Source organism: Pieris brassicae, chromosome 1 (genome assembly GCF_905147105.1).
Source record: "Pieris brassicae chromosome 1, ilPieBrab1.1, whole genome shotgun sequence".
Classification (NCBI taxonomy): Eukaryota; Metazoa; Arthropoda; class Insecta; order Lepidoptera; family Pieridae; genus Pieris; species Pieris brassicae.
The window spans coordinates 8,037,938-8,093,511 of NC_059665.1; the positions used below are offsets into that span (position 1 = coordinate 8,037,938).

The 55,574-nt window shown below is 32.9% G+C and overlaps 1 protein-coding gene across 1 annotated transcript; it reads right to left on the minus strand.

Annotated features, from left to right (window-relative positions):
• Positions 1–24,819: 24,819 nt before the first annotated feature.
• Positions 24,820–52,889, minus strand: LOC123712647 (homeotic protein empty spiracles-like). The gene is made up of 3 exons (XM_045665880.1): positions 52,381–52,889; positions 40,281–40,453; positions 24,820–28,667 (listed from the first exon to the last, which is right to left on the minus strand). Exons 1-3 carry the CDS (start codon positions 52,820–52,822, stop codon positions 28,479–28,481), a joined length of 804 nt encoding a protein of 267 aa, XP_045521836.1. The 5' UTR covers positions 52,823–52,889; the 3' UTR covers positions 24,820–28,478.
• Between the last annotated feature and the right edge of the window lie 2,685 nt (positions 52,890–55,574).

Sequence of the window (55,574 nt, forward strand, 5' to 3'; positions counted from 1 at the left end):
AGTATAATGTAAAATTTAATGAATGTATTTCGTCAAATTTGTGACGTCTTACGTCGTATTAACTTTGTAATGGAATAGCTGTTATGGCAGCTCAGTTTCATCATCGGACGTCGAGGCAGAATACCATATCATATCACCTCGACATCCGTCGTTCCACAACTGTTCGTTATTAAAGGCAGATTTGCCGCGCAGCATGAACCAGCTGGGTTCAACAATGCTGCGTATTTATCGTTATCGTATTTACCACTAAAGTATTTCCGAACCAATTCGACTTAGGGATTTCAAGAAAAGAGCGTTCCAATTCCACGCACGCATCGCTCTCTCTGGCATTGAGAATGTCCATAGGCGGCGGTAAAGTGTGGTGAGGATCCGTTTGCCTCGTGTTCGATAAAAAGACCGCGACACAAGTATTTGTTACTTGAACAGTCCCAAATAAAAAAAATTGTAACGAGTCGTTTTACTTATAACGAATATTACTTATCAAATGTATTCCATGGTTGTCAAAAAAAATTATCAAACCACGATAAAACCCACTTTTTTATTTAAATCTTAAAACGTTTTAAGATTTAGAGAATTATAATAAAGATTTATTTTCTTGAAGATTTTATTGGTTTTCTATTCAAATTCGATACTAAAACCGCTTATTAACATTTAAATGGCATATTAAGTGTGTAATAGATATTAATAACATAACTCATTTGATTTAATAATTTAGAAATACTAGCAATGCGTAGAGCTTTGTTCTTTATTTCTGCGACAATTCAAAAACACACTACACGGGCCAAAACAAAACTTTCCTTTGGCTTTAAAGCATAACATTTTGATATTTTAGGTCGTAATTGGCAAACAAATTACATGAAAATATGCTTTTTTATGCTGATTGAGTGATATTTAAAAAAAAAAGTACACGCCTTTAGTTTTTCTTTTACGGATACTTTTTTAATAGACCCCAAATATATATAAAACACCAAAAATTTATATTGTAACTGTCACAAAAGGAAACTTTATGTTAAAAAGATTTTTTTTTCTCGTTTTTGTGCATTAGGCGAAAATTCATAAAATAAACTTTACGAGAAAGAACGATATTCTTTTGTACAGGCGTGTTATTGATTCGCATCTTCTATATACAGTAAAACTAAACAACAACTTTGACAAATAATAATGACTACACTAAATGTGCTTTTTGTCTATTCTATTACTCTATTAATGAAACGCCCATGTTTCATGCCCCATTGACTACGCTTCTTCAAGCCTACATTAAAAAAAGTAAATAATATAATATTAAGGATACGGAAGAGAAAGCATTTGGTGGTTTGGGCGGGTCGGGTAGTCCTCGTAAATACCTGGGCCAAACCCAGGACAAACTAGAGTAGGGACACGGGGGATGGGTCAGGAAGTGAAGATCCGTGATCTCTGCCAACCCCTTCGGGAAAAAGGCGTGAATATATAAATAATTATTTGTCACCTTATTACTTAGGAATATAAAACAGTTTACGACAAACCTACCGCCGACTCAGTGAATATTTTTTTTTCGGAGTTTGGATACAAACACTGTGACACCAGAATTTTTAATATATATAACACATTAGACCGGTCACAAATAATCTGCTTTTCGTTTTATCGAATTCTGCCCCGCTACTATGTACGAACATACAAGCCGACTGAAGTTTATGTCAGCATTGGGACTCCAACCCAATGTTGATGTAGTTGTATCAATCCAAACTTAGAATATTTTTTTTAACTGTGGACTAGAAAATGTCTACGCTGAGAATAGATGAGAAAAGAGTAGTGTTGTTTCGGCCAATTATGATACTTAGCCTTAATTTTAGTAGCCACATATAGACATATGGAATATTTTGCTATGCTACCCGCATAGTACATAAATACTGCTTTTCATAGTGAATAAAATAAAAAATATCCATTCTTTTATATTTTTGCTTTTTTAAGACCTTCCTCAGATTTCAAGGAATAAATAAATTAAAAAAAAACTCGAATAATACAGCCATCTTCATTTTTGTGTTTAACCACATATTTTGTGATTGATTTCTGTTTATATATGTATTAGGTATCGTCAAAAAAGCGAAGTGGAATTAAGAATAACTCACAAAGGTAAGATAGTAGTCTCTCACTGTAATCTAAGAAAAACAATTAAAACAAGATACAAGAAGCCATGGATTTTCTAAAGAGTTCTCTATATACTATTCCCGTCATACCCATAATACCCAGTCCCAGTTGTTTGTCATATAAATGAAATAAGATAATACTGCACCACTGAACCATAAGTCAAAATATTCAACAAATATTTCTATCCATCACATGTTCTGTCATAGCATCATCGGGCTGATCGGCTGATCGGTTCTGAGAACGGGTCGGGGTTCGATTCCCCGCTGCGACGGTAATTCACGCTCACACCTCCGTGAATCTGGCTTGGGCGAGTTCCATCAATCTTGATACTTGAAAATACAATTGTAATATCGGCATTGATATTTTATATTATATTCTGAGAAGATTTGTTTTTGTTTAATTTTATGACGTTTGACAGGTCCATAAAGATTGTATGTAATATCAAAAGGATTCGTTTTTCTTTTTAAATACATGTATATAAACAATTTCTATGAATGTTCATACTTGACCACCACAAAGTGCTTGTAAAATACTATTTAACAAAGAATGAAGACTAGCTCCCTAAAATACCCGAATTTTATGTTTTTACTGCATTATTCAAATCAATTTAAACTGATATTACCTTCTTAAATGTTTTATTACCAACACAAGAATATAAAAACTAAATTTAAAAGCTTCGTCCCTATGGCAGTGTACCTTTAATAATGGTATTTCGACGCTTGAAAGTGAGGAAAGCACCAGCTCTGGGGTATCCGGTACTTTGTACCAAGCACCTACTTAAATCTTTAATCGACGCCTGTGTACCTGATCTCCACTTCCCAAAAGTCTCTACTCCAATCGGAAACAAATGAAAATTGGAGTAAACAATTATATATTAGCCGTGCTGCGGCCGCACCAGCTTTTTGCTCGACCGACGGAGATGAGACGGGGCTAACGTGTACACAAGTAGCATCCAATAGCATAGCCCGTGGCATCCTACAACGGATCAAAACATACCATCCGAATAAACATAAATTGAACTATAAAGTATCAAGAAACGTCAGTCACAGTATCTCAGTAATATATTGATGATGGTGTTCCCGTCTATTGTGATCTTTTGTTAGATTATGATAAGCGAGATAACTTATTCTTGCTTTAATATAAACGTTTGTATGACGCTTCGAGAAAGTGTTTCATAGACAAGACTTAAATATTGCTATCCATATATAGACATATAGCAGACAGAATTTAATATCTGTTTTAATGATAATTATACAGTTTTTCCTTTTCAAATCATTTAAAAAGTCAAGAATATTTTAAAGTTGTCTAAATGAAACCTGTATTTATGTCTCTTTAACATCAATTTTCTTATTATTTTAACTTCCAAAGACGAAAATGGGTAACTATTATCTTATAAGGGAATAACGTGCACACGTCATATATCATTCTTAAAATGCGTTTTCTTCTAACATAGTTAAAAGGTTAAAGATTAAAGGTTCGTTGTGCGATAAGTCCTCGCTAACTAAGCCAACCCAGCCAAGGAGACTTCGCAGGCTTCACGGAGCTACCTAACTCCTTCGAGGATTACTGTACGTTGGTCTCGCATTCCAGGACTACGTGTTTGATTGATTCTTCTGCGCAGAAATAGCCTCTACTAACACAGAATTATTATAATATATTTCTTTAATATTGTAAAGAATTGCCGTACTTCCGTTTACGCACAGAGAAACATAGCAACAACCGTGAGTTTTAAAGTTTCTTAGTAGACAGGTCGGCCTTGTTTGTCTGACACGCGTTAATTTTTGTGTCCTAGATGTGGTTTGCTCACAAAGTTTGCTTTTAACGTATAAGCGAGTATTTAAACTCTTTTAACAGATGCAACACAAATTTATTAAACAACCTTATCCACCACTCACTAGCACTTCATTCACAAAGTCAGTTTGTTTTACATGATAATTGTAAGAGTTACAGCCTCGCTGTGAATACAAAATGTATCTTAATGTCTTTATCAATTTTTCTATTTATTTCACTCATGTAGGCGTTATGTAAATTGCCTATTTAGTTTTAAAATTAAAAAAAAAATACCTTGTTAAGAGAATAAGTATTTATGTGTGTTCTTTTAAAAAAAAATTAATAGGATAGAATTAATAACTTACAAAGAAAACACTATACTTATAAAGTTTGATCCCTGTGGCAGAGTACACTTCGCTGGTAAGAAGTCCTCATGTTTAGTTAAATACATTATATATACCTAATAGGTTCTTTCAATGTCACTTCCTTTAAAAAAACACCTCAGGGGAAGTCAAATGCTATACACAGTTTTATTCCGGAGACAAATAAAATTTCTTGTGTTTTTTTAATTAGAAATTCGTTGATAGTAGGCCCGACCTGGTCGCCCCGTCTAAACAATTTAATTTAATAGTGTGTATTTGTATTACTTGTGAGATATATTGTTGTCATGCGACGGCCAAGACAATCTATATATTTTAAACGTAAAAGATTTTAAACATTTACACAATAAGATGTTGTTAGTTTAGCTAATTACGTAATAACTTACGACTTAGTTACATGAAGAACTGCGTTGTAAGACGTATTTTTTTAAATAATTAATGGTGATTTCATTTATATATACAAAGCGGCTGGTACGGACCTGAAAATAATTTTCATTAAGATTAGTTAAAGCCTAGTCTAGCATTTTCATTAAATATCTGATATTTGTCATCATAATAAAATCGCTTTATTGTTGGCATAACGGTGACTAAAAAGTTATTTAGATCATAAAAAGGACACCATACATTATGATATTCATATATTTGTTTTTATTCAAATGTAATTTGCGTAAATAAGGTCCGATAATGACATCATTTGAGGTGATTCAATCGCAATGATCGCAAAACGACGATAAAGCTGCAGTATCAAGTGACATTTGATCAACATTGATTTAGGAAATTAGAAGATACAATTTATTTATTTTTGTTTTTTAGTTCAGCTGGTAGAAAGCTCCCACTAGGTCCGGAGCTAATAGTATCCGTGGTTATAGTGGTTATTTCTCAGGAGAGAGTCTGAGACTCGAACTAAGAAACGTATTTGATGAAGGGGCTCATTAAAGCATTTCCGTACCAATTCGGTATAGGGTCCTGCAAGAGGGTACCAAATCTTAAAAGTACAGTAATGCACTCGTATCACTTAACATCAGGGGAGCCTCCTGCCCGTTTGCTGTTCTATAAGATGCGTTAACTGAGATAAATGAAGTTTGAGCTTTAAAAAAGGCGGCAACCCACTTGCGACCCTTCTGGCAATATCCATAGAAGAATCGGTATGACTTAACTTCAAGTTAGTCTCATGCCCAACAATAAATAATAATATAAGATAAATTTTGTTAGCTAAACGACGTTATTAATTCCTCATTAACAGATGAAGGATATCCATACTGTTTGTTAGAAAATAAAAATAACCCTCCTTAAGCAATTTATCATTAAACTATTTTATTTCTAAACATTTCCTACATCCATGTTCTGTAAGTTTGTTAAACAATGACCTGACTGCCCACGCACATTTGTTACACACCAAAACGGCATTTAAAGCACAGCAATAAAGACCATAACCCCGTAAAGCGGAGAGAGATTTATTGTAATCGATTTATAAATGATTTAAGAGTGAGAGAAACTATAAACTTTACTTCGACACCTCTATTTAGTAACTAGTTGAAAGAATTCAAATCATTTTTATCTCAGTTCAACGCGCTTAGTAGTTAATTTTTAAAGTGATTTGTGTTTAATTGTTAAAGTATTTGTCAAATTTTGATACGCAGAAACGTGCTCATATTCATATGTCAGTGAAAAACAACCAGTTGTTTGTCACTGACATTTGTCATCCCTTTTCATCAAGTCGTAAACACAATTACAGAGAAAGAAATGAATGTAACAATATCAGTTCGGTATTCTAAGCTAGAAACCAATTTAGGTATCATCTATATAAGGAAGGAAACTGTTACCAACTTTTATATGGAGATATTTTTATTAAGCGTTAATAAAGTTATAACACACTATTATGGCAGTCGTTCAGCGGCGGACTTACATATTTTCAAGGCTATGAAGTTAATGCCGCCTTTGCCTCTACAATTGACATAATTTTTACAATGGATAACTGTTGTAGAAGTTGCACGAAAAATAATATTTGGATCTGATTTTTAAGCACAAAATTATATACAAACCATTCAGTTCGCAGCCTACAACCAGCAGTAGGACTGACATGTATGGGTTGATAGGGCAATGAGGGAAATCCATTTTCTGCAATTTAGCTCTTTTCTTTTCTCTTCTGAGAGCAGCGAACTAGCTGTTGACTCTAGAATATTGAAGTTTGCTACACTGAATGTACAATGACAGGTTAAAAGGGGAAAGTTATCGGCAAATGTTGCAGATTTCTGTAAAACATCAGAAAACCGTCAGGCAGAAATCTTTTTTGATTTGTATGAAATAAATTTGCCGCCCTAGGCCAGTCTTCTCAGCCTGCTGTTAAATCCGCCGCTTACGTCATTTATTACTCTATCATGAATTTCGCATAATAATACCATACAAATGTTATAGAATCTTTATTATTATATATGCAATCACGGACATTAGTAGGTAATAAACTAGAATGATAGTTACAATAGATTGAAGAATTTATTAATCAGATTTATCCCACACTACTCTTAGACTAGGAGAATAAAAAATGTCTATAAAACAAACAAATTAGAATGACAGTGTAATGTGTACGTTTGATTGTGTCGCGATAAATCTCGCGCCAATGAGGGATAACTCAATCGCCGTTAGCACAAGCTAAGGTGGTATTTATACGCTGGTTCCGTAGTTTAACTTAACATTTTAAAGTTATTACAATAATTTAGTTTTGATTGATGTTTAAAAAAGCTATGTTCGTAATTAGATTACGTGTTTGTGTCTGTATTGGTTTTTAATTGGCGCCTGGTAGATGGAACCGGTGACCTTAGAGCTGGTGCATTCTTCACTCAACGAATAAGTATCGCAATACAGCGAGGAAATCCTGCCATCGTTAAAGGTACACTGCCAAAGATAGGGGCCAATTTTTATTTTATTTTTAATTATTGTTCTTTTTATTATTACTATGTAGGTTAAGAAAATTTTAAATACTGTGTATTTGTTTGTTTAAATGAATAAAATCATTTTATATTTAAAAAAAGTGTTTTTTTACTACGAAATTTAACAATTGCGTAAATATATTAGCGACTTTGATATCGCTCTATCTAAAAATGTGTGGTACTCGATTGAGACACTCTACAATACTTCAGACATAGATTATGCAGTTTAGTTGTTGTGTACTATTTTATTGTATACCTACTAGCTGCCCCCGCGAACTTCCGCCTTAATACGTATATAATGTTCATACTTAACTTGCCTTTTTAGCCACATACCAACATTTGCAAACTGCTCGCATTTCTGGAATAAAAACTTAAGTACAAAATAAAACTATTATATTTTATTATTGTTGAAAAAATCGCTCCATAAAAATATTTCTCGGAGTTTATGAAAAGAATTACTCGAATTTCTCCAGCCGTCTTCGGGTCTTGCGCTTAGAAACATGTTTTACGATTCATTTTATTTGTAATTATGTATACATTGCTTATATATATGTATGTTCATTTGAACTTGACGAACTGAACTAAACAATAAGTCTCAGATTGGACAGAAAGAAAATTATACATAGATTATAGAAAGGCGTCGCCGTAGTACAGAGAATGAGACTATTTTTTTATTATTTTCTATGTAACAGGAGACAAACGTGAAAGAGGCTCATCTGATGTTAAGTTATACCACCCATGGACACTCGCATTGCTAGAAGGCTCACAAGAGCGTTGCCGGCCTCTTAAGAATTGGTACGCTGTTTTATTGAAGGACCCTAAATCGAATTGATGTGGAAATACATCAGTAGGCAGTTGGTTCTACATAGTGGTGATGCGCGTTGTAGAGGATATGGATGATGAAACTCAGTTGCAGGTATTACTCCGAATAACTCCTCTGAACACTCTCCATGGTAAATGCGTTAAAAGGTCCAGAGACACCCAACATCTTTACGCAACTCCATGGATCAATTCACTCGGGGGGTGACTAGTCCCTCTCATGTGTCCCTATATCAACTCAATGTGAAATATTTTCGTAACTAAAGATGCTAAAGATGCCTAAGGATCTCTAAAACACTTTACTTGAAAAACGGCTAAGCTCTCTCGAATCCCCTTAAACACCTAACCAGCAGGTATCGTGTTACTGACTTATAGCCCGAGTGACCAGTAAAGATCGCTTAACAACATCGAATCGGCTCGCTCCATCATTGTTTCGATTAAAACATTCGAAATATCGATTACAATTGTAAGTAATTTATTGAAATAATGAAGCTATTTAAATAGGGGACTTGAATGAGGGGTGTTCGGTTACGCTATGAGACGGTTGAAGCATCCATGACTTTGGTAAATTATTGCTGACGTCCACTTAATACTTTGACAAGAATATTTTGTGACCCGCTATCGAATTTGTATGAACATTGTATGGAAATCATACAACATTTTTGATGGTGGTTGATAATTTATTTTGATTGGTTATTTAATTTATTTAAAAGTTGTATTATGATTTACCTTATATCGTAATAGAGAGACAGTAAGGGCCCTTTTTAATGAGGAATCCCTTTTGCGTCGGGGCTGTGCGTGGGAGTGTGTGGGAATTTGGCTCCGAGAAGCGAAAACCCCTAAATCGCATAGTGGGTGGTACGGCCTTCACTTTGAGTCCTTATTTTGCTTTTTGCTACAACTATTATTATTATTAGTGCGGTGAGACTGCTAGACTTATATGATTCCTTCCTAACATACGGTTTCCGGTATTAGGTAGTTTATATTCCTGTTTCAGAGAGTGAACTAAAATTACAATGTTGCGTCAGTGCTAAAATTTACTCATGTCAAATGTGATCTAATAAATTAGCCGTTGGTAATACGGCGTAAAGTTAATAGTAATAATGTTGTATTAGGAATAGACGACACGTACATTAATTATAACTATTTTTTTGGATTTAAAGACACAAATATACACAACATTCTTAACTTACATATAATTTATTAGTTAATAATTAATAAGAAGAAAATTAAAACAAATTTAAAATGTATGATCCCTGTCAGTGTACTTTTAACGCTGGCAGCATTGTGGTAATTGGTACTATCTACCAGGCGCCAACTTAACTCTTTAATTAGCGCCTGTGCACTTCAACCCCACGGCCCAAGAGTCTCCTCCAAAGGAAACAAAATCGAAGATTGGGAAAGACTAATAACAATTATTAAAATCTTAAGGTTTTAATTACTTTAATTAATACTAATGTAGGTTAAGAAAATTGCAAATACTGTATATTATATTGTTATGATTACTAATAAACTGATAAATCTTTAATCAGCGCCTGTACACTTGAACCCCACAGCCCAAGGGTATCTACTACTAATACAATTTTTACCCAGATGTTGACAGGTCACGGTGGATTCTTGTCGTATCTTCAGGTCTATCGCAAAGACAAAGTGCTGTTCCTGTAGCAATACAGCTGAAGAGACGGTGTTACATGTTCTGACCAACTGTCCAATGTATGGATACGACAGGTATAACACGGAACAAGCTATGGGCATAGAGGTAACAGAGGCGAGTTTAAGGGAAATAATGTTCAACATTAGGTTAAGAGGCATCTTTCTAGGATTTGCTGTAAAAGTCATACAAAAAGTTGTTAATAGAAATAGAAAGCTATTAAATACCTCCGACGCCTACATAGTCAGGGAATTTTCTAGAATTATGATTAATAAAAAAATACAATTTTTAATTTTTCGTGAAAGAATATATAGGTATACTAGCTGCCCCCGTGAACTTCGTGATTTTACTTAGCCTACTTTTTTAGTACACACCAACATGGAGCATTTTACTATGCTACCCCAGAGACTGTTCCGTTTTCCGGAATGAAAACTTATTAGGGTTTTCTGTGAATATTTCTCTACATAAACCTCATGTCAAGTCATAATTTTCTAATAAACAAATAAAATATAGAAGTTAATAGAAGAGGGGTGAAAATTAAGGGTTGTATGTGTTTTTGTATGTTGTATCATAAAAAAATTAAAGAAATAAATTTTACCCAAAAAACGTAAACAATTTTTTTGGGGTGGACACCCCTTATCACTTAAGGGTTAGAAATATAGATAGTAGTCGATTCTCAGGCTTACTGATTATGCATAAAAAATTTCATAAGAATCGATCGAGCCGTTTCGGAGGTGTATGGGAACGAACATTGTGACACGAGAATTTTATATATAGGTATATATAGATATTGTATAGGACTATTGAAGAAATCTCAAATTGAATATTTCCTCTAGAACCTTATAGATAGGCCATAGTGTGTCAGCAGGGGGCTAATCGTCTCCTTCATAGTTGATATATGGCAAGATATTGTCTTATGACCTATGCGTGGTTCCTGGTTCATGTACCTTAACTAACGTGTTGTATGGAATAAACATGTTATTTTTAATTGTTTTGTTAATTATAAAGTATATAGTATATATTTTGTTTTTCTGGAAAGTTCCACATGGAAGAAAATTTCCGGAAAATTCAATGGACTGCGACTCGGCCTTTTTGGTTATTTCAATATATTGTGTTAATATTCAGTCATGGGTCATGACTAAAATTTTAGAAAATACTTGGTAATCCAAAGTCTATACCGATCGTAGTTATATCTACATTATAAAATACTTCATTTGCATATTTTCATACCATATAAAGAAAGTTATTTTTCACTAATATGAACTAAACATTTTGAAACAAATATTTTTAATTTTCACTCATTTCACTGATTATTCAGGTTATTTTAATTTAAAGGCCGGACGAAAGGACCGAAAAGACTTAACCAACTCGCGACCCCTTTGGCATTGAGAGTCCCATGGGCGGTATCCCTCAACTAACTTCTATAAAATATTTTTTTTTATTATTAATATTACTGTTTAGGTTAAAAATATTGTAAATATGTATTTGTGTTAGCTATAAGTGAAACTAATAAAAATCATTTTCATTTTATAATGTAACTGACAATTATCGTTGAAATTGGAAGTGTTACTAAGTTCAAATTGATACAAAATATAAATAATTAAAGAAATGTCAACTAAAATTTAAATAATCTTTCGTCATATGAAACTCCAGTCGAAGCCCATAACCAATTATGTGAACACAATCAAACCCGAGTGCCGCAACAAGGTCGCGAACACTAAATAACAAACAATCGCTCCATCTCGAACAAAGCGCGATGAACAAAAATTAATTTTAACTAAATGCAAATAAAAATCAACAATATAGGCTGTTTATACACGTTTGACCCTACATCTGTCATAATTGAAGTTATTTAGTTTTTAGATTGTCTTTTCAGTCGGTAGCAAATATTTTGCCTTCTGTGTTACCAACTACGATCCGTTTCTCCAAGTTGTCGTCGCCTCTGTATGGCCGAAATATGATATAATTCGTTGTATGGTCAGTGTTTAGGTTAAAAACTTAATAATTCACGTACGGGTTTGAGTTTAAAATGCCCCTGCAAAACGTATGTGATTCAATCTTTAACCTCAATCAAAATTATTACATTTATTGTTCTTAATTTCATACGATTCTTCAAAACACTTTTATTGAATTCAAAAATTACATAAAGACATTATGTATTATGTAAAAACTACATTTCCATTAAATTTCACCTGTTTAGTACTAACAAAGCATCATTATTATTTGTCTTTATCATTTTAGTGTCTCTTATCTCCAGAACATTGCCTAGTCTATATCCATGAGTATCTGTCTCTACTCGCTTCCTGGTATCTTCTATAACTATCCACCTTTTCCAGGGCGTATTCTGTTTCGCCTGGTGTATAGCAGGCCTAATTATAAAGCGTAAACAATAAAAGTCGAGCGTCGTTGTTTATGAGGCGTGCGATATTTATTTATTCTGATATAATTTGGACACGCTTAGCTTATATATTTTATTTCAATGCATTTCGTGTAGCGATTTAAAGTACACGAAAGCGAAGTGCAATTTAAATAAAGTTATGATTCGTTTTATTTGCACACAGTAGTTTTAATGTTCCATTTTCAAAATGAATTTTTAAATTCAAAAAGGGCTGTTCGGACGGTTTTGACATTATCCGTATAAAACAATAATGAAACTTCTTAGTTGGTTAGATTTTTTTAAATATTGTGACGGTTATCAGTAATTTTTAAAAGTGGAACAAGAAAATTATTCTAAAATTTTTACTTCATTAATTTCTTAATAGTATTTTGTTCTTAGTAGTTTTATATACCTATTAAAACAAACTATGCTTACATGTCATTCTAGCGGCATTAAGAGGGTAGATTTTGAAGTACTTAATAAAGCCAGAAGAACTGCCCTACTACTCTGTAAAACCAACATTGATTACAATGATTGAATCAGTCAATATTTTACAGCTCCTATAATAACCTCGACTATGTTATGTTATAAATTACGTGGTCTATAAATTATATTAAGATTGTTGGTAGCCTTACTGAAAAGGCACATATTTATTTATTTATTTTTATTTTAAGCCTTTAATTATTTCTCGATCCACTAATATCCGGTTAACCTATGTGTTAGTAAATAATTGTAACAGTTAGTATGTATATTTGTAGTAGTGTAGTATCAGAAACCCTCTCCGGTGAAAGGCCTCCTCCAAGGCTTGCCATCTTTCTCTGTCTCGAGCTATTTGCATCCATTGAGGACCCGATTTTTTTTTGATTTCATCTACCCAACGAGTGTAAGGTACATACTTAACTAAAACCTTTACCCTTAAGTGAGTTTTCTTCTTGTATTTATTCAGATTATCAGTGTACGCCTAGTGTAGGGTTTCCAAACTGTATTGTGCCATGCTCCACCTTTCTAAAACTCTTATGTAAATAGTTATTAATATCAAAATTTAATTGTTTAATTTATAAACCTGATTTTAGGTTTTTAGGAAGAAATTACAAGGAAATCAATTGGAAGGTTAATTAAACACAGTAACACTCCTATAATTAAAAACTAAAATTCAAATTTCGAATATTAATAAATTTACGAATAAATTTAGCAACGCTAACACTAGGCTTCAACATGCGTCTCTCAACCCTAAAAAATTGCGTTCGGATGTTTCTACGCGCGCATTTAACACGCGCTTGTACGGTAAAAAAAACATCGTTAGGAAACTGGCGTGCCTTAGACGGCTTATGTCAGGCACAGAAGGCTGAACACCTACCACCTACTTAAGGAAAAAAGGATCACAAAACAGATACGGAAAGCCAAGGCGTAGAGGTTGTTGCGTCCCTGTTTTTTTAATTATTTAGAATTAAGCAAATAAAATACCGTAATTGGTATTTATATTTACGCTTTAGTTTGCTAATTGCGATTTTAAAAATGCCTCTTCGCATTTCGTTTGTCGTTCCTGTGCAGTAAAGGCGATAAAAATCCCGTTTCATACTAAATTACTTTAAAATATTACCTCCTTTCAAGATTAATACCATTCCAATTATAATAAATGAAAGAAAACCATCAGTTAACTACTCATAACGACAGATTATACTTAAACAATTGCTCTCAAAATAAATATTAAAAGTTAAACAGGTAAAATATATCTGTCTCATTCAGTCTCGAACCTTGGCTCAATATGTTTGTCGCTTTTTAACTTATGGTGTTTTGTAGTGCCGTTTCTGTCGCACCCTGGCAATTTGCTCGCACGTTAAGTTGCAATCAATTGGCATGCGCAAACAGACGCCTATGATATATCCAATTAAGATTTTGATGTACAACGGCGTAAGTGAACTTTTGAATAGATATTTGAATGAAAAACGTAATATTCGAAATTCAAAATCTGTTAAGTACCATTTTTGACGCGTAGGTCTACTGACGTTTTGTTTTTTTGATACAAATTTATTTGATAAATAACGTAATACAATAATAATCAATAATTTTTAGATTCAGCCTCGTTGTTCCAAATAAACAAAAGTGAGGGAACTCTCTCGAGGAATATTTTATCTTGTACATATATTTTTTTAATATAAAATCTGAATAGTAACCAAGGCTCATTGGCAAGTGGCTAAATACATTCGATATACAATATACAGGTCAATAGAACAAATCCCCTTACTGTAAATAATAATAAAAAAAACTTTCAAAGTAGCCTTTATTTTATTCATTACCAGACGGGTGACATTGTATAAATTTTCCATATGACATATACATATTTAATAAATTGGCCAGACATTAGATGTGTCATAGTCCAAAATCGTTTTTAGACGTTAAAAGTACGTACGTGAGCAAATAGTACTATAATAAATAATGCGCAAGTCCGTGATCATGTGAGGTTCGATTCACAGTGTAATAGTTGTAAATTTTCCGTGAAATTTATGAAATATTACCAGTACTATTAGATACCTATTATTGTGGTTTATTATCGTATGTTCACTAAATAGCTTAAGTATTGGATAGCCTTCGTTCGCATTGGATCGACTTTGAGTACGGGTGCTTAGAACAGAGGTGAAAAATTCACATACGCCTGTCTGCCCGCGGGCCGCGAAGTCAGGTAACACGAAGAAATTTACCGAGTATTAAATCTCTGAACAAACAACTTGTTCGCACACACACATACAAACGTGTTCACACTTATGCAATTAGGATGTAGTTTGTAAACGTAACAGTTGGGAAAGTTTAATTTTAAAATGCGACATTGATTGTATGAAGTTCCCTGTACCTAAGTGCTTAGTTCATTTATTTCTTTTTTTACATTACACTCACTCACTCACTTGCACCCACACATAAATATGCATCCACACACTCACATGCACCCACGCACTCACATGCACCCACACTCACTTATGCACTTACGCTGTTGTAAACAGTTAAAAAAGATGTAATAAAAAAAATAAAAAAAAGTTGAAGTTTGTTACATAAAAGGTATTGTATTTTTTTACATAAAAGGGTTCCCAAGTCTTACGCATTATAATGAATTGTTTCAAATGAATAAACATTTTTTGTTCTAGGTAGCCTACATATTTATTGATATTTCTCTCTGGATTAGATACCGGGATAGAACGTAAAACTTATTTCCACACTTCTTCAAAGACAAAAAAGTCTTTCTTCGGTTGGCTGTAAGTCTCGTAAAGGGCGTCTTATCGAGTGCCAAATGCAGTAACTCCGGCAGTCGTCCCTTCCATCCACTCCCTTACGTCACGAAGCCATCGTTCTCTCTCTCTCTCTCTTGTGCTTCAAATCGGAATATATATTCTGCATCAGTGAAGTTTTCATTAACTTTAAGAAACGACACATTTATATACGTTGTTACATTTCTGATGACAAACTCTGTGAAAAACTTACCACTGCATGTTAAATCCACTGTAGCGAAGCATTGAAACAAAAAGACTTTAGGAATGTGTTCGCGAGCTTGTATGTGTGTTAGCACACAGTAACACACAAATTTGTTAAGCCGTAATGGATTTAAATTAGATTTAATCCGAGAACTTTAACAGCCTTGTTCTTGAAATCGTTTTAATGCCTAATACTCGTTGGTTGGAGGTTATCGGTTCGGAACCTGATGGAAATAAGTATTGTGCTGACTGATAACAGACTGATCATAACTTAGAGATAACTTCTTTTGAATGTTAGAAGAATATCAACACTATAATTGTGTGTGTAAAAAAAAACATTAAAACATAATAATAATTTACACTATGAAATAATAACAGCATGTAGATAATAGACATTTTATAAGAAAAAAGTTCCACAGATCATAAAAGACCAAAGAGCATAGAACTATATTTTAAATAGCAACGCATAATTCGAAAAGAGGTTGTATAGTTTTTTTAATTCGTAATAAATATGGTCCAAGTTGCGTGCCTCAACCCATTACCCTCATAGTGAAGTCACTTACATAGTAATTTACTAAACTGCTTGAGTTCCATATTAATCACCATCCTACATTTACCTGACTTACCCGGAAATAAGAAGAGTTATGCGTTTAAATTGTTTTGTTAAACAAAACATATGAAGACTGTAAATACATTTTCTTGTTTCTTTTAATATGCTTTTAAAGCGGCCTAAATAAAATAATATTTGTGGAATACTAAATTATTTCTATACGATGGTCACATAATGCAACACCAATGCGACCTACCTGCACTTTTGTAAATTATATTGTACATATTATTAGAAACTAATATTTTTATTTTATATAGCTTATTTTCAAAAAAAATCACAATACTACTTTGAGAAATAAAGTATCTTTAAACCAAAACCGAAACCGATTACAAATATAATATTTGTGGGTTTATTAATGGATTATTCCACTATCCGTATCACCTCGACCGAGTGTTCCTTAAGGCAGTTTTTGACGCGCACCACCACGCACCACTAGTTGGAACCATCTGCCCACTGAAGTATTTCTGAACCAATTCGACTTTGGGTCCTCGAAGAAGAGTTGTATAGAACTTGAATAGTTGAATAGTTGTCGGTATCGCTTAACATCGGATGAGCCTCCTGCCGGTTTGCCTCTTGTAAAAAAAAACAACTAATTATAATACAAACAATGTTGGCATATTGGGTCGAGGGTATGACTCTCATTCTTGAGGACATAGGTTCAAACCCTGGCTACGGACCTTCGGAGTCTTCTTTCTAAGGGCATTTAACAATCGCTCGTACGGTGAAAGAAAACATCGTGAGGTTGCCATGCCTCAGAGCTTAGACCCAATAACTCGGCGGCTTGTGCACACATAACAAGGATCACCTTGCCTATAAAAATGATGACCACACAGATAGACATAGTTGTAACACCACTAAATGTTTCAATAAAACGATAAAATCAGGTCAATACTACGAATATGATTGTTTTCTAAGAATTTGTATCGTATAATTGAAATTGTTACATCTAACGCCTACCTATAATATAAATATTGCAAAGCTTTTGATATTATAATAATTCAATAACCCCATAGCGCTAAAACCCTAAAGCCTAAAGCTCAGATTGCATTCTTTGATAATTTTTTGAACAGCCTTGTGGCTGTGTCGTAATTTTTTGGATTTGAGATATGCCGACATTACGAAGTTTTCCTTCACCATACGAGCGATTGTTAGTGTACATAGACAGAGTACATTGGAGCCGAGGGTCGAACACAGGGAAGATACACACACGGACCACTAGGCCCTGCTTTCCGATATTATCTAACCAAATCGTTTAATGAACCTTATTTCCAAATGTTACGTCAACCAAAGGCGGGCTTGGCTATAGGGACCGACTGATTGATTAAAAACTGTAAAACCTTATTTTAGGTAGGCACTAGATCAGTGTTGCCCATCGTCATTTGTGCCATGATGATGCCCCAACTGAGCCTTTCTAAAATTGTAATGTAATTTACAAAATGTTTAATATTAAAACATGAATTGTTGACTGATAATAACTAAAAACTAATAAGCTCTAGGAAGAAATTACTAGACTTACATAACGAAACACAGTATGTAAATTTTAAAAACATAATGAAAAACTGAAATTCTATAATTTTGATAAAGATTTGTATGTATTAATTTAGTGATATCCCTGCGCAGCGAGATTTCATTTAAGGTTTCAATTTGGTTAACTTCAGTCTCAAGTCTCAACTCTAGCCTATTTCGATTGCCCAACCATCAAATTGCCCCCTGTGGGGCGCATATTATATAGTATATAACCCTATATTGATTAACACTACACTAGATGGTTACTGGGGTCTTTAAATGAATTACAAAAAAAGGGAAAAGCACTAGATGCTACAATAGTTAGCCTTTCCTATTTTCTCTAAAATTAAACGAAGCGAAAGTACCGATGCGGTATAGTAAAGGCTGTCTACGAAAAGTGATGCACAAATCTCTAACAAGGTCATTAATGTATAAATATAAAAAAAATAACCATTAAATATATTGGCCCATCAATCTTTTAAACTCTAAAACAGATAATTAAGGAAAAAAACGTTTTCATAGAATCGTTTCGTTTAGACGACGGTAGTATAACGTTGGGCGTGTCCAACATTAGAACCGAAATGTGCATTTAAACACCCACTTAGCCCATCAACAGATAGACATGGCGCCGTGCGTGGCTCCATTGTTTATTAAATTAGCTTAAAATCATCACGAATTTCTTGTAGATCTGATAAAATTATGATTATTCAATATCTGCATTTAACAGCCTACCTTTACATCTAAGTAATTTTGTAACTGTTAAAACTGGCGATAGATATGGCAATTATTAATAAATAAATCAGTAGCGTCCATCATAGGTTTGGGCCTCTAAATTTCTGTATTGTTTGATTATCATTTGTCAATCTAATAGGCAATTAGGTGATCAGGCTCTTGTGCCTGACACACGCCGTCGCCTTTCTGGTTCGAAGCAAAGCTGGTTTCTTCGCGATGTTTTCCTTCACCGTTCGAGCGAATGTTAAATGCGCACATAGAAAGAAAATCCATTGGCGCAGCTGTGCGCCATCTTGGTGGGGATCATTTTTACATTCCGATTTCATAGAACCTAAAAAAACCCTGAGGTGGTTGAGACTCGCACGCTGAAGCCACAAGGCTAACACTTCTCTCGATTATTAATATGTTTATATTCATAATCTAAATAGTAATATGTCTTCCATTATCTGTGAGCGGCTTTTAAGAGCACAGCCAGCACTATAACAAACTACGACAGTGGAGACGCGCAATCTTGATAAGACCCGCCCTTATTATATTATAAATATAATTAAGTTTCAAACAATTTCACAAAGATAACCTCACCAAATTAAAGGTTAATTTATTAAATAATTGGAATGTGTTTCAAACTTTCAACCTTTCATTATTTTGGGGTTGTAATTTGACAGATGCGTTGTGGTTTAAGTTTTTAGTTTGTGGCTACGCGCTTAAAAAAGAAAATAATATTGAAAGGTGAGGCACAGACAATATATAAATAGGAATATATTGGTTATATACACTTCTAATTGTCTCGCTTCCAAATTTTCATAATTTGGGCAGATGTGTTCAGTGTTTGGGAGATTAACAATAATGCAGAAATGTGGAATATAAGTAACTCCTACAAAATTGTGTACATTTTGTAAGCGATAGTATTGTGTAGCCGAGTTTAAAGTCTAAAATTAAGAACACCTTCTATACTTTGAGAACAGCCAAGATACAAATGAGCTTAATTTTTGGGAAAAAGTCAAATTACATTTTTAAACCACTAAAAGCATCTTAGGTGTCTTTGAAGTCGTCATGGCCTCTGTAGATAAATCCGGTAAAAAAGCCCTTTACCGTATAGTATTTGCGATATTATTATTGCGATGGTATTTGTTCAGTGTGATTGAAATTTTTTGACACAGAGGCGGCAACAAAAACTCTTCTACATTGTATTCGAATAGCAAACACTAACTTATTAATATAATGAACATTAATGTTTACTTTTGTAAAGATAAAAAACACAACCAAAAATATGTTGTTCACATATTCAAAGATAACAGGTTATAATGGTTTTAACATTAAACAGTATATTTCGCTGAACATCAGAAGCATCAAAATATAATTAAACACCACATTAATTATGTAAAAACAATCTTTTCTCATTAACATAGAGTCTGTATTAGTTTTTTCAATCCCCTTCTCTTTTCTTTGGTAACTTTGCCGCCGATTTGTTGACACTTTTGACATATGTCAAGTTTGATTGAGCATTTATATTAATTAAGTTTTAGTGACCATTGGACAGTGATGAATATTAGTTTGTAATCTATACACTATTGACACATTACAAGGACCGTTAAATAATGATTATTTTATCAGACTCAACAAATGATCTCAAACATTTTTATGATACGCGCTTTGCCTTTATACATAACTGATTTCCCAAAAGGTATATAGAAAGTGTGTGTTCCTATTTTAACATATACACTGCTAGGAGAGACCAAACAAAAGTCGTGTTTTTGAACACCAGCTATGCACCAATGGATTTTTCTGTGCGCAATGATAATACTACTCCTATGTTTAAGAAAAACATCTGGAGGGGACCAGACCCCAACAAGCAGTGTAGTATTCGCAGATCAACTGAGTTTTTCCACTAATCCTGTATCGATAGATTGGGTAGTCATCAAAACTAAGTAGAAAATCTAGAAGAAACTTAAACACTACTAAATATGTTTTATTATACGCATAATAATTTGTTAGTTCGCTTTATAAATTTACCGTAGTAAATTCAGACCGCAGATGTCATATTAAGATACTAATACCATATTCATCCATATTTGGTCCATCGTGAAAACATTACAAACGATCAAATCAACAGATAATTCAAACTAATTTAACTCGTTGTAACTGCCTACGACGCGCAAACAACTGTCTACGACCTAAGATTTATTGATAAACTTTGGAAACAAACCTCTTTGCAAGTTACCACAACTACATAGGTATAATATCAAACCTTAAGTATAGATAATAAAGGTGGCAATCCCAAAGCCATCAGAGATTTTAAATAGAGAACGAACTTTTAACATTGTTCGTTTATAGTCTATTTATCGTCTTTAATTTTATTATGGTTATCTAGATGGAGCTGTCAATCGGGATTATATTGGCCATTTTGACATTTTAAAGTGTATTAAAGTTTCATTGGATTTTATTTGTCACTTTATTTAGTCCATTACATATTTTGTTTTAGATTATGTTTATTGCTGGTACCTATTCAATATGGATAAGATGGTAAATTCAAAGCATAGAAAACGGTCTCTAGGTATATATGCCTGGGGAATTGGCAGATGTACCTAGGTGCTCAGTAAGACATCTTCTTTAGTAATTTGAGTTCAATGAAATAAAAATGATTGGAAAAACTGAAAACTGCTACATGGATTAGTGTGGATTACGGGACTCTAGGGAACAACCAATTCGTTTCTTTTAAACTCCCTAAGTAATTAAAAGGGTGGCTTTCAACTTTTTACCCTTTTCAGTCCTTAAACACATTAGGTACCCTTTATCCTATAAAAATTAAACGGATGAATAATTTAAGTCCCTTAAGTTTTTAAGCCCACGCCTTTTGCAATAAAAATATGTCAAAAAGATATAGAAATCCCGCCAAAAGAGTCACTGACGTAGAACAGATTAAAAATCGTCTACAGATAAAATATACCTTATTACCATAGTCTTAGGTTAAAATTTACATAGATACAAAATAGGGTTCAGAAATGTAATTTGTTGTTTGCAAATCTTTTAATATCGTTAAAAATTTGCCACCCGCGACGCTTCGTGGAAAGATTTAGCGCGGGAATCAAACTGCCTACCTGAGAAATCCTTTTCACTTGACTTTTCATGCATCGGCTGCGGCACTTTAGATAGACCGTTGAAATAGAATTACTGACTTAATGTTAACTAGATTTTCTATTCATCGTGAATTTCAATAAGCCGGTGATCTTTGATAGATAATGAAGTGTATTTTGCAATTATGTATAAATAAACACTATTTATTAGACTGATTGCGGTAAGTTCGCAGGCGCGAAGCGCTACATTTATCAAAGCATTGAAAATGCCATGGTGCAACTAACTTTTTTTTTGGGGAACAATACCTTACGCATACCCTCTCGCGTCACGACTGCCTCGTCGTGAAGGGCCATGTGGCACTCGCTGCTGTGCATACCCACTGAAACCCGCTACCAGCTAACGCCTGAGGCTGCATGGAAATAGTGTAGCCTTGTCCGCATCGTGGTGCAACTAACTTATCCTACGGTCTTCTAATGGATCATAACTGGTATGGTTGGAACTCACTTGACTTGATATATGACCTGCCTAGAATAGAGGACATCTGAAGTCTGTCTTGGGCCAGCTGCCCATAACTAATATATAAATTATACATATATAATTTTACTCTATGTCTAGTTTCTTTCGCTTCTGCAATGATACTCTGACTATATCGGACATAAAATCCTCTATCACGTCCATGTTTGTTCTTTGTTAGATCTTAATTTAAATTATGTCATAAAAGTGAAAAAATAGTAAAAATCACGGATGTCTTTTCAAAGTTAAGAAGCTAAACTACACTACATCACAATTCTGCTTCTGTGTTTACTATTAATTTATTAAAATAACGAATGTATGATTTGGTCTATGTCATCTGTACCCCAATACACTTCCAAAAGAAGACTATGTTATTATGCTTAAACTGAACAATCTTAAAATTCTACTTAGCATATGAAGTTTAAAAATACTTATTACCTGCTAAGCATAAACCTATGAGTTCTATTGAAATGGCCAATAAAACGTATACTTAGTAATCCATAGACCACACATGACGCCTGACGTCACTCAATGACACCATCACACTAGGCCTGCATACAGATTGCAGCACGCCAGTCGCATCACTAACTGAACCTAAATTTATTTGATATTGTTAATCTGTGTAATGTGAGTAACGTACGGTGCAACTGTTTAATTAATGAAGATATTTCTTAGATTAAATAGTATTTTCACCCTGGTGTTGTTATGTTTTTATAGTAAAATTTGTCTAAGAGCTATACAACAAACGCTACACTACAACTCGTTACTTTTAGAACTCACGAATTAGAGTCAGAGCAGTGTTGGCCAAGTGGAGTCAGTGTGCGACTCTCATCCCTGAGGTCGTAGGTTCGATCCCCGGGTGTGCACCAATGGACTTCCTTTCTATGTGCACATTTAACATTCACGCAAACACTGATGGAAATCATCGTGAGGAAACCTTACCTTAGCCCCAAATAGTCGACGGCGTGTGTCAGGCACATAAGGCTGATTACCTACTTTCCTATTCAATTGACTAATGAACATAAACCAGATACAGAAATGAGGCCCTGACCTAAAAGGTTTTAGCACCACTGATTTTTTTAATGAGTTTAACCCGAATAACTAATAAAGAGGTTTGTTTGACTGTCATATTATTAAGACTTTTATTCAGAAATTAATTCCATTATTGAATGCGTGTGCGTCACTTAGCTACTAATATTATAAAAATAGCTATAAATAAATATTATAATAGTAGCTAAAATAACATTATCATTATTAGCAAAATATAACAAGGCATATAATATGAAGACTATGCGATAGCTTTTATAATTTATTTTCAATAAATATAGATTATAACATAGTAGTTTTTAATTCTACCTACTGAACACCTCTGGCGAAATCGTGATGGAATTCAATGGAAAATGATACTTAGAGAAAAAACAGAACAAGAAGGGTTTAAAGGAGGTTTTGTCTGTACTACAACGATTGTGATAGACAAAAAGCTATCAAAAACAGAACTCAGTTCTTTTACCGTAAAAAATTGTGATATCCAAGGCGGTTACTTTATTTACCTAGGTACTTAAATACTTAGGTACTTAGTACTAACAACATGCTATAATGATCAATACTTAAATCCACTTCGTAGTTATAAAATGGCTGAAAATGGCCTGAACTGTTCAGAAAATGACGGCCGACGGTAATGAGCTACATTTATTTGTATATTAGGTATACGCACTCAATGATATTGAGAATTATCTATTATAATATTTATCTGCTATGGCTTCCACTATTCTTAAACGATTATAGAACGTTCTTTAGGTAACTGATTAAAACCTTACGTACGCACCGCCACGTCGGTTGTATTAAAAATTCATATTTTTTTAAAACTAAATAGTAAAAACCAGTACAGTTGCCAGACGTTCCAATATATTTGAATTACCTTTCAACCTTATTTACAAATAATATTTAAAAAGTTAACCTCCGTCAATCATCAGAGTAGGTTAGTGGTGGCATACTAGTTATTTTTTATAGACTGGGGCAAACGGGCAAAGGATCGCCTGATGTTAAGATATCGCTCACGGACACTCAACGCAAGAGGGCTCGCGAGTGCGTTGCCGGCCCTAAAACGTTATGAAAAATGAAATACGTAAGGTGTCTTCCGTAGAAATTAAAATACAAATCTTCGTAAATTGTAACTAACCATCTCGGTCAGTATTCTAACAATAAATATTCTAATCAGCTCATTTGTTTTGTAGCTACGATGCCACAGAAATGCAGGCACATGCACTGATAACACCTCTTCTTCCGTCGGAGGTTTATAACTACTTTAGTAACTTGTGTTATTATGCTGTCTGGCTTTAAAGCTCTAAGCTTAGGTTAGAGCTTAGAAGCCAAAGGTCATTAAAATTTAAGTCAACTGCAAGAAGCTATGGTAGGTATATATAGTTGGTCAGTTACCAACTGTAGTTAGTAGTTGATGAAGCCCATACTTTGTTGAGGCATTTTATTCTGAATTTCGTGGTGAATAGCGAAACTGATGACGTACCACATATAGGTTATGTGTAAAGTAAATAAGCAGCAATGTTGGCCTAGTGGTTTAGTACGCCTCTCATCCCTGAGGTAATACCGCTGGAACGGTGAAAGAAAATATCGTAAGGAAACCGGCATGTCACAAAATCAAAAAATCGAGGGACTTTCATCGAGGGACTGATCACCTATTTGTCTATGAATTAAAAATGATAAAATAAACGGATGTGGAGGCTAGGACCCATTTAGGGTTGTTACTTATCAAGCAATAGATAAGTTCTAAATTCATAAGGCGGCGTATACCCTTTGATTCTGGGAATTCAAACATGTATGATGTTGGAAAGAAAACATTGAAATAAATGAGTAAAAACATATATTTTGTATCACTCGTTCATTAAATAACTATGATAAACTGAATCCGGTTCGTGATATACACACATACACGACTAACACACATATATACAACTAATGTACACATAATCTAGTTTATTTACAATTCTATGGCAGAAAAACCAATAAGGAACGATTTTATTGATATAATAGCGGATATTTTAGTTTCTTAAAAAAACAATACAATAAATTAGAAATCGAATTTATACATAAAGCATTTTGAATTAAGTCGAAAACGACAAAAAATGTGTCAAAGTTTAAGTACGTAGAAATAAATATTTATATACATTCTTCATAAATGAAAATCACGTTAATCTAATTATTATGACTAAAAAAGCTAGACTTTACAGGTTTGGCCATGATGTCCGAATATTTCTTCATAATTAAAGTTATTACCAAAGTTCATACAATTCTTTAATTACCAATTAAAATCATATCTTTACGTATGAGTTGTTAAATTTTATTTACAGAATGAACAAGTTTTACAGAAAATTTACAGTCGAGATCTGCTCTTAAAAATAAAATTAACTTTTCGATTAAAGTAATAGAAGATTTATGAAAAAAAACAATAATTTCTTTCTATAAGATCTACAAATAACAAAGATAAAATTTACGTGCCAGCGTCTTTATCTTTCACAGAGTTCATATTACTGGTTATAACCGTCGAAGAAATAGGCCATAATTTGCATATAAATTCTCTAAATATTAATGATATCTATGGAATAGACTAAAGGAACAGTCTTAATACTAGTTTTTGAGCGAAGTAACGAGGGTTTTAATAACAATATTATGACAGGATATTTTATTATGCGATCGAACCTATTATTTAATTTATGAATTTTAATATTTTTCTCTTTTATTCAGCTCCATTTAGTATTTACTGAACCACGGTAGCAGTTGAATGTTCATGAATTTAACGTAAGAAATGTACAGTTTTATCTAGTAGATGACTTTAGCTATGTTCTCAACTAAAACGGATACCGTCACACACAACAATTTCCGTTCTATAATTTTAGGACATAATTATACCACATAACTACTGGGGGTTTATACCAATTCATCCTTTGTCTGATAATTTATTCCTTCGTCTGCCGTCTTAGCCCTTAAATCGAGGACTCCTTTTTAGGAAGCGTAATACGCGTGGAACTCAAATAATGACCTCCAATTTCCCAACCACATCATGAAAAAAAAATCATTGGAAATTCCGATACACATATTAAGACACTTTATCCCCAATTTATTTATAAGCCTCCCGAATTTCCAGGGAATCGATAAATATTCAATTCGCATCGCGGCGCAATCCATAAAAATCGATTATTCGTTTTTAATTCCGTGCAACTTTTCTCCAATAAAGGAATAATGTTCCTTAATCAGTAAATTAAAGTCAATCGAGATGTATGTAATTAAAAATCGAGTCGCCTTTGAATAGATCGTTAAAATATCGACATGCCTGATAATCGGAAACAGTTAATGAATAAGCAGTAATAAAAAACGCTAATCAATATCGGTTTACGTTTAATTGAGCTGAAAATGAAAATCTATGAGCTATGGTATAATAGACGGGGCTTTAGGTATTTATTTCATTCTGACCATATCTGGAAATATCTGAAGATGGAAAAACAAGTGACATATATGCGATGTCCTAGGGTAATGCACCTACATATCCTGATTCTTAACATAGCTATTATTTGAAAATATCGTTCTTATACGACTGATTTGTATTTATTTTAATTATTCGGTTCAAGCTAAAAAAATTGTTGCCTAATATATCATGTGTTGCAATTCCGAAAATAGTTTAAGAATTATACCAAAAACAGTTGAGCTACGCATCAAATGATTTATTTAGATAACGTAATAAAACCGATAAATCAAATTCTTCAGTACTTATTAATCATTCTTTACATTAAACGCACTTAAAACCACATACAAGTTATTAGCAGGTCAGGCCCAGGAGTTCGCAATCAATAAAGTAATCTGAGATCCGTAAATCACCGAACAAAGGACGGAAAAGAAAGTACAAATTACGCGCGTAATCGGTCCGTTCCATAGATTAAATATATCAGATGCATAAAGACTACCATGCTGGATTCCAGTTATGAATCGTTGGAAGACTACTGAACTGCCTATGTATGGGTCTATATGAACGGGCCTATGACGACTATATATACATAGACAAAGGAGTTGCAATGTTAGTTGATTTAAAAATACGATACGTCCTTATTAAAGTGACAGATTTTGTGCTCGCTTATTTAATGAATTTAAAGAAAAATCTGTTAGTCTATTATTTGAAGTTTCATATAGAACAAAGAAAATCAAAAGAGAGACCAGAAATAATACTTAATTAAGCTAACCTGATCTAACGTGTCGAATTTTCATTATAAATGTGGAAATTTGATTTTTTTTAAACAAAATTACAAACACAAAATTTTCTAATGTTAAAAAGGGTAATATTTGAGTTTTTGCGAATTCAAGGAACAATAGGTATTACAAGCTCCCACGCTCAGTCGACTTCAAATTAAACGATTCATTTTCAACTCCGTATCGCACGGACGCAATTAAAATGCGATTCTTTTACTGTGTTTTACATGTGGGTGGTAATGTTAAATAAAGAGCTTTTGGTCTAGAACTGAACTTTTTATACGAACATATAATTATTGAACAACCCTTCCCATCGTTTAGTAAATGTTGTACAGTTCAGCTTAAGTAGAAACAACATTGATGCATTAGTTGCTATCTGTTTAACCATGGCAACAAACATCGCGGTATCAATAAGACAAAACAAAAATCATCTACCATAGACAATAGTATCACACGCGTGAAAGTAACGATATTTATCAGACTCATGGACAAATAACCGAACTAGCTATCAACAGTTTATAAACAATTTTATTTCGTCGCGAGCAATTACCGAACGTGATCCCAAACCTTGATACCATTTCTGAACGCACCTCTTAATAATAGGCCCACAAACGACGCACTTAATCGCCTCCATCTATAGTTTATGGTTTCCCGCTCTACCATTTTGACATTTCATGCCCTCTCTCTCTACCAACTATCAGCGTTAAAAATCAAACTGTCTAATTAAACCCACATCACTGAACGCATCAAAGGAGGCATTTTTAATTAATTTAATCCCAAAACTATTATAATGCGGCCAATTTAATTTATCTAATAATTCTGATGCGCTAACAAGAGGCCATTTTGTAGTTTAATGACATGCTTTTAATATATGACGCTTAGTGAAGTAGGATTTATTCGGAATTTAAATCGATTTATGAATGTTTTTATAATTTAATTCATTTATAACTGCTATATCATTTTATGAATTCAATGGAGTCGTTAACTACAAAATTATAGAAATTTTATCAATTTCATAATATATGTACGCGCATTGAATAACACATAGTAAATATTAAAATTGTTTAGTTGAAATTTTTCATTAGTTCCATAAAAAGCTCATAAAGATACAGCGCCATAGGATCTGCCCGTGGCCATTACACAATAAAATAATAGGTTCGAACAGTTACTATTTTCGAGTCTTTAAAAAAACTATCCAATTAATAAATAAGTAGAATTGTTTTATCTACGATACAATTAATTTACAACCATATTTACAAGTCTCTAGTGTTCATTTCACTTTACGTTTCATTTTCACTTTCACTAAGGTCATCCATGTCCATATCTATTAATTCTTCGTCTTCATCGTAGGAGTTGTTGAAATGCTCATCAGGCTTGTTGCCAGAGGAACTAGACTTGCCAGTCTTTGCTTCTTCTTCTTGCTGCATTCTTTTATGCTTTGTTCTTCTGTTTTGGAACCACACTTTTACCTGAGGAAAACGAAACAGTAATTAATAAGGGCTTGAACCAGTGTAATAAGTGAGCGTAAGAAAATAATTATGTTGGCAAAATTTTCTTCAAGTCAAGAAATCACTGGTATTCAGTAATGGATAACTTTTGCGGTGCTCGTTATATGTCACTATGAAAATTAGCTACTACCTACATATAAAAAGCTATCGGTTGGTGTTGTGTAAATAAACATAATGTTATAAGCCAACAGTAATATAAAATAATAAATCATTCACACTAAACTGAGCGGCAATAAAGGGTTGAAATAACTATCGAAACCCCCATATATCAAAAACTCCATTCAAAGAAAACTATTCGAACACAAAGCAGATTTCCCGCGCAAAAATACAATCCGCCATCTTGTCAAACAATTTGTCACGCGTTTAATGGCTTGTGAAATCTATGCACGGTGCTGCCAGTTAACTTTGTACAGAGTTTTAAGGAAATATGGTAATTTTGTGAATTTTCTGCCATTGTACAATTTAACTGCACCATTTGGGTATTGTAAAGATTGTGGGTGACAGCTTAACTACTTTAATGGATAAATCTTTGTTGTATTTACTGTCGAATTTATTTAAAACTGGTTTATGAAAATTTTAAGTCCTTAATGATGTGTTATTAAACTTGTCGTAATATTCACAGTTATATTCATTATTGAAATATCATTTCGAAAGCTAGTTTATTGAATTCTTGACATCTAATTAAGGTCTCTGTTAGATTGTAGGTTGTAGTTATGCTATATAATTCACTTCCCGTCCCTATTCGCTTAGCTCCTTCTCTATCTTCCTTTAAATTTCTTCTGTACAACCATTACCTGTCCACATCGTATCTCTATCTTTCGTACTAATGTTCCTGTTTAGCTTAGTTAGGTCTCAAGAACTATAGCTGTAATGTGTTTTTTTGCACTTCCTGCCTGCACCTTATCTATATTATTGATAAAAAAAATCTCACAGTGGTTGCCAGAAAGCGATAAGGCCGCCAGTTGTCCTCCTTTTATTTCATTTTGTTCAATGTTTATATTGTAATGCAACGAAGTGATAATTTAATAAATACATAAAATAATTACTTAATGCTTTATGGATCTATCTAAAAAATAATGTGCACCGCCCTTGCCTTGCTATTGTATAAATTCAATTATATAAGTGTACATTCAATAACTTTAAAAGTGATTGTGTACATTTTCAAACACCGATAAATAAAATTTTATTTGATTTTGATATGTTTCGTGAACCATAAATTATTGCTTTTGTAGGGTAATGTGATTGGTTGCTAGAAAGTTATTTTAATTTAAAAAAACTTTGTTTTATTTTTTACCAACGATGTTACCTGATAAGCACAACCTATATCAAACTTTTATTCGGTCCTTCAATAAATTAATTTCTATTCCTACTGAATTGATTTAATTTAAAATATTTGTTATTGTAATAATATAATAAGAAATATTACAAAACAAAATGTTGAAGTACATACTCAAAGAATACGGCTCTAGATTCGCGATAGACTTACATAGACAGACAAGTAACTAAACAACTCACTTTGCCTTACTATAAAATCTATAGTCTCTGCTTAAAGGAAACCGGCATGGCAGTTATGCGAACTTTTATAATTCTTTCGTGCTTACATTTATTCACAAATATTACATACCTTTAACTTGTTTATAATAAATAGCAAGAAGATAACAGTCGAATAAACATGATAAATGGCTCATGACCATGGATCCTTGGTCCTTTGGTCGGTCTGACCAAGTTAATGACGTTAAAGTGTTGTCAAAATAACATAAATAGTTTAATTTATGGCAGCCATCTTAAATCCCACGAAGGTTTTCTTTCCGCATAGATTCATGATAATTAGACCAGCACATACCAGTTAGATAATCATAATAAAATGTTTGATTATATTATTGTAAGAATAAATCTTAAATCTGCCCATTACCTGATAAAACCAGGAGAAATATCTGTAATCATTAGACATTGGAAATTCAGAGCGGGGTTTATTGGAACTGCATGAACCATGACCAGTATACTGATAGGGGAAGATTATCCCTTAAAATTAGATTACAAAGACTCCGTCACGGTACATTAACACTTCATATATTGACATCAAATATCAATTTGGTGGACACCCCATGTTTGGGTAATGGTGCGTGATAGAGAGGGACATCGTGTGTTTGGAGAACAATTGAAAAATTATATAAAAATATACCTAAATTCGTTGTAACGTCTACTAACATTTACATCCATGAGATATACATATAAGATGTTAGTTTCCTTTAAAGTAATACTAGTCTAACTAATTTCTTTGACAATTTAAAGTTTGGCATATTGGTGGAATATCACTTTTGTATCTTTATTTGGACACGGATAAATTTTACATACACGTGTTTATGTTTAGTAAATAAACTTAAAGTGGCATGTTTTTGATGTGCAGTAGGAGAGTTGTAGATTGGACGAAAGGCAATAAGCAATAAAGAAATAATCTAATTTCTACAAGACTTTTTGCAACATTTACAGCATCGAAAAGTAAATAACAACCTTTACTAAGGTCATATTATATACGAAAGAGGTTAAAACGTAATTTTAACAAAAACTGCTTAGAAAATATGTCTTCGTCGTATTGAAACACAAATTGCAAAACTTGTCCTTGTCTCATTATAAATAGATAAATATTTTAAACATAAGTACTGATTTCTAAGTCATAAACATAAGTTACCTCACCAATATTACATAATGACACGAAGCCTATCATTTGCAGACAATAAAAGCCAGTTAACTCCATAATCCTTTATTAACAATGTAACACAAAGATTTAAGGAAATTATGTGTTTCACACCTTTAAATTGTGTTTCATGTTTTATGACTGTTAAATACAGAGTAGTGAGGAATTGTTGTAATGACTTATTCGATTCCGAGTTGCTTCTATGTCTCTATCGTATTAAATTCTAGTAATTGTGGTTGCTAAATAATGTAAAACTGCCAGTATTCAAAATTTTACAGGGAAGCCAGCAAGTACTGAACTTTATTTTATCAGACAAGCCTTATTCAGCGTCGATACTTCCCGAAAATTATTTCCATATGTCAAAATTTTATTCATTTTTAATATACGGCATTAAGCTTTTTTTTTATGTAACAGGAGGCAAACGGCCACGAGGCTCCACTTGATTTTAAGTGATACCGCCGATAGGCACTCATATTGCCAGAGCTCTCGCATGTGCGTTGCCAGTCTTTTAAGAATTGGTACGCTCCATTCTTAAAGTACCCTAAGTCGAGTTGTTTCGGAAATACATCGGTGGGCAGCTGGTTCCACATAGTGGCGGTGCGCGGCAAAAACTGCCTTAGGACACGCTCAGTTGTGGAGAAGCAACGCTACGAAATCTTATCCTTAGTAAAGGTCCAGGAACGAATTCAGTAGTTGAAATTTGACAGCCTGAAGACTAAGTGCGTCTTGTCTATGAAAGAAGAAATAAAGATCAGTAAAACTCCTCAATCATGAGGGAAATACAAATTGCCAAGCTATTATCATTCAAAGAGTTAGTTTTCCCATGGGGCGGGTACAAACAACCGCCGTTTGACAAATGTTCCTGGGGGATAGCTACACGGTTAATGGGGAATTGGGATTTGTAGCGTTTTCGAAAATTGCACTGAGGTTATAGGTTAATTAAGTTATGGTGATTATACGGGTTGACAATGATTTGCTTTAATTTTGGATGGGATTCGTAATTTGCTCACAATAAATGTTGACTGATTATAAACAATTCTACATTTTTGAACGTGAGTCTAAATCCTCTAATGACGTAACACTAGTGTTAGTAACAGTTATTATTATATTAATATAAAATATGTAGGTATTATAATATACGCTACCAGTATATATATACTTTTGAGAGATGATTTATCACGTACCAAGAGCGTAGGTTGAGAAAAACCAGTATCTCTAGAACCTTTCGTATTGGCCGCAGACTTCTGTGTCTCATACATGGTAATTTTTTTTCTTAATAGGTGACCAGCCTTCTGTGCGTAACGTGTGTTTTCATTCGTCGTCCGAGTGAGTATTAAATGCGCATATAGAAAGAAGAGATAGGTACATCTTCAGAGATTACATCACACTCAATTGAGTTGGCCCGCTCTGTCTCATATTATTATTACTAAGCAATTAAACTAAACAAACTCCATTAAAATTCTGAAAACATTTGAAAATTCCTAACAAGCTATTAAACAATTATAACCTTTTCATGCAAATTTAATGGTTCAAATTTCGTTATATGGCAACAATAAACAACCCTCGCATCTGCCACTAGCGTCCAATTTGAAATAGTACACTGTTAGAATAAAATCGCTCTTAATAAGAGTTCTGGCAACACTGGTCCTATAAACGTGTTAAGTCTCCACAAACAAGATAGAAGGGGCCATAGCAATACACTGAATAAATATAGGGGTGTCATTCAGGCCCCAAATGCGATTAAGTACTTATATACGCGATTATACTCCCAACGGATTACGGGGGAAACGGGACAAGCGATATAAAGAGCAGCGTGCCAGAACGGGACAGATGCCAAGGGGAGATACGCAATTATGGGGTACAATGTGAATTGGGCCAAAATTTAAGCGGAAAGCTATTTATCTGTATATTACTTTATTGTCGAACCATTAGCGCGAGAACGGGAGGACATTACGCGAAAGAAAGAGATGGGGGACACGACAAATTGGGGTTGCTAGTTGCAATTTTTAAAGGGAGATAGATGTATTAATTTCTGTCGGTTGGATAGGGACGGGCAAAAGATCAATTGGCTGGTAATAATCTCATTGTTAGAATAATTGGGAAATAGGCAGTCAATTATATGATAGTAGTTTATTTGTGATTAATGTTTACTTTTTGAATTAGGAGCCATTTTGTGAAGGTAATTGTATCTTTTGTAAGTTGTATCTACTGTTAACGGTAGCGATGCTTTCAATTTCCTTTTTAATTGAATGGATTATTTACTACAACCTATTAAAGTTTAAATCTATTTATTTATATATTGATAAAAGATTGATATTATATATTAAAATTATTTAAAATACGTACGTTACTTTTTTATGTATTAATGAAAGTGCTAAGCTTGTAGAAACTGTAAACTTAAGCCACTAGGCTGAAGTTCTTTAGTTCTATTTATCTCAATTCATCGTGATGTAGCCTTAAAGAGGAAGGGAATTTTAGAGTTAAAAACTTTGAATTAAGCGATTGTGAATTACGTAAAAAAATTTACTGTCAGCCAATATGTAGGATTTTAATTATTATATTCAGTAAATATTTTTTGATACTAGCAATACTATTCCGGATATAGAGCTATATCCGGTTCTCCCCGGACATAGCTTTATGGTACATTGTTGAATTTCAAAGTTAATGGCTTACCATTATTTGTATCCGCTTTTCTATAATGGTTCAAGCGGATTTAATATTTTTATTGATGTTAATAGGTGTGAATAAAATAATCGTAAATGTTTAGTGAAATTTATTGAATCTCATTTTATTATGTTTCTGAAATATACAATATCTTTATTTCAATCGTTATTTTCATAACTAAGTTGGTCATGACTTTACTATATCATCACCTTAATGCTTTAAAAGTCTTAAGTTCAATGGCTGGCAATATTATGAATCGGTACAGGCTCAAGAGAAATGTTTCTACCTTGCTCTGAAGCTAAGCTTTATAATTTCCGTATATAAGTGAACTTACAATCAATACTTATTCAATATGATCAACGCGTTAAGGACCTTCAGTACCCTTAAAACAAACATAGGTACTTTCCCCCTTTTCCAGGGGGGAAGTACCTGCATCCCTTCTACATCTGCATCCCTTAAGCGCATGCGTAGGTGGGCGGAGCTGCGGGAGGCTGTTATATTGACACGACACCCTGCGAGGGTGGAAAATTTATGTAGCAAACGGAATCCGCAAAATATGATTTTTTTATGTAAATTCATATTATCGAGATAACTGAAAGGTAACGCCGTTAAAAGCCAATACCACAAGAAGGTAATAATAAATATTCTTTATTTCTTCTCTCACATATACATACAAGGTTATTATGATTAAACTAAGATGATAACATTTGGAAGTGTATGTGAGAGACTGGTCTCTGTAACAGGAGACCTGTCTCTCACATACACTTCCACTCTCCTTTCCACTCTCCAGGTAAAACAACGATTCAATTCTTTATTCACTATACCATAAGAAACGTTATATATTTTTATAGTTTTAATAGTAACCTTATACTAATCTGTAGAAATATATATAAAGATTTTTAAAAAGAATTGTCGCAATTTATCAAGTACATTACCGTAAAGTAAGAATTAATGACTTATCATTGCCTAAATGAATAGTACTTATAAACCTTGGCATTCGTGGTAATTTAAATATTTGACTAAATAACATTAACATTGCCTTGCTCATTCCCAAGGTTTTAATCAGCAGAATTTTCCTAAATCCGCCCTCAAAAACCAACCTAGGAGTTCAGGCACCTCGCTTACAAATTCTTCGCGATTATAACGGATAAGACAGTAGGTACTTATCCGGAGATGGATATATTCGGAAGTGGGCTGATCAATTTGAAGAAAGCATTATTAGGTGCCTATCTCATACCTAATCCACTGTTTTTTTGTAGATATAGTATATATGATGTGGTAAACTTCAATAAATAAAAAAAAATGAAAACTGCTTGAACTTATTCTTTTTGAAGTTACGTGTGTGACGCATTACTTACGTTTACGAGTACTTATTAAGTACCGTACCAAGCGTAAAAAGGCTTTAGTCGTGATTTAAAGTTACAACGAGTTAAAGCAATCATTATTTTTTTATTCATGTTTATGTTTAGGTAAAGGCTACTATAATAATCCAATGGTGCTACAACCGTTGGGTCTTGGATCTTTAATAATTTTTTGACTCTTTGACACAAGAAATTTGAGTTTGTTTTTGATCGATTCCCTCTTCGTTCTCTTGCCCACTGTGTGTTAATTGCGCCCATAGAAATAAAAATTCATTGGTGCACAAGCGTGATTTGAACGGTTGACCTCAGAGTTGAGAGTCATACGCTTGAGTGTTCAACAATTTTCATTTAAATAATCGTGTATACCTCCAACACCAATGTTTAGTGAAGGTCAATGCAATTGGTGTTGTTTGCAAAACGAATTCCGCTATTAAAAATTCGAACTTGTTTCGTTCCCGCCAAACGCCATTTAATATTCCCGCCATTACGATCATGCAAAGATCACAGAATCAGGTGTAGGTTGCCTACAGACGAAAACATTTTAATATGTCACTGTTATTCCGACTAAAGGACTTGTATCTGTGGTAATGTAATTAATTTATAAAAAAAATGATAGGTCAGCTGTTAAATAATTACAGTAACTTACTCACAGCAAACGATCATGCTAAATTATTTTTCTTGTAATCGCTACGTAGGTTGTACACGAGTTTGTAAATGTAAGCAATAAACACGCATAGACAACAGAAAGAATATACGAACGAGCAAAATTTACAATCGATGATTGCCACAAAAAACTTAGACCACAAGATTGCAATCTTAATATGCACATAAATAGAATGTTCCGATGCGCCAATCTATTAATCCACCTTTTATAATTTATTTTATGTTATCACTTCGTGTATAACCGCCTTATAAAAGCAGGTTACACACGATACCAATTTTATATGATTAAGTAAATTACACACAGCTGCTCACCACGTTATAAGGAGCTATTAAGATAAAATGTTTACTGTTTATAATTTGATTATTGTATCTTAAGATGATATGTTGGTAAAAATTGTTGCAAATTTTTTCTTACCAAAATAATTATGTAATTACTCTAAAATCTTGCCTGACGCTGACACTTCTATATATATCTTACTCATAAAGTATATAACTCCATCATTTTGATTTCGAACAGTTAATATTACACATCCTAATCGTTTATTTCGCTGGCTTTACTGAAAGGCTCACATTCTTGCAATTTACAATGTTAATTTTACAATAACAACATAAATTATTTCATAATGCCACATTGTGTAAAAACTTTTCCGGCGCATACCACAGATAACATACTCTATGGTCTATAGCAATTTCGTAGCGCCATCAAAAAACCTGTCAACTTTGAAGAGATAATTATGATTTTTTTAATGTCCAACGGTCTAACATCGCATGCCGTGAACAACTTATCGCTAATTCATCCACGATGCGTTATTTTTTTAAACTGGTAATAACGCAGTAACTAGCTTTTTTGCCTATTTCCGTTGTTTTATATTTTTCTTAATATGGAGCAGTTTGGATTTTAATAGTTTTACGACGTTTAATTGAAGGGCTATTAGCATCAACGAAATTTCTGAAGTCATTCGGAACAGACACGCGAATTTGGAAACGCAAAACTTTAGGCTCGAGATAAACGAAATTACTAATCTGGGTAAAAAAAATCTAATTACACCGTTCGTAATTAGCTTAGCCTAAACACACTATGACAGAAAGAGACGAAATACTACCTAAAATACTTAGACTGATTTAATTGATATGAAAAAGGAGGATACTTTTTGTAGTCTTCTGTAACTGTCAGGTTTATTATGTTTTGGTTATTCTAAGCCCTTGGGAATTTAAAATATTTTGTTTATCTATTTGAATTCTCAGATATTAACACCTTTAAACTCTTAACAAGTATGTTCGTCGTTCTAAAGCTTACCTTATTAAACTGATTTAGTTCTACTATCTATGTTATATAAAAATACTATGGTCTGATGTTAAACAATACCAAATTATGAAATGTTCTAAGCGATTTCTAATATTTAATTCAGGAAATAATAAACCAACAAATGTATACACATCACGTGCACTTTAATAATTAATATGATTTTACATAAGTATGCCAAATTACCTAACAAGATAATCAGCCAACGCCCAACTTTCAAACAAGTAAATTATTCAGGGCTGCATTGCAACGGATAACTAAAAAACTAATGTAGAAACGAGGTTTCATTCGCGACCACACCCGTCTGTTGTCTGTGGATCGTCAGCAAAATAAAACAATAGTATATATTTTATATATCATATATCAAAATTTTTGTGCGTTTATTAAGTTTCTTTTCGATTCATTCAAATGCTTTTCTAAATAATAATTATATATTCAGATAACATTATTTTATAATTTTTAGTACATATCTTGTACTTTACCCTCAGTAGGCATTTCTATTTTTATATTCCGGTACAAGGGTTGCCTAGCAGAAATCGCTGGTTAGCGATAAGGCCGCCCGTTGCCTAATAATTGATGTAACCTGTCGTTAATAACGTAACGAAGGTATAAGGAATAAGATAACGAAGTGTACTATATACTGTGAATTGGAGATTTGTTCCTAAAAATATTTACATACCTACATCGAATTAAGCTAAAATTATGTAATATTAATGAGTTTATAACTTTATTAGTCCATTTATACGTCGCGTGATATTGGTAAGTGTATAATCGCCTTTTTACTTATATACCCTATGTAAAAAAAATATGTATACTAAAATCATTATGCTAATTAAACATTTATTCTTAATAATAAATAAACATTTGTTAAATATAAATCTAGTTATTAAAAAGATTTATTTCCAACACAACAAAAGATGCATTTCCAATAAATAACTAGTCTGGCCATAAATACTGTTACATAAAAAAAATATAATTTTTAATTACATATTTTGAATTTGGAATACGTATAATCATAAACATAAAACATATATTTTAAAAACTTCTTTCGATTTTGCGCCAACTCACATATCTGTTCGTGTTATTATCAAATTACAATATGGAATGGGATGTTAAAGATAACACAATTGCGATGGTCTCCTTGCACAAAGTGGGTATGGAGCCATCGCTCATATTCCAGACTCTTTAAAGGCTTGGTATTAGCCGTATGTTCGAATATCATACGAATTTCCGCTAGTACTCTGTCGCGTATTATAAATCAAGAGCTGAAACTCGGTGCTTATAGTCGATATATAGGACATACCCTAAATCAATCTTTACAATTAAAGAGACTGGATCGATCAAAATGACTTCCGGCGCGATAGGCAGGTGAAAAGCACAGAAATATCCTCTTTACCGATGAAATGGATGGTCTTGGATCAGGTTTTAAAATGTCTTAGCAATACACTTTTTTAAAATATCCCAAGGACTTTCCAGCAGAATTCTGCACTTGGTCACAAAGCACGAACTACCCAAACCTGACTTGAAACCATCGTCTGGACTTTACAAGAGCTGAATACTGGCCCTCAACCCTTTAGACTTCAAATTATGGTCAGTTTAGAGAACATGGCCTGCTCTTAACGACACGGCGACATTGAGTCTCTTAAAAAATCTTTGGAGCAAGCAATGGCGAAATATCCCTTGAAAGCAGTGCGTAAATCCATAGATTCGTGGCGAAACAGTTTGAAGGCCTGTATAAAAGCCAAAGGTGGCCATTTCGAATAAAATATGTTTTTATTTTTTGCTGAGACTTTAATAAAATTACATTATTTAATTTAAACAAAAATTCATTTTCATTTGTAACAATGGCTGGACGAGGTACATATATATGTAAGATTTTTTGTTACTCTCGGAACGCGGGGTTCATGTGCACAGGCACCGGTGACCCCAGAGCTGGTGCTTTCCTCGCACAACCAATAAGTATCGCAATACCGTGAGGAAATGCATTATTGGTATCTACACTACCACAGGCACCACACATTTACATTCTTATTTTTAATATATAGATTAGGAATGTCATTATCATATAATATAATAACGTTCAAACTACTTGAAATAAATAATTTTTAATATAAATGTATCGGCGAACAGTACACGGATGCGAAAAACTAGAGCTAATGATCGCGTAATAACGTATTTATTAGTTTCCAACAATTAGACGCAACTCGATACCATATGTATTCAGTTTCAATTTCTTCAATTAGCATAATTAGCGAACACTGTGATGGTCACTTTCTTGACTAATCAGTGACTTAGATCTTACAATCTTGTATGGCAGGAGGTTAATACAATTTATTGTCGAAATTTCAATCAATACTGGCCGCATTAATTTTTTTATATATTGTACTAGCTGACGCGGCAAATGTCGTTTTCCTATGTATATTATTTATAGGAAACATTTTTCTTGTTTCATTAATAATAACTATCTCCAATAATAAAAAATAGGGGTTGATCGTAGAGTGGTGACAATAAAGGGTTGAATGTATTTTTTTATGGTCATAAAAAATAAAAACAAAATTTTTTGTCTAAAAAATAAAAATTTGGGATGGACACCCCTTATCACTTAGGGGTTAGAAATATAGATAGTAGCCGATTCTCAGGCTTACTGAATATGCATAAAAAATTTCATAAGAATCGGTCGAGCCGTATCGAGCCGTTCGGGAATTTTATATATATAGAGATGACATATCGTATTAGTGGGAAAGCACATATTAATTACCTTAATATTGAGTAAGTACCTACATTTCTTTCGAATACTATTGACAGATTTGTACAAGAATTTCCAGGACATAAATCTTGTCAGTTATCATATTAATTTAGACAAACATTTAAAAAACCTTATTCCTCACCTGTGTCTCTGTCAAGCTCAAGGCCTGAGCCAGCTGTTTCCTTTCTGCCCCGACCACATAATGGTTCTTCTCAAATGCGTGCTCCAATTTAAGAAGTTGTGAAGGTGAGAAGGCTGTTCTGATTCTCTTCGGTTTTCTGAAGGGCTGCAGGAGGAAACCGGGGATGTCTGGCCCTGAAAGAAAATTGTGATGAGAAAAAACTCAAATCTTGCTATTTTAACCGACGCTAATTGAAACTAAATTATTTTTTCTGTTATGTACAGAACATGTAACTCGCTCAAATTTACCTTTTCGTTACTACTAATGGTAACATTTAGAGTTAAGACTTCAAAAATCCAATATGTTTTTGCCCTACGGGACTCATATTTGGCGATAAATGTCGACTATACAAATCGTCCTAATATAGTTACAATTAACAGTAAGACCTACTCATACCGAATAATAATTAGTGTATAAGGGGTTAACATACACGTAGAAGACGTTGTTTCAGGTTGGAAGTCAGTTGCTTATACAGAGAAATATAACGCAACGTTACAGATATTGAACCTATAACAAAGAACATACTAGATATGTAATAGATTTCAGTATTTTCATTATTTTAACGTATTACGCATTTCCATATAGTCTCTATCCCAAAGGTATCATTCCCAGCATCTAGTTCAGTGTTTTTCAACGTATTTTGTGCCATGTCCCACCTTAGCCTTCCTAAAATTCTCATTAATTGTTTACTTAATAACTAAATAATAGGTTTTAAGAAGAAGTCATTAGAAATCTTTAACAGCAGTAAGTATAAACTAACTCCAAATAATTTTAATAAGATTATATATTCGTTTAGTGAGATCCTTGCGCATAATACTTCCTATACAGACATCAGAAATAAATTAGAACCTTATATAAAATAAGATTCCAATTTGGTTGGCTTCAGTCTCAATTCTCCACAATCTGTTCATCTTCATTCGTTCTTCTTTCTGTTTCTTTCAAGTTTTAAATTAGTTATTTGATTAATTAATATATTCCGCGTACTTGTGATGAACAATGAAAATGAAATAATGAACTTATAAATAAAGATAAAAAATCAGCCCATGCTCCATTTGGAGGTAAGATCTTTAAAACTTTTATTCAGTAGTAGGTAATAAGAATTAGTCGTAATTAAAATATTTCCTTTAATATTCCCTGCTGTTAATAACAGCCGCACTAAACGTAAACAATGTTATATTTATCACAAACAAAAAATATACAATAATTAATTGCAATTAAACCGTTACAAAATTAATTAGCCGTTTTCAAATGGAATATCATTCATTTTTATAACCAATTATCACGTTCACACAAAGACCTTTGAATTATGAAGCCAGTCGATTAAATAAATGTCAGACAGATAATAATTATTTGTGATCGATCATCGTTAGCTTATATACTATTGTTCCTTATAAAGATGTCGTTTATCCTGGTATTTTTAAGCGACAAGTACATTCTTTACAGCAGTGCTGATATATAGAAAACGCGATATAATAATGTGATGAAAAACCTCGCAACGAGAAGTCTTAGTAGGTTCCAAGATTTCTTTAAAAATAGACAGTTTTAATTTTTGAAACTGTTATTTTTGGGAATATTGAAAGGGTGAGATTTAGAAACAAGGAAAGGGGTTGTTCGGATTAATACCTTCAGTTGAGTTTTAACATCACTGAAATTCCACCCGTATCATCTCGACGTCCGTCGTTCCACAACTGCGCTTTTTTTTAAGGCAGTACCTGCCGCGCACCATCACTATGTGGAACCAGCTGCCCCACTTTGCGCTAAGTCTGACTCCACTATGTCAAAAATGTATTGGATGTGACATATGGTCTTAGCTCACGCTATGCCTAGTTTCTACCTTACCCTAATACTTTACACATTTTATACAAATGCACAGTTATAAATATCGAAACAGTTAATACATTGAGACACTAATTAAGACGTAGACATAAAAACATCACGATTCTACAAAAACATGCAATTTACCCCACTTTTGAATTAAACATAACAAACTAAAACTTGAGATGCAATTAGACAGACATACAGATTATAAATGCCTCCAACGGGTGGGTCACGCAACGGCTAATGATTCTTTAATTGCGACTTTACATTTCAAGTTCATAAGGGTATCATTATTTTTCACATTATCTATATAGAGTATAGATATTATATAGACCCGAATACTGTATATATTATATAGATATATTAAAATATGCTTTGCATTTTGATATTATTACCAGGTTATGGAATTATTTAGTAGTTAAAAAAACCGTATAACATTGGCTGGTCAGAACTCCGAAGACTTTTCCTGGCTGTTATGTATATAAAAAATAATGTTTTCAAACTATAATGACCATACCTACAGTTTTATATTATCTAGATAGACAAATTGACTATAATACTATACTATTAAGTCTAATTATAATATATTTAAAACGCTACTTTTTCATAACTATGTAGTTTTATTGGAATAAATTGCTTAAAAACTTCACAACTACTACCGTTGACTTGTTTTCAGTCAGGCGCGGCGGAGCGTGTACGCGTATGAAGGCAAGGCAAGGCTACAAAGGCATCTTTACCCATTATCGAGCTAACGTAAATTTTATAGGGATTCCGATTTCAATTTTTAGCTCTTGAGTACAAGAACTCAACTACGTAATTCAAAATTTGCGACTATTCGCTACGCATATAGAAAACACCAGCCAATAAAAAATCTATAAAATAGTTATTGTTTTAAAGAGTATCGCAGTAATAGTATCCAATAAAAACGATATCTTTAAATAAAACTTTTCATAGTAAATAGTAGATAGTAATGTATAATTGTGTCTCCGTGGAGAGAAAACTTATAAAAAAACAATTATATTTTGTCTCTACGATGATTTCTGTAAAGCACGAAATGTCAAACACTTATTGAAATAAAATTTAATGAATTCGTATTAAAAAAAAAGTTTTATCGAATGTACAATGGCGAAAACCAAATATGTATACACAAACTACATTTATTCTTAAAATTAAATAATTGTGTAAATGATAAACATTTAAAACACGCAAAGTGATCATTTAAACGTCATGTGTTGTTACATTAAAATTATATCGCAATTATTTTAGCGTAATTTATACAAAGCATCGCTTTATATCGTGTAACTATTTTATTTGTTTAAATACAATATAATATTTTGCGTTATTACTCACGTTAAAATATAGGGACCTATAGATATTATAAGTATAAACTCCATCGTAAATAAAATTACGAGTTAAAATAGGTACCATCGTAAAATACGGTAATTGCGAAACGTGAAAAACAAACAAAATTTGTTTATACATTGATGTTTTTATGATGAATACATCGAAACATGGAAGAAACGTAAAACCAAGTTGTCTTATGTCTAAAACAAAAACATTATTAAGTCTTATATAATACCGAAAGAGAGCGATTTTTTTAAATTGTCTCTGCAAAAAGACTTCATTTAACAAAACTTTATCATTAGAAATTGGTAACTTAAAGTATCTATTATGGGGAAGACACTCTGTTCTTATGTCCTATTTGTTCACATGCCACAGCAATTAGTAGCACAAAAATAATAGTAAATATCTTCTTTTTTATTTTGTTGACTGGCAACTTGTGTTTTATAATAAACAATTTTTACACGTTTTAACCCCGGTAGCGTCATTCCCTGACCGTATATCTATGGCGCATGTGAAAAGCCCCGAAACTGTAATATAATATATAATTATATTTTCCAGTCTGGTATAAAATTTGATACTTGTACAAAAAATTGTAGATAAGCAATAGAAGCACGATTTGTGGACGTCAATGAAACTATCTTGATCGTAAAACCGTGAATTTATGTATTCCGTGACACCAGGTCATGCTGATAGCGCACAGACAATGTTCTAATGATGACACCATATTCATTAAAAAAAACAAGATTTGTTTATTGCTAAGACTCTAGTGTTGTGTCATCGTGACTAAAAAAATATACTACTACGTCTAAGACACGCTATGAACTTAAAATGAAATTTGAAAAAAAATAACAATAAATGACATACTGAAAGCTCTCTGATTTTGCTGTAGTGGATTCAGGTCAGGTCTATCATCAGCAAAGCAAGTCCAACGGCGACCTAAGTCTGACATAAGCCTATGACAAGAAAGACACATTGCTTCGAACCATTTTAATCCAGATTTTTAAGCGATATCACTAGTTCAAATCGTTTGGCTCTGTCATCAGGACATTGACAGTCTATACAAATTGACATAATAGCTGGAACTTTGAAGCATTAGAGACAATTAACAGTTTTATTTGAAATCAGACAAAGATAATTTTTGTAAGTTTTATATAGAAAGAAAGATATTAAATTTAGCCTTATTGTAAATAAGCATAGATAGTAGATATATAGCACTTAAAACATAGATGCAGCATAAATATTAAACAATCTGTCAAATTAGTATCTATCCTGGCATAAATTTGGATAGACGATGAGCAGTCTATAATTATACCCTCAACAAAAAAGGTGCAATTAAAAAAATCACACTAAAAACTAAACCCACAAAGATTTAACTCAGTCAATTTCAAAATGAAAGGCAGTAATTAGGAATCGTTTTTTCAAAACGAATTATCTTGTCAAGCTATAAACTGAACAAATATCTCCTTTAATTAGTTTTAAACAGCTCAGACTGAATAATTAATCATAAATTCTCTCATCCTACGTCTCGACCCAAACGTAAATCACTTCATCTAACTACCGATCTTGTTTCAAGATGGCTGAACGCTGCTGCCAACACAACGAACATAAATAGTTTAATTTAAAACGCTTGTTAATCTCGCTCGACCAACAACAAAGTACTCTCAAATTACATCCAATTATAACCCATTCATTTCTCTAAAGAAATATAGTTGAAAAAACGCATCCGGCAACAATCGGGGTTATTAAAAAGGCGCGTAACGAAAGATGTGACGTACGGTGCTACCAACGTTAACGAGGCGATGCTAGTGACGTAGTTCATTGAACGATTATCGATAGTTAACTAATTTCGCATTGTGCCTTACATGGACGAAATAGTCGATGAAGCGTATCATTAAAGATCATAATCATGAACAAGAGAACATTATGCTTGTCCTGTACGTACCTAATTACCGCTATAACATTTTACTAGCTTTAACATTGTATTTTTAATGGAACAGTATGTATAAAGATAGTTTATTGATAGCGTCATAAAACAAACACGGTTACTTGCAGTTTTTGCTGGTAATCATTATGTTACACCTTTATACAGCATAATCTTGGCTGGATTAATTTATTTTAGATGTAATCAAGAGTTTTACAACTTTGTCGTAGTTAGTAAAGTGACTGTAATTAAATCAATGTTTTAATCTTTTCTCTGAATAATGTAGTAAAATTTATATATACAGCCTGTAAATTCCGGACTTTATCTTTCGAGTTAAGTATTAATCTCCGGTTTAAATTAGCCATAAATTAACGATACTTCCTATAGTAGCTACGCTGGCTGCTTCTAGAACCTGCTGGTTTTCGTTGTTTTAGATATTTTATTTAATTATAATGTGTTATAGATAATAATTTATGTGTACAATAATTTAGAAAAAATAATATAAATTCTTTGGAAACTATGAATAGTCTATGACTTAGAAAGTATCGACAAGACAAACATCACTAGGAAACAATCAAAATTCGAACAACAATGGCGTCGTTTGATAATCGCGGGTGCTCGTTCCCGCCTCGCGACAATGCCTCTTTTGTTAAACCGCTACAGAATAAAAATAGGTTTAGTTGACGTGTCTATAAAAAAATAATCCAGCTTAATTAAATTCTGTAACGGAGTTCATAAAAATAATATTATCGAAGGGTGTTTGTTGGGGTGATTATTTTCTTGTGACGCCATGACACTTTTTATTGACAAATACAATATAATGGCGCGAATATACGTAATCGATACGGGGGGTACAATAATTTGTATATAATCTAATGAATAACCTTCTATTCAATAAAGATATTACTATTCTATTAATAAATTTGAAATGTTATTTTATTACTACAGCTTTTGAAATTTTGTCATACTGAGCTATCAAGACTGAGCGATCTTACCCTTATAGTATCTTAAGTCGTTTAGTTAGATTTTAATAAACAAAAGTCCTTTCAATGTCACGTTTCAGCGGTGAGAAATGTCAAAACTTAGTTGCTCTATTGTTTAAATCTGTAATAAACGTAGGATTAGACATTTGGAAGACTCTGAATCTTACCCTGAATAAAGAAGGAGTTCGAAAGAGAGAGTGAGAATAAAAATTCTGAGGTTACATAAGCCCTGTCAAGTTATTGAGGGAGTTGAGCCTATTAGCAAACTTAGCCTTGATATTCTCATACGTATTGAGATAAATAGTATTCAGTATTTTAATTATTTTATTTACTATTATTACTTTTCCTTAATACTTGAAGCAGTCCTTGTTTTATTTATTAACACTTCGTTACATTACAATATATAAATTGAACATAATTAAATGAACTGGCGGCCTTATCGCATTCGAGCGATCTCTTCCAGGCAACCACTTGTTCTACCACTAATCATAGATTATGTACCTAGGTACTTAATAAAAAATAGAATTTATAGTTTAAATTGTAATAATCTACGAGTATATAGGTATATCTATTTGTGTCTCTAACTATTTCTGATATTAATTAAATATACTTTTCATTGATTTAAAAGTCAATAATTATTGAATACAGACTACACATACATAATTTGAAAAGAAAGTACAGATCAGAAGAACTAAAATTACATAAAGAAAATCTGTCTTTTATTAAAAGTTTTTTTTAATTATGTAATAGGGGCAAACGGGCACTGACATTGCCAAAGGGCTTTTAAGAATTGTTACGCTCCTTTCTTGAAGGACCTTAAGTCGAATTGATTCGGAGAGACTTCAGTGGGCAGCTGATTTCACATAGTGGTGGTGCGCGGCAAAAACTGCATTAAGAAAAGCTCACTTGTGGAACGTTGGACGTCGAGGTGATACCGATGGTGTAATAATGCACTAATATTATACAATGTTAATACAGTCAAAATCTGTTATAACGATATCGTAGGGACTACTCATATTTGGTCGTAAAAACCGATAGTCGTAACAACCGATGACGTTGTTATTAATTACCTAATAGATAGAATTCAGCCTTTGATTTTAGTCAATATAACCGGTATGTTGTTCCAAACGATGTCGTCGTAAATGATTTTGACCAATTTTAATATCCTTTCCAATCCTTTTTCAATATTGTTAAAAAAAATATTAATCTAACATTAAGATAGCGCATTCTATCTGCGCATAGTGCCTAGGTCATACGAACATAGTTCTCATTAATAATCTTTATAATTAAGTTATCTGCAATAATTACGACTAATGAAACGAGCGCTACAATGTAGCGTGTTAAAGGTTATCATATATCGAGTAATTATGAAATGGGACAAGCGAAAAGCGATAAATACAAAATAAGTTTTTAATTAGGCAAAGATAATTTTTTATTACTTTAATCAATGTCTGAACTGATATTAAACGTTTGTATGTAACGTCACTACACAAATGACAAAATATTTTAGTAATCTATCGGAGATGATATGAACAGCCAGGACGCCCAATCCGAGGCCTTATGACGAACAACGCGTATCTAACGCCATGTATAGATTGTGGAGTCTGTGCTGAAACCTTCGTGGGATATGAGGTCGCTGCGAAGCACTGCAGCCATACCAATAATACCTTTTTGTTATATTGATATTACTGTTACGTCGAAATACGAACAAATTAAAAGTACCTATATAATTAAGTAAATAAATGAAAAGACGCGTCGCAAATAAGGGTATGATTAAAAGATGTAGAGAAAAGTATTTTGGATTTTGACATACGGGAGTCATACTTCTATAATAGTTCACATAACTTCCGATTCTTATATCGCAAACTTAGAAAGCGCCCCATGGGCGTATTTGAAATAAAACAGATGCAAGAACATACATCGTTTAAAGAGCTATACGAATTGTAAGGAAATTGTTTTTCGAGCGGTCAAAAACTAAAATACTGTATAAAGTCTTTGTAAATCAGTCGGTCGGCCTTTATTTATTAAATTATATTTGCATTTTTGTTTAGAAGCAAATAAAATAATTAAAGAAATATGTAGCACATAATTATTATGAAGAATGTGTTTTAGAAATGTATTGGTGTTAAGTTTCAACACTGTCAACCATATACGGTTAAATTATAACTGCGTTAGAAAATAATTGTTGTCTTATTTGGTGAAAATTGCCTTCAAGCGGGAACTAATTAAATGTGCTTTAGGCAGACTATACTTTGGACTTACGCAGTATATATAATTTTATGTTTATTGAATGTGTATGCAACTTGTAATGTTATAATTATTTACATAGTAAAGTTCATAATGGTGATGTGGAAATATAATTTAGATATAGCGTTTAAAGAAAACACTTTTTCAACGCATTGAAGTTATGTATTATTATAAACTTATAATTATTTTACATAATTTTAATTTCTTTTCTACAGCTATGATACTTTTTGACATTGAACACCTTTTGTCTTCAGTCACCGTGACCACGCACGCTGTAAAGCACGCGAAACGTAGGATTTTTTTTAATATTATGTAAACATAACAAACATAACTTCAATCCGTTGAAAAAGTGTTTTCTTTAAATGTGTAAAAGTTATTTTATTAAAAGACAATACTAGCCTTACTGTTCACCAGGAAGTCTAACAAATTTACTAACATATAAATGTAAAAATATGAACATTAAATATATTAGAAATTCAAAGCAACTAAAATTAGATATAGATAAATCTGTTAAAATTGTCAATGACAATTAGGCCCACAGATAAATCACAATATAATAGTATCGAGATTTGTGTTATCTATGGCTTCCAAAGTAAAACAACGTTTAAGTTATTGAACCGTTCGTAGCTAAACACCTTAACAAACAAGATATAGACTAATATAGATGTTCATAAATGCAATGTTTCATAAATGTTGTTCATTAGTTTAATAATTCAAGATTCAAGAATTCACTTTGGACGTTTTAGATAACTTTATTTAATGAGGCATATAACGAAATTGATAATGAGAGCATGGCCATTAAATATACTAAACTTATTTATTTGCTCAATAAAGAATACAGACATCGACACAATATTTGACGGAGAGGTTTATTCACGTTCTTCTCGTCCGTTTTACCCCTTTGACTTAAGAAGTGTCAAATGTAATAATATATGAATTTTTTTTTACACTCAGAAGTTATAATAAGTAATCTACGCATTGTTTAATTATATAAAGCTGTGGTTTACGACATTCAACCTTGAGGGCATGTATGCGGTTCTCTGTTGTGCACCAGTCCTATTTGCGGTAATAAGACTTGCTTGTACCACGAGGTTACATCTTAGACCCAACAATCAATGGTCAATAATGGAAACGAATTCAGATATCTGAGGCCAAGACGTTGATTTTTTAAAACCATAATGGTAAATTGCAAAACGTTTTGAATTTGAATCTTTTTTAAGTTATTTAAATAAAGATATAATCATATTTATTTCAATACAGCTTTAATGTTGAATATTGATAAAACTGTTTGTTGCAGTTTTGTCTGATTTTAAAGAGATTACAATCACATCGCCAAGCAGGAGCTTAATTGGAAGACACAGCGCTGACGACGTACAGTGGCAGACGAGGCAAAGAATTGGAGTGAGGTAAAATGCGAAGTCCGAACTCAATGGAGGCCCTATCCAGGTGTCATAGGATATTAAGTGAAGTCATCGCTGAGTTTGTTGAATTAAACATATCGATGTATCATTAATCTATATATAAAAGCTATTTCGATAAGGTGCATGGTCCGTTTAAAGCAGCGATCTAGATCTAGGTCCATTATATTTGAAAAAATAAATTTTACCTATTTCTTAGTATATATATGTGACGTTAAAGAGAAATATCATTAAATGGTCAACTAATACTAAAGATGGCAATATCTTCTTACATATTTTCTAATAACACATTCAGTAGATAGAAATGTATCACACTATTCATGTTTTTGATAAGATAAAATGTCATCTAACCAATGAAGATATAAAATAACTACTTTATTAGTTAACAGTGGAGTTATCTCGAAGCTGTCTAATAATAGATAAAAGAATTTATGGCGTTAACCAAATATCGATTAGTGACACTTAAAAACTGACAAAAAAGATATTTGAAATTCGAATGTTTTTATGAATGATATAATTTCTTAATTTTAGAATAATAAGTACACCCATATGTGTAGACCTACTTATTATAACTACTTATTATTTGTGTGGGTAGAATAATTATGTGGAAATGATGCAATGATGACAATATTCCGCGAGTTTCTTTTGTCTGAACAACGAAAAAAATCCAACAACTTTTGGTATTTGCCTCAGATTTCTGTATCTGTTTCGTAATTGCATCTTTTAATCCAGTTGGCGATCAGACTGTGCCTGACTCAGTCTCGACTGGTACCTCAGGGTTGAGTTGAACTCGTTCAAGCACTAGAGCAAGACTTAATTCAATAAAAAACATGTTTTTTTACTAAATATCTATTGTTTTGTTTATTATATAACTTTTATGTTTAACAAACAAAAGTTAACAATTAATGATACGTGTAAAGTACTCCATCTGTATCACTATTATGTTTTGTAATAGAAAATTAAGTGGGTTAATTTTCGAGGCACAAACGCAAGTCACAAGTCAATTCTCCGCAGAAATGTGAAAACAAGTCCAATTTAAGGTAAATGTAATGTAAATTAGAATTAAACTTCTACGCATTAATTCAGAAGTTTTTTATAGGAGTAGCTACTGCTCGGAGCTACTCAAAATTGTTTTATAATAAGTTTCATAGATATTGTCTCAAAAAATTGATGAAAAGTTTGATGAAAATTTGGTGGGCTTTCCTATCCAATTTTTGTCCTCTCGAAACAATGGTCTTAGAACGGAAGAAACTAGGAAGTCTCTGATAATGTATCTTCATTTATTTCATCATAAAGAATAATTAAAACCTATCAATAGATTAAAGTAGTAAGTACATTTGATAAATATTTTTCTTTGTATAAAAATATAAATATTTTTGTACGCGGAATCGGGCAGGAGGTTCACCTGATGTTAATCCACACTTACATTGCCAGAAATATCGCAAGTGCATTGCCGGCCTTTTAAGAATTGGTATTGGTATGATTATTATATTTTTTTACCTAATAACTGTTATCTATGTTTGTGTTTGTATCTATTCCGTCTGTGGCTTTCTGTATTGTCAGTTAACTGACATAAAATAAAATAAATAATTAAAACTATGTAATATAATGCGACACGCAGTATACTTGTTCATTAAATTAACTGATATTTAAAGTAAAACGAAAAGTAGCGGCCACTGCCACGGTCACTTGTTAAATCCGTGAAGTGTGAAGATGTTGTGCAATGTCGGCTAATTATCATTATTACACGATATTATATTGTACTTACAATAGACTATGTTCTCTGTGTGTTTGCAAATAACGCAAAAACAGTGGAACAGATTTACAACAATAGACAATAATTAAATATTTTACATATAATGAAAATGTTAAACTATTGCGAATGCAATTCTTCCCCGACGCTTGTTTGTTATTATTTTGTTTAGAAAATACCAATAAAAAATATATTGTGTTATAGTTATGTAATAATTTAGTAAAAAAAAAATTCAATAGCTTTGATAGTAACCAATAAAAGGGCTTATATTTAGTTTAAAAAAAATTTATTAAATTTTTTGCAAAAACCCAGAATTAATAAGCTAAGTTAAATAATTTTAATAAATTTCTTCTACAATGTGTTTTTTATAGAAAGAAAAAAAAGTAGAATTATGATATATTACAATATATTTATTGTTAAATCTTGTAAGAAACTAAAGCTTAATAAAATGGCAGATCTTTAAATAATAAACAATCATTGCCGTACATAACATAACTAAAATAAAGTACGAGGGGAATATTTTTTAAACAAAACAATATTCTGTTTATGTTTATAAACATCAAAACAAAACACTTACCTCCAGGAAATCTATGCGGGAAAATCCTTCCATGCCTATTGATTAGCCACGGGTAGAGCTGATAGGACTCCCTGGGCACCGGGGCCGTGGGGTGAGGAGGTGGGTGTGGAGGTAGGGGAGCTCCAAACCCTTGCTGCTGATGAGCGAGGGCCGCAGCTAGCGCCGCGCCTTGAAAATGCGCTAAGAACTGGTGGTGATGTGTTTGAGCGTCTAAATACGGTAGCCTCTTCAGCTCAGGCGAGGGAAACATAGCTGGTAACGCGCTAGGTCGCAACAATGGTCTCGGAGACGGACTCCGGGGTGAAGCGACGGGCGAAGGCGACCCGGGACTGCCGAGCGGCGGCGAAGTTTGCTTCTCAGCACCCACAATACTGTCTATACTAAATCCAATTTTCGGTTTCGATGGCACCGCGACCACAGGTGTCGGTGCGAGAGGCATCATGCTTCCACAGTCACTTAAACACAATCACAACACAAAGACACAATCCATGATGCGACACGTACGCCACGCCGGCGCGCGAACGAATGAGCCGGCGGTCGCCGAACGCTTGTTTCTCTCAAAAAAGTTTTAATATGGACGGCTGTGTTTCTATTGGCTGGTCTCGCGCTATGGGTGTTACTGCGCAACTAAACGACTCTCATTAATAGGACAGGTTTAATCCCATTGGTCGACCGGAGATAACGGGAGGGTTTGGAATATAGAGCCTTCTTCGGTGGGCGGTTTTCGGAGTTTTTCAACCAGCCAGATGGTGTGATGCGTTCGTGCTGCGATGTACTAATAGGGCTGTGGGGCTTTTAAATTTAGCTGGTTATGATTCAATTAGGCGGCGGATTGGGTACGTCTCTGATTCTTTTTGCGTTCGCAGCGATAGTCTTTAATTAACTCGAATGCTTTATTAGCTTAATGTATCGAGATAAAGTTTTTCATCGGTTTCCGATGAATAATCGATTTCGTGCAAAATTGCGGGACGCCTTGTATACAATGAATTGGTAATCATTTTTATCTGTATTATTGAAGAGATGTGGGGTTTGTGTGTCCTTATGTGGGAAATTTCTGAATATATTTATCATATTTTGTTTTACATTACGTTATGAATATATTTAAATGTCGCAAATATTAAAGAAGCCTATTCGATTTAAAAAATTTCAATCATTAGATAAAGTACATTAATTTAATGAATCATTATTTTATAAATTAGACCAAAAACATGCCCTTAACAAGCTGTGTCTAACAAAACAAAATTTTCTTGCAAATCTTGCTGAAATTTATGTACCGACTCCCGACTATTGGTTCGGTGTCATTATGCAAAGTACCTAGGATTATGCCTTATACTATAAAGATTTAATTTGTCAGAGTGAAACCACATGTAACTGTTATATAAAAAATAAATGGGCAATGATTTTTATCGATAATAAAATAATATTGTGGCTTCGTCTTGTTGATTTAAATTTTAATGAAACGCGATAAGCTTTGAATTTCACGCAAATTTTCCGCCATTACAAACAGTGTTTCGTAAATACTTTGATTTTTAATTAAAATTGTTTTGATTGCTGTAATTGATTTTTGTTATTACATCGATATGCAAGATTGTACAATTAATGTAATTTTTATTACAATGCTTTGGATTTATTGTAACTACTGATATTTCGTGACGCATAATTAATTTATAGCTTTTAGTACAAATAACTTATAAATACTTTTTCAACAACCATCACTATTTTCTTCATTACTTCTTAAAAATATATAAGTTGTAGATATAAACAGTTAAATATTAAAGCTTGGTGGACTTATTTTCCGCACTTAGACTCTCATTAGGGCCTCATTAAGTCTAGGCTAACTAAGCCAGCCTAACTCCTTCCAGAAGCACAGAAGTCTCCTTGGCACTTCGCTAGGTGTAGATATATAAATGAAAAGTTTCATAAATTAATAAAAATACGGAGTTTTCCCCATTAATCGGCCATAAGGTTATAGAAGAATGTACAATACAGATACTATACATTCGTGTCATAAATAAGCTTTTCCACAGATAATACATAAGACTTTCTTTGCAAGTTTGCCTAACTGCCACCTTTATTTGTACAAAACATCTGAATATTCACCTTAGCTGAATGTTTATGCATTATTCGGAAAATGGTGTCATCGTGTCCAGTTCGAGTAGTGACCTGAATGTGTTCATCAGAAAGAATAATAAAAATATAGATTTGGTGCACTGTTCATGCCACATCATAGCTTTTGTTTATTAACACTCGAAAATTGCAAGGGTTAAAAAGTATTTTTAGCTAACCTGGGATGTGATTGCTTGGCTCCACGATTTTAAGAATGATATGTATGAGTTACACTAATATTTTTTTGTCGGATTATTGTGCTGTTTCCGTTTCGTTTTTTGGATTGATTGTATTTTTATAACTTAACTTTAAAAGGAATTTAGTGCTTTTTTAGTCTTCTCCGTAACTACTTTTGGTTAATTTATAATGTTTAATCAAAATTAAAAACATACATGTTGTAACATTTTTCATACTTCTAATTAAATAATAATTTTCATAATTCTAACATCATTCATTAACTTGATAAATAATGTTATGATGAATTAGCTACACAGCTTTAACATAAATCTTTGGACATTCCAAAGAGATACAAAATAGGCATAACATTTAATAATTTTATTTTATATATAATTGTGAAGAAATCAAGATAGCTGTAACCTTATATCTTACTATATTATGATTTTTATTTTTTAAAGCTAATTTCTGTAACATTTATTGTAAACGCTTATAAACGGGTATATATATAGGTACATATATATATATATATATATATACCTATAGTTTAGATTTATTGTTGTAAGTGTAATTACACTGCTTGACGGCGGACTTGAGACGTTACGAAAATATTTCACCTTAATGAAGACTTCGGGACAAATGATTCCGTCTAAAGCGGCCTAGCCAAAAGTGATGTGCGTCAAGCAAAGAATTATGTTGATATTCTGAGGCACAGAATTTAGGATTTACGCACATTTTAAAAAACAGACCCAGATCTTACCAACAATTTAAATCAGGCCAGCAATTAATGTGCAGAAATGTTTTATCTATTTCCTATTAATATTAGTTAAGATTACATTCTATATTGAAATAGACAATTCCAATAAATTCAAATCAACAACAATTTAATTCTATGAATATCGGAGCTAAATTAA

Bases quoted from the DNA above. Each gene is read 5' to 3' on its own strand.
- LOC123712647 (XM_045665880.1), bottom strand. From the start codon at position 52,822: ATGATGCCTCTCGCACCGACACCTGTGGTCGCGGTGCCATCGAAACCG. The intron at 40,454-52,380 runs GTAAGTGTTTTG...ATTTTCTTTCAG, and splicing joins CCCGCATAGATTTCCTGGAG to GGCCAGACATCCCCGGTTTC. The intron at 28,668-40,280 runs GTGAGGAATAAG...CGTTTTCCTCAG, and splicing joins TGAGCTTGACAGAGACACAG to GTAAAAGTGTGGTTCCAAAA.